We start from the raw sequence: 72,089 nt of genomic DNA on the forward strand, positions 1-72,089 counted from the left end.
ATTCTTCCTGGAAGCCATTTTACTGAATAACTAACAACCTGTTCAACTACCTCCAGCCCCTTTAAACAGCGTTATCTCCTACTGAACTTTATGCTGGAGTTTTGCAAAAAGCTAATGAGAGATCCATTCTGTCCTCAGGTTTTTCCAGAGCAGTCGTTCCCAAATGTTGCTCCACTGACCAGCTGCACCAGAAATATCTGGGAAGCTACAAAGAAGATTGATTCTAGGCCCTCATTCTGAAGAATCTCATTTAGTGTGTCTGGGTGGAGACCAGACATCAATGTTTTAATTCTTAGGTCATGCTAACTCATTGTAGGCTATTTAGGTTGGTGAAAAAAAAAAAAAGCAAAACCAGCAATTACTTTTGCAGCAACCTATTATCAACTAAAGACCACTTCTGATTGTCTACCTCCCCGCCCCTCATTTCTAATTTCCCTTTTTATGAGTCATCTATGTGTCTCAGCATCCTTTCTCTGTCTCATCACTTGGATTGAGAACATCTTTCAGATTTGCCACCCCAGCTTCAACTTCTAACATCCTTCCAGGACATGACTTGTGATCATGGCTATTTTGGTTTTATTCTTTCAACTCTTCCAGTCCTTGGTTGGCCCCCTCCTGCCAGAGAAGAGACATCAGACACAAGTAACTAGCAGGCAAGGTATTTGAAGCATGCACCAGTGCAATTGCTTGATTTGCTGTGCTTACAAGAAGCCTTTATGCAAAGGCCTTATGAAAATTACTTATAAGTGATACACAAAAAGTAATTTACTTTTTATTTATTTATTTTTTGAGACAGAGTCTTGCTCTGTTGCCCAGGCTGGAGTGCAGTGGCACCATCTCAGCTCACTGAAACCTCCACCTCTCAGGTTCAAGGGATTCTCATGCCTTAGCCTCCCAAGTAGCTAGGATTACAGGCACCCGCCACCATGCCTAGTGAATTTTTGTATTTTTAGTAGAGATGGGGTTTCATCATGTTGGTCAGGCTGGTTTCAAACTCCTGACCTCAGATGATCCTCCCGCCTCAGCCTCCCAAAGTTCTGGGATTATAGGCTTGAGCCACAGAAGCTGGCCACTAAAAGTAATTTAAAAAGAAGGCCTCAACTATCAACTTTGGGCTTCAAAAAGTGCATCGTCCCTGTATCTTGCCCTAGCTTAGTTGCACTGTCTTCTAGGGTGGGTATATGAGAAGGATATAGGCTGGTGGCAACTAGGCAGCTGTCACACTCTGAAGGACAAGCACAAGGAGGCAAAGCAAGGAAATTATCTGTGGTTACGTGAAGCATAGTTCCAAAAGATTCTGCCATGCTGTGGACTGCTGAAAAGCAAGAACAGCACATAGACTAATCTTATGAGTAACAATTCGTGCTGGGCACGCTTAGTTAGAGGCAAGTTACAAGGCTCCCTCAAAGGATGAAAGCAAGCAAACAAGAAGAAAAGCATTCGTTTAGAAAAAGAATAAAAATCAATCAAACCAGGCTGCAATATACATTTCTTTGGAATTTCAGGCTGTAGTCTTATAGCAAAATGTTTAGAGTATATTGGCAACTTTGCCCATATTATACAGCTGATTCTGAAGATGAAAGTTCAGGTAGAAAACAAAATTGTTTGGGTACACACTAACATGTTTTCAGTGTTTTGAAACAGATTACAAATAATTAGAAAAAAATCCTAATTGTAAAAGTTTGAGTTTATTCTATGTATAGATATTTTTCAAAGGTTCTTTACAACTCAGAATTTCCTTCAGAAAAATGGAGTTGGGCTGATACTCTGCCATTGTGAGTGGGAGTGCATTCTATTAAAGTCCACCTGGTCAAGTGTCAGTGGATGACCTTGAACAGGCATGATAGATATAACATGGTATCGGGGGAACCAGCCTCCAATATTTCAACGTAGTTTCTTTTCTATTTTCCCTAAGTGTCAGCCAGTCTGACAAATAAAGAGAAAGAGTACAAAAGAGAGAAATTTTACAGCTGGGCCTCTGGGGGTGACATCACATATCGGCAGATTCCGTGATGCCCCTTGAGCCACAAAACCAGCAAGTTTTTATTAGGGATTTCAAAAGGGGAGGGAGTGTATGCATAGGGAATAGGTCACAGAGATCACATGCTTCAAAGGCAATAAAATATCACAAGGGCAGAAGGGCAGAGCAAGATCACAAGGCCAGGGCAAAATTAGAATTACGGTTGAGGTTCCATGTCCCGCTGGGCATGAAGTGTCATTGATAAACATCTTAACAGGAAACAGGGTTCGAGAGCCGACAACTGGTCTGACTAGAATTCTCCAGGCTGGAATTTCCTAATCCTAGCAAGCCTGAAGGTGCTGCAGGAGACCAGGGCATATTTCATCCCTTATCTTCAACTACATAAGACAGAAACTTCTAGAGCGGCCATTTTAGAGACCTCTCCCTGGAAATGCATTCTTTTCCCAGGGCTATTCCTTGCTGAGAAAATAATTCAGCAATATTTCTCCTATTCGCTTTCTGTAAGAAGAGAAATATGACTCTGTTCTGCCCGGCCCTGCAGGCAGTCAGACCTTATGGTTATCTCCCTTGTTCCCTGAAAATCGTTGTTATCCTGTTCTTTTGAAGGTGCCCAGATTTCATATTGTTCAAACACACATGCTTTACAAACAATTTGTACAGATAACGCAATCATCACCGGGTCCTGAGGCGACATACATCCTCAGTTTATGAAGATGACAGGATTAAGAGATTAAAGTAAAGACAGGCATAGGAAATTATAAAAGTATTGATTGGAGAAGTGATAAATGTCCATGAAATCTTCACAATTTATGTTCAGAGATTGCCATAAAGACAGGTTTAAGAAATTATAAAAGTATTAACTTTAGGAACTAATAAATGTCCATGAAATCTTCACAATTTAGGTTCTTCTGCCATGGCTTCAGCTGATCCCTCTGTTTGGGGTCCCTGACTTCCGGCAACAACATGGGCCTGGAAGGATTCTTTTTTTTTATTTTTTATTTTTTTTTGAGGCAGGGTCTCGCTCTGTTGCCCAGACTGGAGTGCAGTGGCTCTATCTCAGCTCTCTGCAGCCTCCACCCCCAGGTTCAAGCTATCTTTGTGCCTTAACCTCCTGAGTAGCTGGGATTACAAGCATGCACCATCACGCCAGGCTAATTTTTGTAATTGTAGTAGACATGGAGTTTTACCATGTTGGCCAGGCTGGTCTCAAATTTCTGGCCTCAAGTGATCCTCCTGCCTTGGCCTTCCAAATTTCTGCGATTACAGGTGTGAGCCACTGCACCCAGCCCTAGAAGGATTCTTTTAAGCAGGTCAGTTGCTCTGCCTTTATTTTCTGCCAACTTTTTTCTCAGTTCTAAATGATGAGAAAAAAGTGATGTCATATCCTTTTCCAACTCTCTTACAAGGTATATTCCATAATTGTGTTTTAATGTGATATTTATTGGCATACAGAAGGGTACATAAACCATAAATATGTAGCCTAATAAAGGCCTAATATTTATGAACCCTTACTCTTATAGTAGAGACAAAGTTTTACTGTATTGCCAAGGCTGATCTCGAACTCCTGGGCTCAAGCAATCCTCCCATTCCAGCCTTCCAAAGTGCTGGGATTACAGGTATGAGCCACCGCACATGAGCCAACAAAGTGGAAAAAACCTCTTGTAATCACCACCCAATCAAGAGAATATTACCAGCATCCTAAAATTCCCTACTGTGTCCCATTACAAACACTACTCAAGCTGCCTTTTAATGCCACAGATAGTATTGCCTGACTTTGAACTGCGTATACAAGGAATTATATGGTAATTCCACATCTGACTTCTTCCACTTAGTATTATGTTTGATTCAGCAATGCTGTTGGTACTAACAGTTAGTACATATTTTAAAGTAAAAGGTAGTCTTGGATGTGTAATATGCAAGTATGTCTGTCAAAAAAGACTAAGATGCTGTTAAGAACAAACAATAGTAAGAAATATTGTCAGTACTTTACTTATACCCAACATGATTCACTTATGTACTTTACTTGCCTGGCTGTTTTAGGTGTTTTTTAACCTTTATGTTGAAGTAAAATATACAGAAAAGTATGTATATGTATACAGCTTGATTAATTTTCTCAACTGAATATACCTGCATAACCACTACTCAGATAAAAAGCTGAATATTATCAGCACCCATAAAACTTCCTTTTTGGTCATCTTCCAGTACCTACTTACCCCCAAGGATAATGCTATCTTGAATACAACATAAATTAGTTTTGCCTGCTTTTAATTTTGTGAAATGACATCATGTGGAATATACTCTTTTTTTTTTTTTTGCCCGGCTTCATATTTGTAAAACTATTCCTGTTTTTTTTGCATGTGGTTACAGAATATTCATTATTATTACTGTGTGGTATTTCATTATATGAATATACTGTTATTTATTTAGTCATTCTATTGTTAGAATAGGTGGTAGAATGGGAATTGGGAAATTTCCAGTCTGGGGCCATTACAAATAATGATGCTCTAAAGGTTTATTTTGGTGCAGATATATATGCATTTCTGTTGAGAAAACTAGAAACTAGGAATCTACCTAGTAGTGAAATTGTTAATTCACAGTGTACATTTACGTCCAGTTTGGTGATTACCAGAGTCTCCAAGCTGGTTGTATCAATTTATGCTTCTACCATCAGTGTTTGAGAGCATTCTAGTGGCTCTATAACCTTGTCTGCATCTGGTATTATAATCTTGTCTACATTTGGTATTATAACCTTGTCTACATTTGGTCTTTAAGTTTGTGTAATATGGGGGCAGTCTAATGCTATCTCACTGTAGTTTTACTTTGCATTTCCCTGGTTACTAATGAGGTAATCAAATATTCATACGTTTCCTAGATATTCATTTTTGTAATGTGCCTGTTCAACTAAAAATTTGAACACACTACCTTTTCTCTGACTTGTAAGAGTTGTTTATATATTCCAGATATAAGATCTTGTGGGATAGATAGATATTGATATAGATGCAGATATGCAGGTATGTATACCTTTGTGCTCTCTTAATAATCTGTGTTTAGAATTTTCATGTAATTCAGTTCATCAATTGTTTCCTTTAAGGCTAGTGCTTTGTAGATCCTATTTAAGAAATCTTTGCCTGTCCCCAAATCATGAAGATATTTTCATACGTTTTCTTCTATAAGCTTTAATGTTTTACCTTTCACATTGATCTCTGCAATATACCTAGAATTGATTTTTGTGTACGATGTAATGTAGGAGTCAAGTTTCTTTTTTTACCCTATATGCATATCCAGATGTCCCAGTATCACTTACTGAGAGACAGTATATTCCCCTCTGCTGTACAGTGCCACCTTTATCAAAGCTATAGTGTCCATATGTGTGTGAGTTTATTTCTGCAGACTGTGCATGTTCATTGGTCTATTTGTCTATTATTACACTTTGCTTTTACTACTACTGCTTTAAAATATGTCTTCATATCTGGTAAAGTAAGTCCTCCAACTGTATTCCTCTAATTCAGGAATATTCTGGCTATTCTTGGCTCTTTACATTTCTATATAAGTGCGAGTATCAATATTTGGATCCTCTGTGGGTCTATTTCTATTTTCTGAGTTTTTTTTTAATTGGTTTACTGTCAAAATTATTCAATGGCTTACCATGGCCCAGAGGATAAAGTCTAGGCTTCTTATCGTAACATAAAAGCTTTTTTGCATTTCTATGATTACTAACGAGGCAATCAAATAGTCATATGTTTCTTGGATATTTAGATAATCACTTTTGTAATGTGCCCATTTGAATCTTTAGAAAAACGGACTTTTTTTTACCTTTTCTGATTTGCAAGACTCCTTTTTTTTTTTTTTTTTTTTTTTTTTTGGTTTTGAGATGGAGTTTTGCTCTTGTTGCCTAGGCTAGAATGCAATGGCGCAATCTCGGCTCACGGCAACTTCTGCCTTCCAGGTTCAAGCAATTCTCCTGCCTCAGCCTCCCGATTAGCTGGGATTACAGGCATGTGCCACCACGCCTGGCTAATTGTGTATTTTTAGTAGAAACAGGGTTTCTCCCTGTTGGTCAGGCTGGTCTTGAAGTCCCGACCTCAGGTGATCCGCCTGACTCAGCCTCCCAAAGTGCTGGGATTTCAGGGGTGGGCCACCGCGCCCGGCCTGCAAGACTACTTTTTACAGAATCCTCTCTTCCTATTACCCACCAGTTGTCATTTCCCAATATGCAATATAATTTTATGAAACTGCTTATGGTAAAACTATACACGTTATTTTTTTTATTCTGCTCTCTCTATTGGAATATCCATTGCATTCCTTCTTATACTGGCTAACTCCTACTCATTGTGAATGATTTAGTTCAGTCCTCACTCTTTTTCCAGAATTTCTTCACCGAACCCCTGCCCTTAGGAGGCTTCTATGCTACTCTGTGTTGTCTCTACCTTAGAATTTACTTTACTAAATCGAAGTTATCCTTTTACATGTCAGCCTTATTTTGTCTTTTTCATATCTGTGCACCATCACTTGGCACAATTTCTGACTCATGTTAAATATTGAAGACACTTCACATTGATCGCAATATCCAATCTAGACAATTCTTGCCCAAGACCAGCTTCTGAACAACTTGAGGTTTTATTTGTATATTTGTTGCAGCCGTTTTTATATTTGATAGTAATTATTTATTTAATTTTTTATTTATTTTAAGACTGAGTCTTGCTCTGTCACCCAGGCTGGAGTCCAGTGGCATGCTCTCAGCTCACTGCAACCTCCTCCTCCCGGGCTCAAGCAATTCTCCTCATGCCTTATCCTCCTGAATAGCTGGGATTACAGGTGCCTGCCACCATGCCCGGCTAATTTTTATTTTTATTTTTATTTATTTATTTTTAGTAGAGACAGGGTTTCACCATGCTGGCCAGGCTAGTCTTGAACTCCTGACCTCAAGTGATCTGCCCGCCTCAGCCTCCCAAAATGCGACTAATTTTTGCATCCAAAATGATTGAATGATGGTCCCTAATAATTAGTAACATGTGAGACTTTGTGGTGCTGAAAGCTTCTGACTTTCTAAAGAAGTTTGGGCTGAGTCCAAGTAGAGACTTCTAACTTGGAGATACTTAGCAACTTCCCTTTCCGGCCTTCAGGATTTCTTGTCAGCCTTCCTTCTTAGATCCACATAGGCCAGTCTAAGTCCAGCTGCCCCTCACAAGAAGCCTGGGCTGTTAAGTCCAAATTTAGGCTCCTCATTTGGAGAGAGTTAGAGCTCCACCGCCTCAAACAGTATATTTCTTTAGGAGATTGCCAAGCAGGAAAAATGCTTCAAGCAACATCTAATTACTAATGGAAATGAAATGAATGACTTAGCTTCCCACTCTTTACTGCATTCAAATGATACCCAACATGTTTAAGTGCTGCTCTGAAAGCTCTTTTATGCAAATTATTTATATAATCTTTCATCAGCCTTAGTGGACTGGATCCAAATCCTGCATAGGTAATAACAAACTGTTGCCGATCACTTTGACATCAATGAGATATAATGTCATCTTTTCTCTGCGGTTACATGTGCATAAGTGTTATTTCACTTACATGTATACACTGGGGGAGAAATCAAGTAGGAATAGATCGTGCCACCAGCTAGAAGTGGTTGTTTCTTGTAGCTGAACTGGATTCTCCCAAAGAAGTGTTTCACTAAAGTGTTTGCTTCAGAATGGCTCTGTTCTGCTGCAGTGAGAAGAGACTTCCAGTGAAAACATTTAATTAGCTCCCAATTTAGACGGCCAGAATGATCAGTCAGCCTGTGTTTTGGAACCTGCATTTGTACATTCCTTGGGATTGGTTAGTGAGTTTTGCCCAGCAGATGTGGTCAAATGTGAATAGTTTGTATGTAATTCACATCAGAGAATAGGTTTTTCTCCAGCTCCTTGTAGGACAGCGAGAAAGGGATTAGGAAAAAGTGAGCAATATAGCGGTAATACTTCTCTGTCTTTTCCGCAACAAATAATAAAGGTATCTAGTCTCAGAAGTCACAGAGACTAGGAAGAATATATGGAAAGTGAGTGAGCAAGAGTCAAATTGAAGATAGTTTGACTGTTTTCACTCCCTTTCAGGGTAATCATGATTTGGGTAGTGGCTTTAGACACACTGAATATTAAGTAAATTTTTTTAGCTAATACAAATAAATTGCTATGCTAGAGTTTGTGTGTGTGTGAATGTGTGTGTTGTATGTCTGTGAAAAATTCCACTCTTCAGTCAAACTAACCTCCCTGTTTATTTCTGTCACATAAATTTAGCATCCTTTATCTGTTTGGTTCGTGATGGGAATCTTTTAATCAAATTCTAGACAGTAGTTATAAATTAGCCTAATGAGTTTATAATACTTCGCTAAGAGAATATCTTCAGCTGTTCTATTAGGTTAGTGTAAAAGTAATTGCAGTTTTTACCATTACTTTTAATGGCATAACCTGCAATTACTTTTACACCAATCTAATACATTCCTTTTGGTGAAAGGGGCCTTAGGAAGCCGAGTGCCTTTGGATCCTTCCCAGCCTCGTTCTTTCTCCTTCACACAACTTCAAATTTGTCTGTCATTTTTCTAATCCTAGCATTTTATGTTCTAAAAATAGCAAATAGCTTATGGATCCCTGCATTGTCTATGACATTTCACATTACTGTGCTTTTGACCATGAACTTTTCTTGCCCGTCTCTATCGGGGCGAAGGGGCTCTCCTCTGAGTTCCCTTCTATGGTCATGATTAACACAATGCCTGGCAAAGGAGGTTCTCAACACATTTGTGTGAATGAATACATAATATCAGCAACATATATTGAATTATCTTCCTTGTGTCTCTGTTTACTAGAATTTGCACATCTTGAGATCAAGGACTCTGTTCTATTCATGGTATTCATATTTGTATTCCCAGAGTTCAGCTGGAAGCCTGGATAGAATATGGAGGGTGCTTAAAAATGATATGATTACAGAACAGATGGGAAACATTTTAATACCTTGGAAACAACTAGAACTAGGCTTCATTCTGGGGGCAATACCACTTCTTTGAAATATTTCCTCATGTCAGAATTTCCCAAGACACCGAAGCCAAGAGCCGACAGATGAAGATGTGTCACTGTGGAATGTGACTAGTACACAATTTTCTCACGTCCTCCCGCCTCAGGTGATGCAGCTGGTGAGAGGGAAAGAGTAGGCGATTTACGAAGGATATTTGCCAGTAAATACAACAGTCTCTCAGAGCTTCAGGAGATGAATTGACATAATCTGATAAAGCATAAGAGTGTGAAGGTTTTCATTAAGAATAATTTGTAGAAGAAAATTTTGCTAATGTCAAAGATTTGTGGGGAAGAATCGAAACAGAAACAGAAAGTAAACAAAGGCTACTGTCAGTGAACCATTTGTATCGTAATAGTCCATCAGTTGAAACCCTGTGTTTCCTTTTCAAATTTCATTCTTTTTGATGCATACAAGTGAGTTAAAGCAAGGAAGGAAAGAAATATACACGTGGGCGACATGGCTAATTAATACATAATTGCTTTGATTCATATGTCCCATTCATGCAGAGCTTATTTTTGTAAAATAAACTTCGTGAGCTTTGGAATTGGCAATGAACTCTTGAGTTGAGTGTAAAAGATAACATTCTTGGAAAACTTTTTGAGACATTCTAGTCTGTGTTTCAAAAATGAATATGAATAACAATGAGAAGGCTTTATTTAGGGGAACCTCATATCTGTGAAAGTCTATATTTTTTAAATGGCCTGGAATTTGTTTCTTTGTTCTTTATCATTTAGCAAAACAGAAAGAATTTTATTTCTTTGGATTCTAAAATGTAATACCCTACTTGTTGTCAGATGCCCAAATGAGCACTGGAACCTGGGTCTCCACAGAAAATAAGCGGGGAGGACTATTAAAGCCAAAAACAAAGTAGTCTGCAGCAAAACAAAAGACAAGTACTTCTGAAGAATAAGCCCTCTGAGAAAACCAAGAGCTAAGTGAGGACATTGCTGTGGTGGTGTGGGTGCATAATAGGAGACGATGGAATAAATGATCTCATCGGGTTTCTGATACCTTGGTTTTCTGGGTTATTGTAATAGGTTATCATTATTCTGAGGCAAGCAATCTTCGTTTTTTCTTACTTGGATGGGAAACACAATTACTCCTAAGCTGAGAATATCTGCAGAAGCTTGAAAGTAGATGTATCAACTACTTAGGACTACTTGATATGCTTAGCAAAAAGTTATTGCAAGTTTTGGCTAGTCTATTAATGCACACAATTACAACACAAATCCCAGATTTTGATTTGTGCTTCAGTAAATTCACACTCATATCATACCTTTAATATGCATGAGTTTAAAAACAAGACAGCCAGATAGAATATAAATTGACCTGATCATCAGTAAACTTTAATTATTTTCTTAGGTTTATTGCAGATTCCCTGAAAACATTCTAATTAGTGTCTAAATACAGAAAATTGAACTGGTGATAGCATATTGGCCATCAGTTTGAAAGAAGGTATCATTTCTGAAATTTTCTCTAAGAAAATTTGTGTATGCAATATAAATAGAGTAAAAATAAAAAGACCACATTTACTCATTTAGGTAACTTAAAAATGGCACATTTAAAAATTTACTCCAGGCAGGCCTAATCTAATGACGTAGAAGTCTACATAGTATCACTGACTTTAGAGAGTATACTTTGTCTTGGTGCTCTGAAATCTTACCCTCTTGCAAAGTTGCCTCCATTTCTCTTTTCTCTTTTCCTCACTCCATTCTTGGTCCTATAACGTTGGAAAGAAAACTGTCTTGTATTAATTCATACATAGCTTTTACTCTCTTACCTTCCAGGGGCATTGGCAAAATCAAAATTGTTTTCCCTGCATGGGAGATGAAGTCTTCTCCCCATGTAAACAGAAGTGAGAGCTCTGGCACATCCTTTGACTTCCCTGAAAGGATGGAAGCTTGTTTATATAACTGTGGTCTCTGTGCCTGGAAATGGTGGCATTATTCATGCCTTTCTTTACAGAAGGCAGTGGTACCAACATTATGGGAGAATTAGGCATTTTCTCCTGAGTTTGCCTAATTGCGATGCCCATAAAGTCACCAAAGTGTCTTTCATGCTGTAGGCGTTCCAGGAGTATTTGCTGAACTTAAGAGTGGATTTATTTGTTTCTTCATCAGTCTCTATTCCATTCATTTCTATCCAGCTGCAGACACCATTAGACAAGGTCCATCTTTTCTCCAGTCGGCCTGTATTCAGTGTGTCTGAAGAGAGTTATCTGCTCAAGATTCACCCTCAGCTTTGCACGGGTATTTTGATTATAGCTCTATTCTCAACGTGCCCACCTATACTCTAGGTGTGGTCCTACCCTGAATGCCAGCCTGCTTTGCTATGACCCCGATGCCTCCACCTATCTTTTCAATACACACTGGTATTGCATGCAGTCCTTCTCCAAATTGATCGGACACCCAGGACAAGAATGTTGTCCCCATTTGCTCCTGTGTACTCTTCTGCTGTTCTAGTCACCTAGGAGGTCAGGAGTCCTGCAGTATTGACATCTGTCTGAATGCTGCCTAGGTTTAGACACACATTTGTTCTGGTTTCTTTACCCCTGCTGGGGCCAGCCCTAAAGATAGACTGGTTTCCTTTAGCTTAAACCCACTGCTTTCAATTTATTTACTTCCACACTTGTCTGCTTGCATGAGTTAAGAACATATAAGTCATCTTTTTATTTCATCCTCATATCATCATCATCATCATCATCATCATCTTTGTCAACTTTACAGATAGTTGTAAGAAAAGCCCTCAGCAAATGTCAGCAATTTTTTTTTCCTGGACTTCTAAATGACCAAATGTATTTTTAAAACTCCAATAAACTCCTTAGTATCACTGCTGAATAGGTGGCATTAATCCCATATTTTTCTACTCCACTTTCTGTTATTGTATATCACAGGTTTTTGTTTGGAAAGATCATCCTGATTTGAGTGTAGAGGTAGAAGAAAGACAAGATTAGGGGCAGTGAGGCCAGTTACGAGGCTCTTTAAGGATTCTAGGTAAGAGATGGTAGTGACCCAAAACAGGAAAAAAGACAGTGGTATTATACAGAAGTAGAAAGGCTTAAGCAGTAAGATTTAAAAAATACTGTATTGATTGGATGTGTGAGGAGAAACAGAAGTGACATTTTTCTCTGTGGTTTGGACTACTGTTGGGCTAATTAAATGATTCCATTACAAATAGGAGAAATGGAGAGGATTAGGCTCTTGGGTTCAGGGACAAGATGTCTGTGGGATATTCAAGAGCAGTTAGATAATTGGAGATATGTACTTTGTGCTCTCAATACAGGACTGGACTGGAAATATATTGGAAGCCATCAGCATATAGATCATAATGGAAACATGTGGAAAGATAAGATCGTCTAGAGAGACTATATAATGAAAGAGCTAAGAGAGCCTAGAACTGAGCATGGTAGAACACCAAATTTAACAGATGTTCAGAAAGATTAGAGCCTCAGGGAGACTGAGATTAGCATGGTCAACATTCATTCAATAAATGTGATTGGTAAAACCCTAAGCATTATTGAACCTTTATCAAACCTTGTGAGGGACCCTCAAGGAAAAATTAAACCTGGACATTAAAATAAGGTAGAGTAGTAATAACATGAACCCTGCAACCCTAACTAAGGCATATCCTAAAGCCATTTTAGAATTTCCAGGCTATTATCAGCAAAAGAATATCTAGCTTAGAACTGCAATTAAACAGGGAAAGGATAAGGAGAGAGCTTTAGAGTTAATTGTACAAAAGGTCTGAAAGAAGGAATAATAATTAGTCTGAAGGGATGGTAAGTTATTTAATACTCTTTGGAAAGAGAGAGCTAGATTGGATTGGTTAATGAGCAGACAAGTAGAGCTAGCTTCCTCTGGCTCTTTCTGGGATTCCCAATACCTCCAGAGAGGGAAGGGGTGGCCAAGATGGCATGGCGGAGGTGAGGCTGGGAAGGTGGGAGAACCTTCACAATCGTGACTGTAACATCTTAAAAGAGAGCTACTTCAGTCCTTAGCCTCAACATTTCCTGACTCATTCTTATTACTGGGACTTTTGAGGGAGGGCGGTTTTGTTTGATAAACTTTATCTACCACTTCCTGAACTTAAATAGACCACTGATATGATTTGTCTTTATAGACAAATAATTACACTGTACAAGTCTTAGGTGAAAGCAAATAAAATTTTACAGTGTTTTTAATAATGCTACAATGATGCTGTGGGACTGGCCTAGCTGGAATGATGATGTCACAACAGCGATGGTTCTCATTTATTCAGTATTAGTAGGTGCCAGGCCTTGGAGCAAATATTTTATGTACATTCTCTCAAGTCCTTGTAACTTTACACATAATCTTCACTTCTAAAGAAAAATAATGCCTACATTTACATATCCAAGTATATTTGCTTCTAATGTTACTTATCTTTTCATTGTATTTTAAGGTAATTAATAAATATCAAATTACTCTAGCCTTTAACATGATTGGTTGAGTCTATATATAGTCGCTAACATACGTCAAAGCTTATTTTAATACTTTAGTTTGTGCTTGACTCAAAGGAGATCGTTCCACCCAATTTAGTTTAGGAAAATAATCTTTCTCTAAACCTATTTGAACACAAACTGAAACTTTATTTCTTTAAAAATTTTGTAATGTGACATAAAGGTGCTCTGTGTCTGGCTGTTTTGAAGACATTCATGATTCTATGAAGAAAGATCATTAAGGAATCACCAAATCAATGTTCTTATGACTGCAATTTTGGATTATGCTTCTTTAATATTAGAAAGTTTTATAATCTACTAAATAGGGGGTAAATTCCTAGGAGAATAAACTGTTGCAGTTTTGATTTATTGCATAAACTTGTCAAACTCTCTTTAAGAACTATGAGTTATACTGATAAACTACATAGGTTTCTATTTATACAATTTTTCCTGATTATAAGGCACTCTAATCTTTATGGCTTTGTTTTGGACTGTTTTATATATTTCCTTAAAAACAAGAAGTAGACAACACTGTTGCGAACGTGACCAGGCTGCATCGATTTTTAGGGACCATCTGTATTTCCACGGGGTCCAGCGTGGCTTTTCCATTGTCATCAGTGTGTGCTCCTGACCTTTTTACTAGGCCAGGCCTCCAGATTCATCACAGATCCTAACCCAGCCTTTTGCAGATGTCTGAAAGGAAATAGCAAGATAAAATTAGGTTACCCTCTACAATGAGATGAATACATTCTCCTTGAGACCACATTTGATGAACATCTTCATCCTTGCTTATTCTGCTAAGTAATAGTCTCTATAACCATAGCTTCAAAAACCATACACTGATGATCCCAAAATCTACAGAACATTTTCATCTTCTGGTTATATACATATCCAGGTTGCCTATTGACATCCCACTGGATGATTGTATTTGTCTGTTTTCACACTGATATAAAGATACCATCTGAGAATGGCTAATTTATAAATAAAAGAGGTTTAACTGACTCACAGTTCTGCATGGCTGGGGAAGCCTCAGGAAACTTACAGTCATGGAAGAAGGTAAAGGAGAAGCAAGCACCTTCTTCACAAGGTGGCAGGAGAGAGAGAGAGAGAGAGAGAGACGCAGGGGAAACAGCTACTTTTAAACCACCAGATCTCATGAGAACACCCTCACTATCATGAGAATAGCATGGGGAAAATCACCCATATGATTCAATCACCTCACACCAGTGGCCTCCCTTGACATCTGGGGATTACAATTCAGAGTGAGATTTGGGGGGAACATAGAGCCAAACCATATCAATGATCTGTAAGTAACTCAAACTCAACATGTCCAAAGTGAACTCCTCACTTTGTCTCCAAATCCTCAAAATTGTCCTTTCCCCCTCATTTCAGTTAAGGGCTTTCAAAGTCACCTACTAACTTACTCATAAGAAGGAATTTATCTGTTACAATGCGTCTGGGTGTAAGTAACAGATAATCCTGACTCCACTAGCTCTAATTGTAAGGAATTTATTGTCTCATATAATAAGAAGTCTGAAGTTAGGATATTTCATAACTGGTTAATTCACTGGCTCCATGTAATCATCAAGAACATAGGTACTTTATATGTTTCCATGTGGCCATCCTTGGCATATGTACCTCTTCTGTAGATTAGTTGCAAGCTGACTTCAGCAATTCCAGATTTCACATCTTTAAGACAATATCCAAGAACAAAGAAGTGTTTCTCTTGATTATGACTCATTATAAGATTAAGACAATTTTTACCCCAGAACTAAGCTCTAACTTTTTGTATCTAGCATGGAAAGTGAAGTCTGGGAAAACAGAAAATGTATTTGGTAAACACATAGATCGTCTTTATCTTGGTTTTAATATCATTAAATCATAACTTATGACTGGAGACTCCTACTTCCATCCATAAAAAAGTACCTGGTAGCACATTTACCATTTTACTGTAAATAACTAGAAAGCACAGTAAAACCTGTATCATTGGAAACAGGCACTGGACAATGGGCAGCCAGAACTGTGACGTCTGAGAGAAGGGAGACAAAGGAGGTGAGCTCAGTGAATGTACTTGTTTCCTGCCTGAAGGCATTTGCTACATGGTGCATGTAGCAAGACCTCAAAGAGAGAACTTCAGTCTTGCAGAGTAGAGGAGTAGAGACTGGACTTCAGGGAGGCAGAGACAGCAGAAATTTGCAGAGCAAACCACCAGAGAGGAGAATGCTATGAGAGAAAGACACCCACATTTCTGCAATGGGATCCCTTGAGCCTGTTGCTGAATACTGAATTGCATGCGTAGGATAAAACTCCACAAAACTGGGCAGAAAACAACCAGATGACAGGAAAGCTGTAAGACGAACAATTCCTAGAGCTCACATACAATTCATGATTGGGGTAAAAGTTTGTCCATCTTTATTTATCTAAAGCAAGTGTAGCAAATTGATCTAATCAGGACATCAGGCATCATGTGCTAAAATATTCAGAGTGTCCATTCTAAGGGCTGAATGCTGTGTTGTAAGCTCTTCAAAATGACCAGTCTCTGAGAAGGATCATACCTGATCCTTCTCCCATTTGAGTGTACATGAGGAAAAACAAAGATAGGAAGCTGAGTTGGGTTTCATGGTCAACCCTGAACTTCCTTGCATGATCTAAGCAAAGCGCAAATTCATGCAGTTTTGTTTGTACTTAAATTACATGACGCACCTCTCCAAAGTTCTCTAATCCTCACCCATGCTGAGAGCCACGTGCAGGGTCATCCAGCTAGCAAGAATAAATAACCATTCAGGGCCTTTGGCTTTCTGTGTGTGTGAGTCACGGAGGGGTTCTTGCTGGAGTATAAAGAAAGAGAAACACATGGCAGCTCTCTAAAGCCTATTTCTGGAAACCTGACAGGAGGGAACAGATACCCATTGTTCAAAGCCTGTACAGTGTTTGGAGTCTGGAGTGGGAAATGCATGCTTAGTGAAGACCAAACCTTTGATGGATCAGAAATTGAAAAGACTTGTAATTAAACTGAAATTAAACCAGTGGTGACAGAGTGTTTTTTAGGTAAAAAGACATAGAGACATGAGAGCAAGAAAAACAGGGGTCAAGATCAAGGAGTTGCCAAATTCAATTGGATCAGAGATTCTCATAAGAAAACAAAAACAAAACACTGGAGGAGACCTGATTTCGCCTGCCACAGACTTGATCATGTCAGTGAGGAAAAAAAAACATCAGTGCAACTCTTTTGCTATAAGTGATCTACAGCTCGATTCCCATATGGCAATGGCCACCTTGGCAATACAACATAGTACATAGAATTATCAAATCTTAGCCTGCCAAAGAACTCCATAATACTGACATCTTTCTTTGAAAGCTGTTCATGCCTTAAGGCTTTTTGGACATCTAGAAAGCACTTGACAAAAACCCTAGACCTAGTACTACCTTTACCTGCACATAAGAGAGGCCCCTGCCATTAACTGCATATCACAAACACATGACAAATACTTTTAGTAAAAAACACATGAGTGCCCTTACTGTGGATCCAGTCCTCAGCACTGGCACAGCATGACCTATAACCCTAACCACTGCTCTCGTGACTAAAATGGCTCAGGCTCCAGGGAAATGCTTCTGCCTATCTCATGCCCTGTATCCTAGAAAAAGTGATTGTTGTCTGTGCTGTTGCTGATGTAGAAGAGAGAAACTGTTTTGGAGTAGAGGCAAGATTTGAACAGCAGAAGCCCTTAGGTAAGAGAACTAGAAAATATTAAGTAACTTGTCAAATTCCTCCTCTCTAATAATATGAATGCAATTCATTCTTTCATAACAAAGTCTTGTTTCCAAGTAGTGCTGAGCCATTTTCTTACTCAAAAAGGAAGTTTTCCTACTTCTCTTCATGTTCCAATTGGTGGCTCCAGAAATACGCACAAACTAGTGTAGTATCCACAACCATCATATAACATGGCTGTAGAGCATTCCACAATATTAAAAATTCATATTACTGTTAAATTTGTTTACCTCTTTTATTAGTCATGCCAATACCATGGGACTTCAACAAGGCAGCTAGAAATGCACAATAAAAATTAATGCACCAGTCTTCAATAGTTTTCTGGCCTTCAGTCATATAAAAACCATAGATTTATACATGCTTCCAATTCTGTCATTTTGAAAGTATATATGTCAAGGAAGAGAATCAAACATATTTTTATAGTGTGTTAGCTTGATTAGTAACTTAAATATTAGTAACTTAAATATTAAGACATATGGTATGTTAACCTCTAATTTCACTCTTACCTGAGTGAAATTGCCCTGCCACCCTGAGTCCCAGGCCTGACCTGACCCAGCACTATCCAAGTTACCGGAGCTGGATGACTTGGCTTACTAGTAGTGACATTTCAACAAAGAAAAAAAGTGGTGTCCTCCCAACCTGACAATATCTTACTTCTTCACCCAGAAAATATTGTTAGATGCCTTAGGAGCTGGTAATGTCATTTCCTGTCTAAAGAATATTTTCTTTTCTTGGAAAAATCAGTCATTTTTATGTTCTACCTCCTACAAATTGTTGTCACTGCAATTTCTATGTTGTAAGTTGCAATATAGAACATGTGCAGAATAAATGCTGGTCCTATATAGAGAAAGGCTTAGGGGAAATACTTTTTGCAGGTCGCTTCTTATATTACAATATTATGTTATACAATATTATATTACAAAGTATTATAATACCTTGTAATAACTCTACCTCTCATTGAACAGGACTCTAGAAATATTGTTTTATGAATTGTGTGTGGGGATAAAATAGGATGTCAAATGAGTGTGTTTACATGTATACACATACTATACACAAGTATCTATATTAGATATATATGTTTATAATGAATTTTCTTCTGTAAATGAACTAACACAGTGAGAGAGGAGGGAAATAACAAAAAAATGTAAGTCTTCATTGGGAACTGATGTAGTGCCCTGGAAAATTTTTCTGTAATATTAAGTAAAAGCCATCTATTCAAGCAAGTTGCCCAGAATAGAGAGAAGATGGTGGTTGTCCTTAAGGGCAAATGACAAAAAGGGGACCCCACCCTGAGGGAGAGTCCAGCAGCTGGGATTGTGAGTCCATGTCTCCTGCTACTTCTCCTTTTACTACTGAGATGATCGAATATTTGAATGAGCAATCAGACACTATGTGTCTCATTATAAGACACTTGCTTCAGGTTCCAGGAGGCATCCCCTTCTCTCCCTTTTTCTTCCTATAAGTCCACAACGATTTGCACCTGGAATGCCACTTGTTTTTATTCTCAGTTATTTCTCAACTAGTCTTGGGATAAAGACCTACACCTTCTCTTCTGAAGAAAAGTTAAGAAATTTTGACTAGCACTTTGAGATCAAGCTCAATAAGTCTTGCCTTTAAAACCATAACTTTGAGAAGATCACTACAAAAGATTCCATTTATTCCTAATATATGGCAGAGACTTAGGAGAAACCTTTTGGAGAATGAAATCTAAACTGTAAGAGAGAGTATATGATATGACGTATCACTTTAAAAATATGGCTTTTTTTCATTAAAATGCTATGTGAAACTTAGTATGTCAACAAAATAATGGAGTCGGGTTTTTGACGGACATAATAGCACTGGACTTATAACATCACAGATTTCTTAAAATTGCTTTAAAATTAATTATATTTTGAGAAAAATTAGGTGAAGGTTCACATCATTGGGAGATAATTATAGACACCCTCCCTTAAGTGTTGCAAAACCAGACTCCTGATATCTATGATGCCATCATTCATGTAATAGAGAATATCATCACTTGGCTTACTCATTGTTTTCCTATTTCTTTTACTTGTGTATTTTATAAAGCCCTTTGAAATGAAAATCCCATTGTAGAGTTGTAAAAGTGAAAATAATCTTTAAATAAGATATTCATTGTTGTTATGATTTTTCTTTCCATAAAATTAGAATTATGCATAGTAATTATCTTAGCCCATTTAGGTTGCTATAACAGAATACCATAGACCAGGTGGCTTATAAACAAAGGAAATTTATTTTGCACAGCTCTGAAGGCTGGGAAGTCCAAAGTCAAGGCACTGGTAGATTTGGCATCTGGCAAGGGCCCCCTTCTGGTCATAGACATCCATGTTCTCATTGTATCCTACATGGCAGGAGGGGAGAGGGGGAGTTCTTTGATGTCTCTCTTACGAGAGCCCTAATCTCATGCATTACTTGACTCTCATGATCTAATCACCTACCAAAGGCTCCCTCTCCTAATATCATCACATTGGGGGTTAGGGGTTCAACTTGTAAATTTTTGGGGGGCATGCAAACATTTAGTCTATAACAATAATGAAAATTAATATTTTCTCCTCTTCCAGGTTTTAATATTAAACCTCCTATTTTCCCTCCATCTTATCTCCCTTTCTCTTAAGTCATTTTATGCAGTCCTTTGTTTCTGATTCTCAATAGACATGTCTTTAACATTAATTTATGTGTCCCAAACTATTTTATAGGTCTTTCTATTCATATAATTTTTTTCCTACATAGTTTGGTTCTCACTTTCAGAGGTTTTCTATCAGAATTTGCAGTTGGCTAATTTCTTTATGTTGATGAAAATCCATATGGTTGCTTTTATGTGTTTGATTATGGGGCTTTTCTGCCAAATCCAATCCCTTCATTCCTTACCTCCCCACACCTACTGCCAAATGGTGGTCAATTAGTATATTTTGCCCATAACTTGAATATGGCTATCAAAACTAATTAATTTGCTTGACCATTTGGCCACCCAAGTTTCTATCTCAGCTCTCTTCCTCATTATCCACCCCAAACTATCTCAGCTCTTTTCCCCATTATCTTTCCAAAACTGTGCCAGGTTTGACAAACTTATTAACCAAAAAGAAAATACTTAATTTTAAAAAATAACTGCATGTCTAGATTGGCCTCACTAGTCTTGGCTGGAGCATTGGAGAAATTTTATCTTCTCCTTTCTCCGCAGAGTTACTTTCATTTAAAAAAACTAAGCTCTTCTCCAGACCATTTCCTCCAGTAACTCCATTTTGACTTTTGGAAGTCAAGCAGGTTGAGCTCTCATTCTCCTCTAATCCTCTCACACACTGTTCCAGCCAATAAATCTTGATTTTAGTTTGGGTTCTCCTCATTCACTATGGGAATGGAATTGGGTGAAAAAAAACCATTTCTGATGCCTTTTTACTTGGATTTGTTTTTCCTCTAAAGTGGGTCCTCATCCCAATTCAGTTCTCTCTCTTTCTCTCTTCTTTAGACAGGTTTCCATGTGCAAGGCTCCAGCCCAGACCAATGACACTGCTTATCTATGATTGTCAAAATGCCAGCTATCACCGGTGAAGAACTCCAGGTGGCACAGATACTATGACCTGTCTCCTAACAGATCTCAGGAGGTATTCCATAGACATCGGACATCTGTGTCTTATGTCTCCAGTTTAATTGTAAATCCCCAAAGGACAGAACTGAGCCTGCTTCTTTGGTTTTCAAACAAAATGTCACATCCAGTGACATTTTGAAAATAAAACTTTGGCTCATAAATTTTAGAGCCAAGCATAAGATGCTGACAGGGCCCTACCCAGCCAATGGGCAGCAGCTTGGTGACTTCTGATCTCATTTTTACTTAGAAAAATTTCTCTAAAATCAATTTAGAGAGTTATGATCAGCACTAAAAAATAAATAAAATATAAGCAAAGGGAAAATATCCCAGTGAATTACCCTTCATAAGGATAATTCAAAGGAGCCTCTCTGTAAAATCATGAGGGTCTTTTTGTGGCTCCTGATCTTTGATCCATCAGTCTCAGAATGAGGTGTAAGCAAGCCATTAGGTTGCTGCATGAGTCTGGTTGGGCACCTCCTTCCCTCATTTTGAACAGTGAGATTAAGCCACAAACTCTCTGAGGAGGTTCAAATGCTGATGTAAGTCTCAGAGTGAACACAACCTATAAACACTACTATAAGTTTCAATCATGTAAATGGGAAGTTAATTATGATTGTTATAAACTGCTAGGTTCAACAACCTTCAATTTATTTTTTTAAATGTTAATGGAGTGCTTCCCCTGTGCCAGGATTGTGTAGCCTGAAAATACAGAGTTGAATGAGGTACAGGTTACAACTTAGAAGAGCTTATGATCTAATACAGGAGTTGGCAAACTACAGCCTGTGGGCCAAATCTGGCCTACAATCTGTTTGCATAAATAAAGTTTTATTGGAATTCAGCCAGGCCCACTGGTGTATGGATTGTCTATGGTTGATTTTTCACAGTCACACACAGTTGCAACAGAGACCATATGGTCCACAAAGCCTAAATATTTACTGCTTGAACCCTTACAAAAAAAGGTTGCCAATCTTATCTAATGTTGTTTAAAATACATTTTTTTCTGTGAGATTTTCATATGCAAAAGTGACAACTGTATCAAGAGCAATGGAATATTTTCCTTACTTTCATGACTGAACAACATAGATCATTAGTCTGATGGAGCAGCTTTAAGAAGATTCAAGAAGTGGCTCCAAAGAAAAACACTGTGATATTAATGAAATATTTCATGTTTTTCTGCCTTACACATACATAATTAACCTGACCGGAGTATGGAGGTCTGACTGCAAAGTTCCAATATTATCACAAAAAAAAAATTATAGGGCTAGCTAAATCAGCTGAATATTAGATCAGAGATCACCAAGGAGCTACTCATTGGCTGAGTGTGGCCCGTTGCCATCATACACTTGTCCTCAAATCTTGACTCTAAAATTTTTGAGACAAAATATTTGAAATTAACTCAATTTCATGTTAAAATAGAGTTTCCCATTTCTCTTGAAAAATCACAATTGAACAGCAGTAGGCCTCCATTTCTGCTTGAAGGTGACCCACTGGAGAAGCAGTTTCCACATTAGGACCAATGGGGTGTCCATGCTCCAGATTACTCCTATTTCTACCATTCCCCAAAGTGTTCTTGACTCAACATTAAGCATTGCTGGCCATTTAAAACATGCATAGGTTATTATTTTCCTCAGTAAAGAACTTTCTCAGTAAGCGTTCTCTTTTAAAAGTAGGATAAATAAAGATGAAACAAGAAGATTATGTTTAAAAAATGAATTTTCTGGCCAGGTGCGGTGGCTCATGCCTGTAATCTCAGCTCTTTGGGAAGCCAAGGCGGGTGGATCACGAGGTCAGGAGTTCGAGACCAGCCTGGCCAAGATGGTGAAACCCCGTCTCTACTAAAAAGACAAAAATTAACCGGGCGTGGTGGTGGACACCTGTAATCCCAGATACTCAGGAGGCTGAGGCAGAGAATTTCTTGAACCCTGGAGGCAGAGGTTGCAGTGAGCTGAGATCACACCACTGCACTCCAGCCTGGGTGACAGAGTGAGACTATGTTTCAAAAAAAAAAAAAAAGAATTTTCTTACATTCAGCAGGCCCTTGGTATCAGCAGGGTGGGGATAAGGGTGAGGTTTGAGGAAGGGATTGGTTCTAAGACACAGATTGTTCAAGTTCCTTGTATAAATGTAGTATTTGCATGTAAGGTACACACATCCTCCCTATATTTTAAATCGCCTCTAGATTACTTATAATACCTAATACAATGTAAATGGCATGTAAATGGCTATCTTATTTTTTTAATTGTATTATTTTTTATTGTTGTATTATTGTTTTCAAAAATATTTTCAATGCAAGGTTAATTGAATCTGCTAGTGTGGAACTGCGGATATGGAGAACTGACTGTATTTAATATGCAAGCAAAGAGTATGCAATCTGCAGCTATTTTGCTCACTTACGTTCTTTCCTAGACCATGTAGATATGATAGTTTGAGATTAGTGTCTTAGACCCATAAAGAAAAGCATCTGGACAAATATTTGGATTTATTTTAGTGGTTGAAACACACGATTGAAGAAGCTTGGAGACCACAGTCTTGGTAACCCAGAGGGGATCTGGGAGCTCATCACATCCAAACCTTCATTTTAGCAATAAAGCATCTGAAGCTTCCTCCACATTCTAGGAGAAATGATCTGGTCAAAAGCACAGTGTGTCAGCAGCCAAGGCCAACTCTCTAATTCCCACTCCAGGGGTGTTGAGAAAATGAGACCAATAGAGTGATAAAGAATTCCCCTGAAATAGCTGGGCAACTTGTAGGAACCTGTCAAACTTCTTCCTCCAGCGTAGCACAAATTTTAACTGGTGGTACCTAGAACAGTTTCCATTTTTGTGAAAAATGGCATCTGATCAATTTCCTCACTTCCAGTAGAGGCCGCCTGCTGTGGCTGCATTTCTACTGGCCAGTTCTCATTGGCCAGCATCTGCCTTCTTTTCCTGTGGAAATAGAACTTACGGGCAGGAGAAAGGACATATTTGGTAATGTTACGCTCCTCAGCTTCCTGCTCCGGCTGTCTCAGCTGCAAAATGTCAAGGGAAAAAATATCCCTCCAACTTGGAATGAATTCCAGACAGACCCTGATGCCTGCAAATTTGTCAGAGGGAGCCAAGTCCAGAAAAGCAGAACATGAAGAAGGTTCATTATTTGACTTCAAGAGACATTCAAATAATCAGACACTCTGGTATTTATGATTTTCCCCATTTCAGATGGTCTGTAGTTCACAACATTCCCCTCCCTTTACCGCTGATTCTGAGCTTCCTTTTACGTTAAACCTCAAGAGTTATAAAAAGACTCTCACATTACTTGTAAGCCACAGGCACTACTAGGAGACACTGTGTTCACACAGGGCTGTTTAGGGCTGGGGAAGGGCAGCTCTTTTTGATTATTAGTCTGGGGAGGCCAGGCCAGGAAGTCAGGCTCACTTCACCTTGACCATGCCACCGGAGTCCTCATGTAGCTCCCAAGTCTGTGCCAACGCCTCCTGCCACTCACAGCACCAAATGCGATGATCTTTACTAAAAAGCACTTATTTCCGTTGGCTTTCTTATTCATTTAGGCTTTTCTTTTCCTGGGGGGCAGTGGCGGGTGGAATAGCCAGTTTATCCTGACTTCCACATTGTGAATATTCCACCAGGACTGTTTATAAAGTTGAGTTTGGGGGGATCTTCATCTTTCTCCTGGCATTCAATGCATTTTCTGTCTCCTTTAGAACTGTTGCCACATGCTGGCAAAAAGATAAGGAAACTGAATTTGTAATCCAAACCTCGTTAAATTGCTGCACACACATTTTCCCTTCTACTTCTTGCTGTCTGTTTCTAAATGCCATGCTATCTGTTTGTACTCAGTCACCTGAAATCCTTATTTGGGTTCTCCAACAGGCACGAAAGCATCCAAATATCAATTTTAGTAATGGGTGGAAATGCCCACATGAGGAGTGGGATGTTCAGTCTTAACATGTGGTCTCTATGAATAAGGGTCTTCATTTTTTCTTTTCCTAAACGGTCCAGCTCCTCTACGCTGGTTTTGCTCCTCAACAGTCCAAGGTTTGTGCTACTTCCATGGTGATCATCTGTTAGGTCATAAACATTAGATTGTGGCATCACTGAATGAGTCAGTTGGGAGGAAGCTGGGCTGGAAATACAGCTGAGAGCCTCTGTTGACAGATGGATGCCTTCTTAATCACAGCCTGTGTGGGTAAAGGGAAAGCCTTGCCTGGCCAACCCCTCCCACTCCCACCCCCACCTCCACCTCCTGCATTGATTCACAAATCTGGACTGCTCTGGAGGTGGCTGGGAAAGTCCATCCCCAGGGAATACCACTTTTTTCCTCTTCCGTGCCTCTCACAGGACACCCACACGACTAGGAGGAGGCAGAAAGTGAACAGGGAGCTCTTATTACTTTTTGAGTGTCAGCAAGGTAAACCTGCTTTCATTTTCTTTTCCAAATCCTAAACGTTTCCCTCTTAAGCAGTTGATATTGTTAGCATTGTTTGTTTCTCAGTGTATGTCCATCTGCCTTGTCTGTAAAATGGGCATAATAAGGGCTCACCTTTCAGAAAGCAGTGGGTAGGGCTAGATGGTATAATTATGTTCCCTTTCATCAGTTTTCCCTATCTCTACTAAGCACCAGGTGCTATTGGAAAAATTACCTTTTTATCAGATTTTTAAAATACAATTGCCTGAGCACATATTTAATTTTAGAAGAAATAGTTTAATAGTTCTAAATGTGGGGTTTCAGAGAGCCCTATGTCAAGAGCCGCTGTACGCTAGGTTGCTAGGAGACTGGACTGCCAAAGAAACAATGCCCTTTCCTGTGACCACTATCAAGAACTGCTCAGGATTCCTGCCAGCCTGTTAGCCTTTATCGTTCAGTCATTTTAGACCTCAAAAAGAACATTCCATCAAGGGATCAGGTTCTATCATCTCACTGGAATGCAATGTAAGACCCCAGAAACTCTAGTACAAACAAATTTACTATGGCTCAGATTAATAATAGATAGCACTTGAATGTGTGCCCCAGTTGTGCTCCCTCTCTGCTAAGGATAGGACAAATGAAAATAAATTGCAAATTCAGCAGGGAGATTCAGACCAAACATAAGGAAGAACTTCTGCCATTAAGGACATAGAAGTTGTGAAGTTTGCCCCTTGGGAAGAGTTGTTTAGATTAGCCTGAAAGAGCGTATTTGAAGGATGAAGATGCAGCCCTCACTGGCAATGGAGGACAAGGTGATATGATTTCCTAGGTTTTCTTCAAGACCCAAGATTCTCCTAGTTGTGGAAAAGTGACTCTGTGCATTACTCACCACTATTAAGATTGTTATTCATGATCAGGCCTGAGTGAAAGCCCGGCTACTCTTACATAACAAAGGCAGATTCTCAGTGTTGGAAGATAACTGAGGAGCCATTCATTTCATCCCTCTTCTTTCACCAGTGAAAAATCGGAGACACAGAGCATTCATTGCCACATGGCCAGCAGAAGAGCTGGGCCTAGGACCAGGACCCCTCAGGCTCCCTGTGCTGTGTGCTGTACTACACCACGTTTTCACTAATAATATAGGTCTATTTAAAACATAGCTTCATCTCTGGACCACTGCAGATTTTACATTCTAAAAATGCTTTTATAAGAATTCTGTTTATGACATGAGCAGCCCTGAAGCAGAAATCTGAGGAACTCTGGGGATTGGTGTGGCTAAAGATCACAATTTAGAAGAATAGTTTAGGCAAAGCACAAAAGAGGAAATGTTATTTATATGAGCTCATTTCTACTCACCAAAACATTTAAAAATTAAACTCAAGACCCAACAACTTTTTCCTTTTCTTAGCCCAACATGAGAGGCTTACACATGTACCCCTTTTCCCCAAACTTGTGAACTTGTCTGATATGTAGTCTCAAGTTTATAAGCTTCCCTTAGAAAAAGTTCTATTTCATTTCTACAAATCATACGTCTCTCATTTTATAATCCTTGAAATGGATAGTGCTGCCTCATCTTAGATGAGGCATTCAACAGTTTTAATTTCTAAGTTATAAATTATTATTTCTTCTTCTTTTTTAAAAATCTTAGAGACAAATCTGTCTATTTCACATAGGAAGCCAGTAGAGTTGTTCCTCATGCTTTCCCCACGAAGCTGCATCTGAAGGACTTCCTCACCTCCCCCGCTGTGATCACAAGTTATGCCTCACAGATTCATTTCCTTATGAATGACTTCAGGAAGCCAGCATTTTTAATAAATAGGAAGTAAATTATATTTAATGACTAAATTCTCACCTAAAGTTGATACTAATTACAATAACTCTCTTGTGCCCTATTTTGGTGTTTTAAACTTCTTTGCTGTATATTTAAGAAAATCAGAATTTCAGTAGACTCCTCGTGCAGTCTGAGAAGGCAGTTTCCTATCTGGTTTGACTTAAGGGGCTGCAGAAGACATTCTTATCCCACATATTTCTTCTGCTGATCAGTCAGCAACTGAAATTCCAACTAATGGATTCCATTCTTCCAGTGAAGACATCATCTCTAGAAAACTGTGCTAGTTGGCATCCAGCAGTGCCCAAGTATTATTTAACCCACTAGAACCTGTGACTGCATCAGCTTTATATCCTGGACCTCAGCCTGCAACAAAGGAGAGGTACACTTGGATACTAAACACAAGTGGTCTGGATAGATTATGCTGGGAAAAGAAGCCTGGAGCAGGCAGTACAGTGGGAGAACAAGGTAAGAATCAGGTAAAAGTTGCTATCACTGAATCACAGCTTTCTCTTTACTTGTTTTGGGGGACTGTATTTATATTACTTGTCTCTCAAGCATCCTTAATATATTTATTTACTTTCTCAAAAGTCTTTACTGTCATTAATCTATTTGGATTTTCAAACTGAGTCAGAAGCATACATTATGATATCATTAACTTGAGGATATGCTGGAACCAAAATGTCCTTCTAGAATAAATGTGTATTGGAGTAAGTAAAAAACTTAAGGGGAAAAACAGGAGAGCTACTACTCAACTTTTATGGTGGTTTACATGTGTTAGGTGAGGCAAAAAAGAGGTAGAACATAAAAGAAAAGGAAATTTAGGTCTTTTTTAGGCTAAGAAAAATCAAGTTGGGGGAATTCAAGGACTGGAAACACCAGTACAAAGCTAAAGATACACTTTAATTCCAGAGATGGTGTCTTAGAAAATATAGCAGTGGTTATAGAGACAGGCTGTTGAGTGATGACAATGCTAGGGCCATAGGAATGTTCCTGAAGAAAGCAACATCCTTTATCTTACTATCGTTGGAGAGGTAGACTCTGATTGTATGGCACTTTTTTTTGATACTACTAGAAAATTATGCAAGACATCTCACAGAACAGAATCAGACTTGCAGCCCATGATAAAACAGAAGACTGTCTGTAACATCAAAGAAATACAGAAGATTTTATGGCTTGCTGTTTGTTTACCTATGAGGGAAATGCCCGAATGCCTAAAGTATATATTACATGTAGTTTGGCTGCACTTGAGGAAAAACTTGGATTTCTAACTTTTATCAAACAAAGAACGCATTGTCCCTCGTCCATATTGATTGGTGAAACACAGAAATTTTCCATTTATTATTCACTTTATTATTGCATTTATTTATTTTTGCCTACCATTTTTTTTTTTTAAATTTCATTACACCTGTTTTCATGCATGCAGTAAAATCACTCCTTATCCTTGGGGGAAAATGACAAGAAATGACAGCCACGGGATCTTCCTCTGGATATGAGAACAAAAATAGCTGTCAGAATAAATAGTGGCCACACCCATGTAACTTCTTCATGAGGTGACTTGGTGACTTCACAAGATAGGCCCCACCCCACCCATATGGGATGAGCACCATCTGGGCTGACCTCCTCTTTCGGGGTCTGTAATTACTGTACAAAGATGCAGGTGCGTCTATGAAAGCGAACTTTGTCGAGATCTCAGTGACACACTCTGCTTTTCCAAATTACCTTAATTGGCAGTGAATATTAGAAAGAGTCATGGAATGTCTCTGGAAAGATACATAGGAGAACTAGTGACATTGGATCCTTGTGGGTAGGGAGACACTGTGTAAGTGCATCAAAGAGGCTGACTTTTCACTGTGCACTCCTTCAGACCACTGGAAATTCGAAATTGTATACGGTGTGCATGTATTACCTCCTTAAAACTAGCTAGCTACCTATCTATCTACCTACGTACCCACCCACCTACCTTCCTACCTAGCTAATTAATTAGTTAAGTAAATTAATAAGGTGTTAAAAAAAAGAAAAGAAAAGCCAAATAACTGGAAACACTGAGATCTTCCTCTGTTGCTATTTAACTAACTGTTCAATTTAACTCTTAAATAAGTTATTTCCTCTGAGTTTTTTTTTTTTTTCTTCCACAGAAACTCTGCACCTAAGCAACACTGGTTTTCTTGTTCTTCCCCAAACATGCCAGGCACATCCCAGCCTCAGCTTCTTTGCAAAAACAATTTCCAATGCCCGGAAAAATCTTGTTTTTGTTATCTCCATGGCTCACATTTTGCTTAGTTTAAGTCTTGACTCAAATATCACTTTCTCAATAAGGCCTACCTTGACTGTCCTATTTAAAATTGCAAACGTAACACCCCAGAATTCCTCATCCATTTTATCTTTCATAGTAATGATCTTCTTCTTCTTTTTTTTTTTTAAATGGAGTTTTGCTCTTGTCGCCCAGTCTGGAGTGCAATGGCATGATCTTGGTTCACCGCAACCTCTGCCCCCAGGTTCAAGCGATTCTCCTGCCTCAGCCACCTGAGTAGTTGGGATTACAGGCATGTGCCACCATGCCTGGGTAATTTTGTATTTTTAGGTGAGATAGGGTTTCTCCATGTTGGTCAGGCTGGTCTCAAACTCCTGACCTCAGGTGATCCACCCGCCTCGGCCTCCCAAATTGCTGGGATTACAGGCAAGCCACTGTGCCCAGCCGTAATGATCTTCTTTTTAAAGTACTATATAAGCATCTTAGTACTTAACATCTTTATTGTCTATATCAAACTCTAGAACTAAGCTCCATGAAGGCAAGGATTTGTCTTCAAATCTTTTGCTCTCTGTTACTTCCCCCAGCACCTAAGTACTGCTTAGCACTTACAGCTTTTCAAGAAATAATTGCTGAGTAAATAAAAGAACTAATGAGTTTTGCTTTCTAAATTTTTTATTCTTGATTGAATATTATTAAATGATTTGAGACTTACACACCTAGTTTTTAATTTGATGATTATTGTTAAGTTTTTCAAAAACAGACTTCAGTGTATATTTTGAAAATGAATTCAAGAATAGCATTTTCTACAAATGGCCAAGAGATATATGAAAAGATGTTCAACATCACTAGTCATCAGAGAAATGCAAATGAAAACCACAATGAACCTCACACCCATTAGAATGGCTGTTATCCAAAAAGCAAAAGATAAAAAGTGTTGGCAAGGATCTGGAGAGAAGAGAACTCTTGTACCCTGTTAGTGGGCATATAAATGGGTGCGGCTGCTTTGGCTGCTATGCAAAACAGCATGGAGGCTCCTCAATAAATTAAAAATAGAACTATCATATGATTCAGCAATCCCACTTCTGTTATTGATCCAAAAGAATTGAAAGCAAGATCTCTAAAAGGTAATTGAACTCTCACGTTCACTGTGGCATTATTCACAATAGCCAAGACATGTAATCCATCTAAATGTCCATCGACTGATGAATGGATAAAGAAATGTGGTATATATATACAATGGAATATTATTTAACCTTAGAAAAGAAGTGATCCTGCCTTTGGTGACAACATGGATGAACCTGGAAGACATCATGCTAGTGAAACAAGCCAGGCACAGAAAGACAAATATTGTATGATTTAAGTTATATGTGGAATCTAAAATAGTCAAACTCATAGAGAATAGAATGATGGTTACCAGGAGTTGGAGGGGGTGGTGAGAGAAATGGGAAGTTATTGCTCCAAGTGCACAAAGTTTCTGTTATATACAATGAATAAGCCCTAGAGATCTACTGTATAGTGTAGTGTCTATAGTTACAAGTACTGTATTATATACTTAAAAATTTGGTAAGAGGATAGATCTTATGTTAAGTGTTCTTATCACAAATAATAAAGAGGGTGAGAGAAAACTTTCAGAGACGATGGATAAGTTTATTGCATAGATTGTGGTGATGATTTCACAGATGTGTACTTATCTCCAAACTAAAGTTGTATACATTCAATACGTGCTGTTATTTTTTGTCACTTATACCTTTAAAAAGTGGGGTTTTTAAGTGACCTTCTCTAGTTGTGAAGTACACCTTCTTCCACTTGGCAACTCGTCTGCCAAGCCCATATCCTAATCTTTGTTAACAGATCCTTAACATCTAGATTATTGTTATTAAGATATCATTTTCTGTTGATCAATTTTTAACTTTGGAGGATATCTTTAAGATAATCATTCTCTTTTGAGCAAATGTATCATCATTGTTTGAATGTATCCATGTTTACAAGCTTTCAACACTCATCACCTGAAACAGGTTTCATTTCATCAACTAGAGTAGTCAACTAGTGACTTCAACCAGGAGGAGACTTAAACATAGGGAATTAGGCACCAAAAAAGTCCATTTGAGGAGTGAGGGCCAGACAAAGCCACTGTAACCTTTGAGGAATTCAGGAAGTTGCAAGAATCATAAGAAACCACCCTATGACTCTTGATCTCAGCCACAGCTGTGGCACTGGGGCAGGTTTTCAGCAAATTTCCCAGAAGCTGCTGTAAAATCCTGTATCTGTTGTCTGTTCCATTCCCCACATTGCCCACTACTGCTAAAAAGGAAATAACAGCTTCTACTTCTCCCCTTTCTGTAGAATTCATCTTTCCCAACGTGCTCTAAATTATAAACGAGCAAAGGATTTCCATTTTCAAACCCCACAGTTTCCTCCATATACAGATTTCCATCAGCCTCAAACCTGAAAGAAATAGAAAGCAAATTGAATTCCTCCTCAAAAGTCTACCAGTTTGTTCTGGTGGTCACTGCTACTAAGTTCTACTGATGTGCACATTCTGTAGGTAAACCCCAGAGATGAGCACATCATGTTCATGTCTGTCTTCGTTGATGACCATGGCATGCTCATCCAGATTGTCTATTTTTACTCCCAACACAGTAAATATCATGGGAGGCAATCCTAAAGTTACAGAACATAATTCACATAATATTTCTGTACCATAGGTTAAGAAAATGAGCACATATTGTTCTTTTAATTTAATAATTGTCCCGTATTGGCCAGGCATGGTGGCTCATGCCTGTAATCTCAGCACTTTGGGAGCCCAAGATGGGCAGATCGCTTGAGCCCAGGAGTTCAAGACCAGCCTGGGCAACATGGCAAAACCCTGTCTACCCAAAAATCACACACGAAAAATTGCCAGGCATGGTGGTGCACGCCTGTGGTCCCAGCTACTCAGGAGGATGAAGTGGGAGGATTGCTTGGGCCTGGGAACTCAAGACTGTAGTGAGCCATGATTGTACCACTGTACTCCAGTCTGGGTGACAGAGAGATCCTGTCTCAAAATAATAATAATAATAATAATAATAATAATAATAATAATCCATTATATTTCTTATAAGTCCCCTCTCTACCTCAGTTGCCTTGTCTGTAAGAGGAGGATATAATAGTACTTATTTCATAAGATTATTGTGAGAATTACATGGAACTTCATCTGCCTATCTATCTACCTAACTATGTATGTATGTATGTATGATGTATGTATGTATGTATGTATGTATGTATGTATGTATCTATCTAGAGTTTGGAAGAGTGCCTGGACCATTGTAAATACATAGTACAAGATAGCTACTATTATTACTATTGCCGTCGTCATCATAATCATCCCTTTTTTCTGTAAAAAGTAATGGGTTTATATGCCAGATAAATATGTTGAACTTAATTCTCTTTATGTGTCCCTGAACCTATCTATGCCTTTTCCATGGTCTCTTCATGTGAAAAGTGTGGTTCTTCCCTGCTTAAATATGAACTTGGCCATGTGATATGTTTTGGTCAATAGCATACGAGCAGAAGTGACAATATGCCAGTTCTAAGCCTAGGCCTTAAAAGCTCTGTAAGTGTATTTCCATTTGCACCTTTGCATTTGTGTCACTGACATGAGAAGATTCCTTTTAGGTCGCTCCTGCCCCTTCAGCCTGAGCCCCAGAATGAATACACATAGGCTAGAGATGCATTGGTCAATTCACAGAATCACAGTGAGAAAAAAAAGCCACCAGCCAAGTCCAACCTAGATCATCTAAACCCCATCCTTCCCACATAGGTGTAAGCAATAAGTAATTGCTGTTTAAAGCCCCCTGTGCTTTGGGGTGGTTTGTTATGCAGCAGTGGTGAACTAATACACTTAATTTCAGATGCATCTACCAGTGACTGAGTCAAATGATGACACCTGCTCTTCAGCCAAGTCATATTGCATGTTTTGCCCAAATGCTGGCCATGACTCTTTGTGAACATTGCACAGAGTAGTGCTGCAAGAACTTGAGTGGGTTTGGGGAGAGGCAAGGATCGGTGCCAGTCTCTGCCTTCTGTGTTTTTGCAGCCTTCAACAGTCTGCCAGCTGGTGCAGCTGCACCTTTTGGACAAATGATATGCTATCCTGGGCATTAGCCTAAATGGTACCACACATGCAAAGAGCCACAGCTGCTATTTGTTGTGCTTCTTGCTATTCTTGGCTCTGTTGCATTGCCTAAGGGTGGCATAGATTTCTACACATGAAGCGTGGCTTTCCAAGATTCACAGATAGAACTTTGATCAATACAGCTACTAATGATGATGACTGTGCATGGGAAAATAGGGTAGAATCATTTCTAAATAGCCTAAGATTGTTTTAGAGTAAGAAGAATGTAAATTAATTAATCCTATAAACATGCATGCTATAGCATTGTATGGTTTGTCCTTCCAGGAAAAAGCTAAAACCTCACCTATATTGTTAATATATATATATTTTTTACATTATTTAAATGAGTGAATTTTTGCTTCCTTTGTTGGTTTTGCATAAAGATATTCATATTAGCATAATGTAGATAAATCTCATGAGTTAATTATTCACTAAATCAAATTTAAAATTAGTTTCCATTTCTAAGTAAAAGGTTGAGTTGTTCCACAAGTGTTGTGTGGAATAATTGAAAATCGTTATTAATTAGTACATGCTGCTGGTGACTGAGATCCCTCTCAAAAATTTCTGAGCTTGGTTTGAAACCTAAAAATAAGAAAAGAATAAACATAAGTTCAATCTACAATCCATAGAAAAGACATTGTATTTCTAGTCCTTTTAAAACTTAACCAAAAGTCTTTATTTATTCACCACATTTGCCAGTACAATGCAGATGGGAAAATGAATAAAGGAAGAAAAAAAATTATATATATGGCCCAGCTACAGGGCCATACTTTAAGAGAATGGAACATAACCCTGCTTCAGAGCACTTTTAATGAAAATATAGACAAATAAATGTATAGTGTAGTTGTTCTCGACCCTGGTTGCAAATTAAGTACATGGAGAGCTTTCCAAAATTATAGATGCTGAGCTCCACCCAAGATTTCTAATTTAGTTGGTCCTGTGTGGGACCAAGGAATTGGTACTTTACGGAAGCTCCCAAAGGATTCCAATGTGTGGAGTTAGATACAGTAGTATTAAGATATTTTGAAGTCATCATAATTCCAAGAGGATGCTAACATGGTTACAATGACTACTTTCAGATTTCTTCAGAGGGGGTTCATAGAGGAATTGACTTAAAAGTAGAGCCTTAAAGGAAAGAAGCTACGTCATGGAATGACGTGGAAAAGTATTTTTCTTTTTAAATCAGTTACATAATTTGGGTTTTCTCAAGTTTTGCCATTTTAATCAGCAGAACTTAGATTAATTAATTTGTGAGCTGCTTATCTTTGCCTATTAATTTCCTCTATTGATATTTTTACTTGCTATCAATTGCGATTGCTTTTTCGTATCTGTCTTCTTTTGTAAAGTGATGACTTTAGTCAGAAGTGTGCTGGAGCAGTTTGCAGAGCCTTGCAAAATTGATGGTGCCTATCTATTTCCAGCTCTATGTTCATCAATGCCAGATTGGTAGATTGAAATCAGCCATGATAAAAATGTTTACACTATGGAAATTGGCAAATACTAAAAATCATCAGATACTCTCTCACCCCAGACATGATCAATCATTCAATAGTACACAACTGATTTCAGTGGAAGAGAGTTATGGTACATAAATGATTTTTAGTTCTTCATGTTAGATGTCTTAAAATTATAAGTCTCAACTTTCAAGTACCTATTAACCTCAAAAAAATTAAACCTATATTTTACAAGAAAGCCTCTTCTGTATTTTTATTATATTTCCTTTTGTATCCCCCTCCGCATTTCACTCTTACCACCTAAAACAGAAACTCCCACATCTTCTATGCTCAGAGGAGATTTACTTGTGTTAGCTTAAGAATCATTTCATGTTTTCTCATGCCTGCCTTCATACCACCCCATACCACAGTTTTCAGGTTTTAATTTAAGCTCCACAGCAGCCCTTTTCTGTTTGATGAGAAAAGATAACCAAGAAAATAAATTAGGAGTCTTATGATTGACCCTATTTTTTTTGTTATTCAAGGAAACCCAAAATGAAGCAAAATAACAAAAAATTGCCAAGGAAAACATTTTCAGCCATTTCAATTACTGTTTTAATTGGCTGGGTCTGGCTGCCAGATTATCCTGTAATCTCTACAAGAATGTTATTTGGAAAAAGCTGAAATATGCCCTGCATGGAAGCCACATCCATCCCTTCAGCACATTCTAGTTGGAATAACCTTCTCTCAGAATACTGGAATCATATTGGAGTAAAATTGGAAGTTCCTGGAAAAACTTAATCCATAGATTATATAAAAGCTGAATTCACTATCAGCATATTATTGAATGTACACTCAAAAATGTAGTGTGCCTGAATCCAAGATAAAGAGAAGTAATGATATTGTGATGTTTGTATAACAAATACCTTTAGACAATGTGCAGGCTTGTGCGTGCACATTATGTGCCCATTTATGTGTGCACAACTGGGCATGTGCTTTGACTGTGTGTGTCTGTGTGTGTATTAAATAACAGGACAACAGAATGAGGAGAATGTTTGAAATTATTTGAATGGTTTCATAAAAACTTCTTGGGATGTGGGATGTGTTTTACTAAGATTACACCAAGAAATGGCACTGGCTGCTTATCAGACTTGTGGGTTCAAAGAAAGGAAATCTTTTTTGTTTGTTTTAATTAAATGGGTCCTGAAAACATTGGTATTAAAAATAGATGATTACACCCTCAGATTGCCATTTTGATGTGTTCTCATACAAGTGGGATGAAGAGCTACTGTGCACATTAGTTTAAAAAGACTATTTGTAGTCAGGTTCTATACATGGACTCTAGAAAATGCACACACAAAAAATATGTGACTCTGGCAACCAATTGGTTTTTTTACCCTAGACTGGTCTCCTTTTTGAATTTGGATTGTTTGGCACAATATTGAAATTATGAATTTTAAACTGACATCAAATCCTGCTGCATCTGTTTCTTATGTTGGGACAGGACCACTGTGAAGGCGCACACCATTAAATATCCATGAGAATGTGTTCCAAGGCTGAGCTCTACAGCACACATCATCTGCCCTCTAGAGCCCCAGCTTTGCAGAGGTTGAGCCCTGGAACAGCAGCAGCAGCACTCTCTGAAAGCCTGCTAAAAAGGCAGAATCTCAGGCCCCATTCAGACCACCTGGATCAAAATCTGCAATGTAACAAAATCTCCTGATATGATAATATTGGAGAAGCACAGGCCTAAATTATTTTGACTATTTGTTTAGAAGTGAAAGCAAATACGTGTATCTACTCAGTGTCAATATCAAGAATCTTATAGAAACTATAGTATTTGCTGGAGTATTTATCATTAACTTTAAGTATAAGATACTCTGTGGTGTTTCAGCAATTAGTAAAAACACCATCCATCCATTTTTTCGAAAGTTGTATTGCCAAGATTATTAAACCTGTTGTATGCACTAAAAGATTGCAATGACTATGTGGTTGTAGTCAGAAGTTGTGTTGTGGCTGCTCAGAGTAATTACTTCTCTGAGAATCTATTCTGTGGTGTCACAAAGCGGTGTGGAAAAGTTTGTTAATACTTAACACGGTTCAATCACTGGAACTGGTTCCAGTGTGCATATATACTCTGATCAGCTTTTATACAGGAGTCTGTGGTAGAGAAAAAAGTAGCTAGCAAGGTCCAGTCTGCATGACTTAAACCATAATGGTGCTCATTCACTAAAAATTCACAAATCTGATTAATGTTTAGATCTGAAGTTACTGAAAGAGAGGATGGGGATAGAAGGAGAGAGAGAAAGAAAGAAAGTGAGTTGGGGGGGAGAGAGAGAGAGAAATTGGGGGAGGAAGAGAGAGGGAGAGAGAGAAGAAAAATCCACTACCTAAGAATGATAATGATGATGAAGATGAATGTGATTTCAAAACCCTCCCCTGTTTCCAATTCTTCAAAGAGTTGTTCCTACTTATTGGACTTCATTACAGCCAATTGCAGTCTGAATAGAAATAAACACAAAACTATATACCAAAACTATTCTGAGTGTCTGAAAAAAATGAGACTGATCAGTTAAATCAAGAATTCTCAAAGTCTGAGAGTTCTGTATCCTTCTGTTTCCATATTAAAACACTTCCCTCCTAAGATCCATGACACAAGGAAAGCTACAGCCAAATGCAAATCTTCATTCCTACATAGTGCTCTCCTGAGTCCGTGCCTTCTTCCTTATCTTGGTGAACCTTCAGAACACCCTGGAAGGAAATGGAAACCACCGTGTTATCTCCCAGTTCTTCTCACTCCCTCCCCAAAAAGATCAGCCTGGAGTCAGTTCCCAACTTTCTCACTTCTGGTTCCTCTGAGCTCTCCAGACCCAAGGAGTTCTTCTTAAACAACTTGCCAACACCCAACTCCATCCTCAGAGAGGAAGACCCTCCAAAAGGCCCAGGAACCTGAGCAATGCAGCAGTTAGAACACAGGGCTCCAGCAACAGAGAGATCAGGGTTTGTGTCCCAGCTTAGTAGCTTGGTGGCTTTGGACAAGATAGTTCTTGTAAGTTTTTTTCCTCTATTAAAAAACCCCATCTATTTCAGAAAATCTTGTGAATACTAAACAAAAGATTGTACAGTTCAAGTTCTTAGGAAATGTGTATAATAAATGGTAACTCCTCTTTTTCCCACACTACCTCCAAGTTTCTTTTCTCTCTCCCCTTTCTCTCCTTCAGTCTTTTCCTTCTCTCTCTTTACCTACACTAATTTCCCTCTTCTACAATCACCACTGTTTATGCTCAAGCCCAAAATGCCCACAAGCAAAATATCACAAGCCAAAATAACGTTTCAACAAAAAAGAGTCACAGATCCCCAAAGATCATGTGTCCACAGGGACCATCAGCTATTTCTTACATTTCTGGTTAATGATCCGTTTACTTCTATAACCTATAGTTTTCTCAATTTCCCATGAGCATTTGTGATGCTCAGGCTTAATAGGATCTGGCTGAATGAACACCACACAGAGTGAATACTTCAACTTCCCTCAATCTTTGCTGTTTCCAATGAAATTGTATGGCATTATCAGACTTGAGTGTAATTCTGTTATCTCTCCTGTATCTCTTGACTTCTTCATCCCACACAGAGACTTCCCTGTAAAGATTGAGTGGAGTGTGGAATGAGACTGAGACATTCACAACAATGCCTGAACCTCTTAGCAACCAGAATTCCAATCGCAAACTGAACATGACAATCCTTTAAAAGTCCACATGCTTTTTAGCACGTTGTTGTCCCCTTTTAGAGTAGCGCTTTTCAACTTCCTGTCCTGGCATCGAGTTGTTTAAATCAGTGACCATAAAGTGTATTGGTTCTAATAATTCTTAGAGTACTGAGTTGTGAATGAGTTAGTTTTTATAATATCAATTAAAATGATTTAAAGTTTATTCTAGTGGTAGTATTTCTCTCAGTGCTGTGGTCTGAATGTGTCCTTCCAAAATTCATATGCTAAAATCTAACCTCCAAGGTGAGTGTAGTAAAAGGTGGGACCTTTGGAATGTGATTAGGTTATGAGGGCAGAGCCCTCATGGGTGAGAATATTGTTGCCAATATAAAAGAGGCCTGGGGGAGCTTGTTCACCTTTCCCACAATGTAAAGATGCAGTTAGAGAGTGCATCTTTGAAACAGAGAGGAGGCCCTCATCAGACACTGAATCTGTGGTGCGTTGATCATGGACTTCCCAGCCTCCAAAACTGTGAGCAGTAAATTTCTCTTGTGTATAAATTACCCAGTCTAAGCAGCACAAATGGACTAAGACTGTCGCTTGCATTCTCATGTGCTTTGCAGGAGAGAATGGAGTTGCAGCAGACTGCTCAGGAATTGTACATCACCAGTAGCTTCCGTCTCAGCTAAGTGTGGGAGACTGATACTGATGAGCCATTAACAATGGTGGAGATTCTGAATCACTGAAGCACTTGATAAAAGAAATGTCCTGGGTGATGTGAAAATCTACATATGCCCATGAGAGTATATTGAGTTTGTAAGTGTTGTTGCTTAGGGTGTCACAGAGAAGTTTATGAGAAACTATTTTGGAGTAATAAACAACACAGAAGAACACAGTTTCAGCCTGAAATGGCTTATTTAGCCACTGACCATCAGAAACAATTACTTTTTCCTTAACCTAGATTTGTAATAGCAGGACGCATTGAATTCCTTCATTGAAGTGAAACCTTCGCAAATCTTTAAGTAGTACTCTAAAGTGACAAAAGGTGTTTACATTTACTAATGTAAATTTCTTGTGGAGATAAAGTTTTTATTCTTCTTGAGTCACAAAGCTGTTCAAGAGGGAACCATCGTTTGTTCTACACTGCTCTGTTCTAAATGTTTGTTCCCCCAATATTCATATGTTGAAATTCTAACCCCCAAGGAGATAGTATTAGGAGGTGGGGCCTTCGGGACATGATAAGGTCATGAGGATGAAGCCCTCAAGAATAAGATTCATTGCCTTATAAAGAAAAACCAGAAAGATCCCTCATTTCTTCAATCATAAGAAGACACATGAGCAAGAAGACGGCCAGCTATGAAGCAGGTCGTGGGCCCTCGCCAGACACCGAATCTGCCAACACTTTGATCTTGGATTTCCTAGCCTGCAGAACTGTGAGAAATAAATTTCTTTTCTTTATAATCCACTCAGTCTAAGGTACTTTGTCCGAGCAGCCTGAATGTACTGAGACATAACACTCCCTTGCCGTTTTATTGTTGAGAAAGGAGGAAGGGTAGGTCTTTTATTGTTGAATAAGGTGGGGAGGAGAGGACTTTTGGGGTGAGCACCATGTGCTTATTGCTGCTTGGAGTGGACTCTTTCTCACCCTCTATTTATGTGTTAAATGGAGTAGGATGTGATTGGGCATGTGGTTTTCAGCTACATTAAAGTAGCTTCTTTGGGCTGTGTGAGAGACACTAAATACCATTTCATAAACACTGAAAAAGAAGTCTCTCTTTAGATAAACATTCAGCAGAGCAAGGATTTTGGAGATGCTAATTAATACCTTACATTTATATAGAGCATATCCATTTTATACTTTGAAAAATACGGTTTTATATAACCTGACATGGCAGCCAAGATGCAGAAAGCAAACTAAGAGTCACATTCAGTAAGAGTAGTATTCTTACAGCAGGAAATAATTATGGTCAGCAATGTGGGAGGAGAGTCATCCCAAAGTTAGCTGACTAGAGTGGATTAAGTTCACATCTGGCTAATGAGACTATCCAAAAACGAGTCTGGGAATGCATGGAAGCATTTGACAGTGCTGTCATTTTGGTTCTGTCCTTGTGAGCCTCAGCTGGCAGTGTTTCATTGGTGCATTCATTATGACATCATTTTATGGCTGAGCAATTTGCAGGCCAAAAAGACCTGAGACTCCCTCGGGTGAAGGGAAATGCCACAGACATCCATGGTCTTGGATGCTCAGTGAGTAAACTGGGATTTTTAAGCAGTTCCTAGGGCCTGAGAAATAGTTGGTCAGAACCCAGGCCTACACCCTTTTGCCTGAGCTGTTTCAGGGAGGAGTTGGATACATCTACACATCCCATACTGGCCCCACATGTCCCTAATACATTAGAGCAAAGAAGACTAATATGGCAGGAGATGTTGCCATATTGAACTGAACTCTTTAATGGAATATGCTGATGTGAGGAGCCTGAAGATTAAGACCCTTTTGCCTTGTTTCACTGATGCCAATTAACACCGTGTCATAATGTTGGCATGCATGAGACACAAGCAATTTTACTCTAGGAAGAGAAAGAAATTCAAGAATTTTTTTCTGTGTATATAAGCCTTCATATATTGCACTATTTTAAGTATTATATGGAAAGATGCCCTTCAGGTCTCTTTCTTCACACACACACACACACACACACACACACACACACACACACAATCACCCATCCTGGACATCCTATCTACTTTCCTGTATTGACCTCTCATAACTCTCAGAATTTTGCATGTTATCTAAAATAGGCTTACTTCTGTCCATCATACCTTTATTCCACATTTCCACCACTTCCCCAGCCTATTATCACCACACTCATCTTCAAGACAACTGAAAAGACGTGAAAAGCCTCCTTCAAGACAATTGAAAAGTTGGATATTTCATATCCAACTAGAAAATCACTTTGTCTCCTAGCTTCTAGAAACTTGCTTTTGCCTCTCTCATTCTACATTCCATTCCATCTTGTGTTATCATTTGAGTACATATGCAAAGATATGGGGTACACACTTAAATGTATGTTAAAATTTGGAAGTCATTTATTAGCTGTTATCATAGGCAGCTTTGCTTGTGAAAGACAAAGCTGATCTGTATTTTTTATTTCAATTAACTTGGCTTGTTTTGTGTGACTGAACACAGCTAATCAAAGTATTATATGCACATATGTAGAGTCAGGTAATATAAAGACCATGTAGAGAAACTACTGTATTTGCAAATTGATCATACTACTATAATCCCTTGCTTTGGCTATAATATCCATGGATGTCAAAGTCAGAGATATGATTTGCTAGAGGGCTCATGAGAATAATGCTTTTTTGTCTATTGGAATTATTCTAACTAAATCTAATCAGTTTTTGGGGGTGGTTACATGATGTCAAGTTAGATATTAGCTGAACATAAATAAATGAATGGTATTCTTTACTTATATACATATCATTAGTTCTATATCAACATGTTTAATTTATCAAACATAAGCAGAAACTGTGGTTCTTTTGGCAGCTATTAATTTGCCTGTCTGCTTCTTCACAAGATGTATATTATTATCTTATGACTCTGTCCCACATAAATAATGTGAACATTACTTATTCCTAATAAGAAGTACTCAGTTTTAAGATACTGCACACTCTTTCAAATATTAGCTTACTGTTATATTTGTAAAATATAAATAAACCTACAGTAATGTTATAAAAAAGATGCGTATTTTCAAAAGCAAACCAAGAAATCCAAGTTTTAGCAAGGTGCTCATTCTCATATTGAATCTAAAATTTCTATTACAAATTACAGTCTGATTTAATGCCTGCTTTAAGAAAAAATATTGTACCAAACTAAGGTTGCTTTAAACAATATGTGTAAAGTTTAGTGTCTCTTGTAGGATGACTGCAATACAATATTTAGTTTTAAAAGACCATGAAAATGAGACAAAAAGCACTTAATACTTACAGTGCCAGTCAAAGCCATTTTTATGTTATTATAAATTGCCAGACATATTTTATCATTTAAAAAGTGTACATGTTTTAGTGACAAGTAATGTAGCATCTTAAAAGAACATGGCCTTTGGCTTTAGACAGACTCAGATTCAAATTACAGTGTTGTCATTTAATAGGTTTGTGCCATTGGGTGACAAAACTTCAACCTAACCTCAGATTCTTCCTCTGTGGAAAGGGACTAATGATAATTTTTTAAAAAGCTATAGTGACATGTTCAATGAAGCACTATTCATAATAGCAAAACTAGAATACAACCTCAGTGTCCAATTCCAGTTGTATTCATCAGTTACTGTCACATCAATACATGTAAAAAACCATCTCCAGGCCAGGCATGGTGGCTCACACCTATAATCTCAGCAGTTTGGGAGGCCAAGGCATGTGGATCATGAGGTCAGGAGATCGAGACCATCCTGGTCAACATGGTGAAACCTCGTTTCTAGTGTAAATACAAAAATTAGCTGGGTGTAGTGGCGCGTGCCTGTAGCTCTGCTGAGGCAGGAGAATCCGTTGAAGCTGGGAGGCGAAGGTTGCAGTGAGACGAGATCGCGCCACTGCATTCCAGCCTGGGCAACAGAGTGAGACTCCATCTCAGAAAACAAACAAACAAAAAAACCCATCTCCAAACACCATGGTTTGCTACAGCAAGCATTTATTCCAATGCTCGTGGGTCTGCAAATCAACAAAGATTAGCCTACCTCAACGAGGCACAAATGGGCAACTCTGCAGTGGTGGGGCTTGGCACCAAGGCCCAATTTGGGTTCAGGTTTGTTCCATGTATGCTTATTTGGGGACCCAAGCTTAAAGGACGGCAGCTACCTATGGTGAATCATCAAAGTACCAGAGACAAACTAATTAGGGTAAGCACAATTAAGATCTCTGCACAAAATCCATTAACTTCCATTGGTCAAATTAAGTTCCATGGCCAAGCTCAGTATAAACAGAAAGTCTTCTATAGTCAGAGGGGAGGAAAGTAAATATGTGCTGCACAATTATCCAAATACCACAATGGCTAAGTAGTAACTGATATAATGATTAAGCAGCATTCATATGACAAAAGGCTACTTATCCATTAAAAATACAATTAGAAAAAAATGACTGGCAGAGTAGTATTCTTATGATCTACTTTCAAGGAAAAAAGTAAGTTATCAAAAGATACATACACAGAAAATTATAGAAAGGTTTGGGAATGAAATATTACCAGTAGTTACCTTTGAGAAATGAGATATTGGATGGTTTTGATTATTTCCCCTCTACACGCTTTTCAATGTTTTCCAAGTCAGCTGAACAGATTACATATTATTTTTGTTATTTTAAATAACTAATTAATAAAATGTTCTTCCAACTTTAGAAAAACATAAACTCTTATTTGAGGCAATAGCATCACCACATTAATATGGCTAGATGAGAAAAAAGTGAAAGTATGTTGTGATTATAAAGCATAAAGCAAATATAAGGGATTTAAAAAAATAATTTAATTTATGTCTCGAATTCCAGCATTCTATATTTTAACTGTTTCCTGGGAGCATGAAAAATGTCTTTGTCTCATCCTCATTCTCAAAAGATAATTTTACTGAGTATAAGATTCTAGCTTGACATAAATTTTCTTTCGGAGCTGTGAAGATATTATTCTGGCATCCATTGTTGTTAATGGGAAGTCTACTTCAGTTTAATTTTCATTTGTTTAAAGTTATTTTATCTTGTGTCTCTTTTTAAGATCTTTTTGTCTTTGGTGTTCTGCTGTTTGATTGCAATGTGTCTAAAAGTGTGTGTGTGTGTGTGTGTGTGTTTTATTCTACTTTATATTAGCATTTGTTGGATTTCCTGAAACTAAAGATTGCAGTCCATAACAATGCTAGAAAATCCCACATCACTAACTCTGAGTATTTCCTTGTTCCCATTCTCTCTCTCTCTTTCTACTTCTGAAACTTCAATTGCCTTCTCTACCTTCTGTTTTGCTTAACTATCTTTCCTATTTTCTATCTCTTTCTCCCTATATTATATTCTCAGGAATGCCTTTATTTCCAGACTGATCATTTGGTTCTTTTTTCAAATCTACCTAGTGATTTCTGAAAAATCTCTTATTCTTCATCATCTTACTATGTTCTTACTCTTTTTGAAAGATGAGGCTGATATTTACTTCAAAGTATATATGTGTCTTTCCAAAATCTGCAACATTTTGAGCTGGAATCATCAGGTTGACTTTTCTTTTCTGGTCATTCTCATTCACATTTGCTTGCATGGTCTCAATCTCCTGAGAACATCCTTTCTTAGTTCATCAACTAGGGATGTCACCTTTTGGAGACTTTTGATTTGAAGCTGTTTCTTTGCTTTTCCATTTTCCCTTGCACAGACCAGGCTTTGTTTCTCCTCTGTCCATGCAGTTCTGGGCTACCAGGAATGGCAGATGTCCTCAGGGCAAACAATGGCTTTTGAACTTGTCTACTTTCTGGAGTCACACCTTTTTTCCTTTCTGCCCATCAAGATTTTTTTGACTTGTTTATTAGACAAATAACACAAAAATGTATTATTTTACAAAACTTCATTCAGTATTTTTAGGCATTGTTTACTGGAAGGGTTTTTTATAAACAATGATCCTACTATATTTTCAGAAGTAAAAGTGCCTAATCGTCTTTTAAATTATCTTCTTCCTCTATATGAATGAACACCTTTCATAGATATGCTTTGTGTTATGGATGTAGAAATCCCTGACACCTACTATAGTACCAGACACATATAAAGAATAAGGAAGTGGTGAAACCCTGTCTCTACTAAAAATACAAAAAATTAGCCGGGCATGGTGGGAGGCACATGTAGTCCCAGCTAATCGAGGCTGAGGCAGGAGAATGGCGTGAACCTGGGAGGCAGAGCTTGCAGTGAGCCGAGATTGCACCACTGCACTTCAGCCTGGGTGACAGAGCGAGACTCCATCTCAAAAAAAAAAAAAAAAAGAATAAGGAAGAAATTAATGGAATCAATTATATAATCTTAGAGCATAAGGTCTTTGAAACCTATAAACCATTTTAGAAATGTAGGACATTAGTACTTCCCCAAGGGATTTAGAAGTCATAGTAAGTTTTTATTTTACCATAAAGGTTCCTAAATGAGATTTCATAGCCCAGTGAACATTTTAATTATTTGAAAGTTAAACTGTCAAAATTTGGCTAAAAGTCTGTAATTTGTACATAACCAAATATAATTTTTAAAAAATTTATGACAACTGGCAAAAAGATTACATTTGATATTAGAATATTATGTTTTAGTCACCTTGCTCTTTTACTTAATTGTCAGACCCAAGGAAAAGACAACCTATGGGTTTCTTTATCCCTAACATTGATTTGTTTGGTAAAAATGTTTTGCCCTGTACACAAATGAGCACGTATAATAGAGGATAACAAAAATGATTCATGCAAGAAACTCATATATTTTAGGGAAACATTTTAGGCCTGGGTCTTAAAGGAAGACTTTAGGCATAGTGATTTATTTTCAACTTTAATCTGCTGTTTATGGCCTGATAAAAAAAAAACTTGTTTCCATTTTTTCGTGCTTTTCTAAAAGAATATTCACAATACGTGTAAAGCCAAGCATTTAAACATAGAAATGTGAAATTTTCCATATGCTTTTGCTGGGGGATAAATATGCTTTTTTAAAACTCCATTGATGAAAATTCCTGGGTAAAAAGCAGACGTGTGTATGTGTGTGTGTGTGTGTGTGTGTGTGTGTGTGTGTGTGTTGTGTCTACTTGTGTATTTACTCTTGTTTGTGGTTCACATATTTTGCGGTTGAATTATCCAGTTTGTTCCCTCCCTTCTGATGAAGTCTTGCATTCCAACTTCATTGCAGTGTGCAGTTCGTCTGTGTGGTTTGCTTTTTCTTGCATCTGAAAATAATTTGGGAGAAACAGAAACATAAAATTTGATTTAACCTGAAAAATCCTTTCTTCATTTCTTTTTAAAATATGACCAGTTCAGGCCTTTCTATATAAGGATGAAGAGTCAAAGTCAGGCTAATCCAGGAAAAATGTGAGCCTGAAGAGTTCCTCAAATCCGATATTTGAGCAAACCAATCCCAAAATATCCAAGACTTATTCCTTGGCTCCGAGAACTGCAACATCATAGGGATGGCTTTTTCCCATTATTGGCAGTTCTTTTGCTTGTTCACACTTTGCCATTGAGGTTTTCTTCTCAAGATTCTTCTCGAGAAGATGGAGTTTAACTATAACGAACACTGTATTCCTAAAGTCACAAGAGGTGCAAGTCAAAATTATTTTATTTTCAGGCATCAGTACAAAATATTTAAACCTGGAGGACTGCGCTCCAAAACTATACCAAAAATAGAAAACATTTTTAAAATTATGGAACATCCAATTCAATGAAATACCACCCATGCATATTTACAAAAGTTTTAAAACTATGGTATGTGTTTATTATAAAGTTAAATGGAAAAGTTTAGAATCTAAAATTATATGGTGCTACATTAGTACAACTATGTACAACTATTAGTACAACTAAACAGGAATATAAAAATAAATCAAGCAAAAACATACCATTAAAAAACCCTGTTAATTAGTCATTACCTTTTTGTTTGGAGAATATGTGATTTAAAATCTTCATCGATGTTTGAAACTCAATGAATATCAATATTTTCATGACCTTTATTTCTGTATTATTGATTTATATATTTATTTTGAGGTAGCAGTGTGTTAAGGCAGAACAAGTTTCCAAAGACCTGTGTTTTAATTATGTTTTTTTACCATTTACTAATGAAAGCTTCATATTTTTATCTATATGGTTTAAATAATATATCATCCTAAAACTGTATGTCAGTTCATCTCTTCTTCTGGTGACTCATTGAAAAGTATTTTTTATGTACAAAAACTATATATATCTATATCTATCTATCTATCATCTATCTATCTATCTATCTATCTATCTATCTATCTATCTATGGAGAAAGAGAGAGAGAGAACTAGATAGCTATTTTAAAATGTATTTGCATTGGTAGATGTCACAAATCAGGTGTTTCACTTTGACATTTCATTTCAGACAGAAGTGCTTGCCTTGGTGATCCAAAAAAGGCAGGATCTGGCCGGGGGCAAGGTGATTATTCTGTCTGATGAGGAGAATAAGGGCCAGTTTGTGGTATTGACAGAAGAATGAAAGCAAAGGTAGGCTAGAGATCATCTCTTTCACAGGTTTCTCTGTGTTACGCTCTCCCAGGCAAAGGCACATTTCTCTAACTTTCAGATGTTGCTTTAAATTCCCAGCTTGTGGTAGGCATTAATTCATCATGGTAAAGCCTCATGTAAGATTATTCACCAAGTAACTGAGTATATTTTCTCTGAACCCAACTTTTCACATCATCCCACTCAGTCAACTTAGTTCTAAAACTTTTTTAAAAACATGAACATTTCTAGAATTTTCATCTCGAATCTACACCCATCTGATTTTTCAATTGCCACAATCCAGTTTTCAGTATAAACTGTAGAAATCACCTTCAATCTATTAGAATTTGCATATTTTTCTATTTATTGTTTTTCTTCAAGAGAAATATTTTCCCTCTAGTCAAAGGTTGATGCCTTCTGGTACCTTCAAATAACATCTTCTGTGGATGTGATTTCTTAGAAGTTTTTTTGAAAGGTGTTATAAAGCCACGTACTGAAAACCACAAACATTCTCCTCCAACATAGTGCAAATTATGTTATACCAAAGACTCATGAACAGCCTACCTATTTAAAGTATCCAGTGAAGAGATTTGACAGTGGTTTGTCTATGAAGTTTCAACCTGTGCCAGTGAAGGCAAACCAATTTCATTAACTGCTCTGAGAGGACATATGTCTTTACCACTCTTGTTGCATTTTTAAGGAGAAAATCATTTTTGAAGCAGTAAACATCCTTGTGGGTATTGAAATTAATATGGAATCATAATCATAGCTCCCATAATCATATGGGAACTTGAAGACTTGAAAGGCATGAAGCATCAGTCAATCCGGAGGTTCAGATGAGCTATTCAAAATGATTATGGACTTTTTCTATTCTAGTCAAATGTGGCTGATCAACAATATTTTAGGGGAAACAAATATTGTTGTATATTATTACAGTTTTTAACAGTCTGTGTTGCAAGTAACTGATTGGCCCAGCTTGGGTAATGGGCTCTCCCACTTGATCCACTAGGAAGCATAAATCTCCAAAGGAAAACAGAGGTGTTATTATGAAATGAATGGGAAGGAAGCTTAGAAAGGCTGAAAAAAACAAAATTGTCCAGTCCTTTTTATTTTATTGATTTTGCATGTTCCTTAAATCAGAGCCAGTGAGACATATTTATAAAAAACAATGGCCTTTCTCTATAAATGCTGGTTATTTAAAATATTTGAACTTTTCTTTCCTTCCTTCCTTCCTTCCTTCCTTCCCTCCTTGCTTCCTTCCTTCCTTCCTTTCTTCCTTCTACTTTATTTCTGCCCTTCTACCCTTCTTTCTTTCTTCCTTACTACTTTCTTTATTTCTCTTCCTCCCTTCCTTCTATCAGGGCCACAGTGTCATTCTAAAGCACAATACTGAATATACAGCGTAGGTTCAAGTCAGCAACTGAGACTCAGAATCCCAAAACAAATCACTTATCAGAGCTTTTCAGTTCTGTAGCTTGCTGTAAGGTCACTTAGATATCTGTGCAGAATCATGTTATTCTGTTTTATATAATAAAATAATAAATGCTTTCAAAATTTAAAAATAAACAGATTTTCTCCAATTTCAGGTATTCTCTCATAATTTCTTAAAACTGTATTCTGCAGTAATAAAACAATTGTAGAATTAGAAAAGGACTTTTAACAGAAAATCTTGTGGAGCTGGTCTACAACTTTTGGTTTGTTTACTGCGCTCAGGATTGTTCTTTTATACTGAATAAAGACATATTTCTTGCTATTAAAATTAGTCAAAACTTATGTAATTGCATTAAAGATATGTCTTTTAAGGTGGTTCTCCCCAGAGCACTAGGACTTTTGTGTTTCTCAGGTGAACATACTAGAGAATTTTTGTGACATGGCACAAACCCTTTCCCAAAAGATACTGATGTGGTTGGCATTAGGAGTCATGTTCTCTTTGCCAACCATTCGGTCCTTTATAAATTTCACAAGAGAAATATTTTCTGTTTTTCTTTTTATTTTCTTGTGAAAAACATTGGCTGAAAAGCCAGCTGGTAATGTACATGTCTTATATATTGGCTGATTATCATTTGCCATTATCTTTAGGTCAGAAGATGCTATACATACATGGGCTGGGGGACTTGTCCATGACTATGCATCACTCATCCAGTAGAATCCTTCAAGGATAACAGGCTAAACTTGATTGTAATTAAGATGATTTTCTTTCTATTCAAACAGATGTATAAGGAGACCATTTTATTCTCAAGTAATAAAGTTAATGAATCTGATTTCAAATAATATCTTTAAAATGAAAATGCTCATAGAAGGAGCTAGGAAAGTTCAATCAAAATTGTCAATAAGAGAAGATTTCTACTTCTGAGAAGATGGAGTAGACATACATCTACAAAATGGATAGACCTTAAAAGAGAAATAGACAAGACTACAATTATACTTGAAGGTTTCAACATCCCTTTCTCAGCAACTGACAGAACTGAACAAAAATTCAGCAAGGATATAGAAGAATCAATGACACCATCAATCCACAGACTCAAATGAACATTTGTAGAATACTGCCCCCCCAACAGCAGATTACACATTCTTTCAAGCACTCAGGGAATATATATCAATATAGACTGTATCCTAGGCAATAAAACAAAAGACAACACATTTATAATAATTGAAATTACATAAAGTGTATCCTCTGATCACAATGGAATCAACCTGGATACCAGCAGCAAAAAGATATCAGAAACATTTCTAACCACTTGCAAAATAAACTACACATTTCTAAATAGTCCAGGGATCAAAGAGGAATTCTTAAGGAAGATAAAAAATAAATAGAATAGAATGAAATTAAAAAATAAAACATATTTAACTATTAGGGGCATAGTTAAAACAGTTCTGAGGGGGAAATTGTAATACTAAATATTTCCATTAGAAAGGAGGTAATGTGTTATATTAGTCATCTAAGTGCCTACTTCAAGAATCTCAAAAAAAGAAGAGCAAAATGAACTCAAAGCCAGCAGAAGAAAGGCAATAATAATGATGATAGCAGAAATAAATAAAGTTTAAAAGAAAAACCAATGAAACAAAAAGCTGGTCCTTTGAAATGGTTCATAAAATTGACAGCAGTTTGACTGATAAGAGAGATTGACAAAATAAGACTGACAGAGAAAAAGAAAGGCAACACAAATTACTAATATCAGGAATAAAGACCTTAACAACCTCAAAAGGCTTATAAGGGAATATTACAAATGACCTACACACATAAATTGGATGACTTAGAAGTGTACCAGTGTTCAAAAAGCACAGGCTACAACAACTCACCAAATATTAAACAGATAATTTAACTAGTCCTAAAACTAACTAGTAAGGAAATTGAATTTATAATTTAAAAATCAATTATACAAATGTTTAAACAAAAAGTAATGCTAATTCTACACAATCTTTTCTAGCCAGTAGAAGAGGAGGAAATACCTCCCAATTAGTTTTGTGAAGCTAATATTATCCTGATACTAAAACAAGATGAAACAGTATAAAAATAAAAAATCTAGAACTATGTCTTTCATGAATGTAAATATAAAAATTATTAACAAAATATTAGCAAATAGAATTCAGCAATATATAAAATAATTATACACCATGACCATGCAGAGTTTATTTCAGAGACACAATATTGTTACAATATTTTGATATTAATCAAAGTAGTCCACCATATTAATAGGCTAAAGAAGAAAAATCACACGATTATATCAACTGATACAGAAAAGGCATTTGACAAAAATTTACCACCCATTCATAATAAAAACTTTCAGAAAATGAGAAATAGAGGCAAACTTCCTCAACTTGATAAAGAGCATCTATAACTAACATGATAAATAAATAAACCTCAATCTAACCTTCACACATTATATAAAATGTAAGTCAAAATGGATAATAGACTTCTTGTAAAATGTAAAACTATAAAAGCTTTAGAAAAAAAACATAAGAGAAAAGAGAAAATCTTATGAATCTAGGCCTAGGCAGAGAGCTGTCAGACTTGATACCAAAAGTATGATTCAAAAAGAAAAAAAAAAGTAATAAATTTGACTTTATCAAAATTTTAAAAACTTTTGCTTTGAAGAAGACCCTGATAAGATGCTCTAAAATTAGGCTACTTACTGGGAAAAAATTTCAAACCACATATTCAAAAAGAATGAGTATCTAAAATATATAAGAAACTCAAAAACTATTTTAACTAGGGTGAGATGGTATCTTATTGTAGCTTTAATTTGCGTTTCTCTGATTATTAGTGATGTTGAGCCTTTTTTCATATATCTGCTAGCATTTGTATGTCTTCTTTTGAGAAATATCTGTTCAGATCATTTGACTATTTTTTAATTAGGTTATTAGTTTTTCTGCTATTGAGTTGAGTTCCTTATATATTCTGGTTATTAATTACTTGAAAATGGGTAGTTTGCAAATTTTTTTTCCATTCTGTAGGTTGTCTGTCCACTTTGTTTCCTTTGCTGTGCAGAAGCTTTTTAGCATAATATGATTTCATTTGTCCATTTTTGCTTTGATTGCTTGTGCTTTTGAGATCTTACTCAAGAAATCCTTGCCCAGACCAATGTCCTGGAGAATTTACCCAATGTTTTCTTCTAGTAGTTTCATAGTTTCAGGTCTTAGATTTAATTCTTTAATCTATTTTGATTTGATTTTTGTATATAGTGACAAACAGGGGTCTAGTTTCATTCTTTTGCATATGGATATCCAGTTTTCCCAGCACCATTTATTGAAGAGACTGTCTTTTTCCCCAGTGTATGTTATTGGCACCTTTGCCAAAAATTAGTTGACTATAAGTGCATGGATTTATTTCTGAGTTCTCTACTCTGGCTATTCTGGTTTTTTTTTACGGTTCCATATAAATGTAAAGATTATTTTTTCTGTGTCTGTGAAGAATGTCATTGGTATTTTAATAAGGATTGCATTAAATCTGTAGATTGCTTTGAGTAGTGTGGACATTTTAACAGTATTGATTCTTCCAATCCATGAACATGGAATATCTTTCCATTTTGTGTATGTGTGTGTATCTAGATGCTGGTGAGGATGTGGAGAAAGGGGAACCCTTGAACACCGATGGTGGGGATGTAAATTAGTACAGACACTATGGAGTGCAGTATGGAGGTTCTCCAAAAAACTAAAAATAGAACTATCATATGATCTAGCAATTGCACTGCTAGGTATATATTCAGAAGAAAGGAAATCAGTATGTGGAAGAGATAACGACACTCTCCTGTTTATTGCAGGACTATTCACAGTAGCCAAGATATGGAATCAACTTAATGTCTATCAACAGATGCATAGATAAAATGTGGTACATATACACAATGGGATATTATTCAGCAATAAAAAAAGAATGAAATCCTGTCACTTACAACAACATGGATGAAACCTGTGGACATTATGGTAAATGAGATAAGCTAGAAACAGAAAGACAAATATCACACGTTCTCATTCATATGTGGGAGCTGAAAAAAAAAGCTCATGGAGCTAGAGAATAAGAATAATGATTATTAGAGGTTTGGAAGGATAGTTGGGAACAGGAGATAAACGGGGAATGGGCAATAGGTACAAACATACAGTTAGATAGAAGGAATAAGATCTAGTGTTCACTTGCACAACAGGGTAATTATAGTTAATAATTTATTGTATATTTCAAAATAACAAAACGAGTGGAATTGGGATGTTCCTTACACAAAAAAAGATATATATTTGAGGGGATAGATATCCCAATGACCCTGATTGGATCATTACACATTATTTGCTTGTACTAAAATATTACATGTTCCCTACAAATATGTACAACTATTATGTATCCATAAAAATTTTTTAAAAAGAAAGCAAAACAGTATAAAATAAAAAAGTAAAAAACACAGGTGAAATAAATTTTAGTAGCATATTTTTTGATCCAATATATCTAAATATTGTCATTCAACATGTAATCAGCATGAAAATATCGATGAGATGTTTTACTTTTATTTTTTTTTTGCATTCAGTCTTGAAAGATGGGAAGATCAGGAGCAGTCTGGAGTCATGGTATATGAATGAACTAGTGAGAGTGGGCACAAAGTCTGAAGATCTTTGTAGTGCAGCTAATGTCTAAGGGAGAATATACCTACCCTAGAAGAGACATTAAACAACCAAGTAATTGGAGTAGACAAAGTGTCAGCCAGTCAATATCAGCCATACTCTGTCATCAGAGACTTCAGTGTTTGGGCAATAAGCACATGAACAGAGTAAGCATGGTGTAAGGGATGCAGGTTTTGCATGGGCCCCACCAATTTACTGAAGTTGTTATAACTTCTGTCACTGCCAAATGTCCCAGAAGTAGCAACAGAGACCAACACTAAGCCCCCAATACAGCACTATCTCTTCAGGAGATCAACCAGCCAACCTGGTGGCAAGTTAAATACATTGGACTTCTTCCATCCTCGAAGGATGGAAGCATTAAGTCATTTCGAATTAATGCTTTTTGAATTTATACATATTCCAGGTATGGTTCTGTGTTTTATGTCAAAGAACCTCAAACAGCACCATTAGCCGTGGGATTGCAGAGAGTTTAGTCCATCAACAGGAGATCTCATATAGCATTGCATCACACTAACGCAGTAGTTCTTAACCATGGGCAATTCCTTATCTCCCATATCCCACCCCCAAGACATTTGGCAATGTCTGGAGACATTTGTGATTGTCAGAAAAGGGAGGATATTACTGACATCTAGTGGCTAGAGAGTTGCTGCTAAATATCCTATAGTGGACAGGACAGCCTCCCTCAATAAATAATCCACCCCAAAATGTCAATATGCCACTGTTCAGAAATTCTGGACTAAGAGCAACCTCTATTCTGTTTTCCATAATGGCTGTATTGATGTACATTCCTGTAAACAGTGTAAAAGTATTTGCTTTTCTCCACATCCTCACTAATACTTGTCTCTTTTTTTGATACACATCCTAAAAGGTGTGAGCTGATATGTCATTGTGGTTTTAATTTGCATCTCCCTGGTAATTAGTGATGTTGAGTATTACTTGTCAACCATTTGTATCTCTCTTTTGAGGAATGTCTACTAAGGTTCTTTGCCCATTTTTTAATCAGATTTTTTTCTTGCTGTTGAGTTGGGTCGCTTATATACTTTTGATATTAACTCCTTATCAGATATGTAGTTTACAAATATTTACTTCTATTCCATAGGTTGTCTCTTCATTCTGTTGATTGTTTCCTTTGTTGTAAAAGAAACTCACTTTACAGGAAAAGACGTGCAACAGTGGCTGGATGATTATAAGATCAACTGTTCCTATTAGAAACTACACCATCCAAAAGAGGCTGCCATTGAAGAGCAATAAAGTAGTTCATAGAAGGCATAGGTGAGGCAGAAGCTTGAAAATGATACCATATAAGGATAAGAAATCATATTCCAAGATACAGTCTATACTCAAGTCTCATGACCATTGTATGGTACTGTGCTCCATTATTTAGATATGTGGTGCTCCATTGGTTACACATGGTGGCAGGAATGAAGAGTTGAAAATAGCAATATGGCCATCTTCATGATATTGATTTTTCCTATCCATGAGCATGGAAATTTTTTCCATTTGTTTGTGTCCTCTCTTACTTCCTTGAACAGTGGTTTGTTGTTGTCCTTGAAGAGGTCCTTCACATCTCTTGTAAGTTGTATTCTTAGGTATTTTATTCTCTTTGTAGCAATTGTAAATGGGAATTCACTCATGATTTGGCTCTGCTTGTCTATTGTTGGTGTATAGGAATGCTTGTGATTTTTGCACGTTGATTTTGTATCCTGATACTTTTCTGAAGTTGCTTATCAGCTTAAGGAGTTTTGGGGCAGAACCACAATGAGATACCATCTCACGCCAGTTAGAATGGCGATTATTAAAAAGTCAGGAAACAACAGATGCTGGCAAGGCTGTGGAGAAATAGGAATGCTTTTACACTGTTGGTGGGAATGTAAATTAGTTCAACCATTGTGGAAGACAGTGTAGTGATTCCTCAAGGATCTAGAACCAGAAATACCATTTGACCCAGCAATCCCATTACTGGGTATATACCCAAAGGATTATAAATCATTCTACTATAAATACACATGCACACATATATTTATTGAAGCACTATTTACAACAGCAAAAACTTAGAACCAACCCAAATGCCCATCAAGGATAGCCTGGATAAAGAAAATGTGGCACATATACCCCAGGGAATACTATGAAGCCATAAAAAACGATGAGCTCATGTCCTTTGCAGGGACACTGATGAAGCTGGAAGCCATCATTCCCAGCAAACTAACACGGGAACAGAAAACCAACCATTGCATGTTCTCACTCATAAATGGGAGTTGAAAAATGAGAACACATGGACACAGGGAAGGGAACACCACACACTGGGGCCTGTTGAGGGGTGGGGCATAAGGGGAGGGAGAGCATTAGGACAAATACCTAAAGCATGCAGGGCTTAAAACCTAGATGACAGGTTGATAGGTGCAGCAAACCACCATGGCACATGTATACCTATGTAACAAACCTGCACATTCTGCACATGTATCCCAGAACTAAAATAAAGTAACATTTTTTAAAAAAAGAAAATAGCAATGACACATAGGGAGTTTCTGCTTCCTTTTTCTGGAATTCTGAACTCCATGTGTTTAGTGGTCTTCGTTCCTACCACGGGGAATATCTATCAGTGAAACATAAGCTATGATTTTGGCCTGCGCACTTCGGACTCCATATGCCAAGGGACAAGTTGGCAAGGGGGGAATACCATATTGATAGAAGCAATTGAGCTGATCATCAGGAGAAAGGCTGTTATGACACACTGGGGCAGGGGAGGAACATATTTGGTACTTGATTATCTCATGGCAATTCTTTGCCCAGTTTTCATGATAAATTGACAAATACAGTAGCTACAATCTAATAAGGGCTTGATGACCAGATGTTTAGACAATCAGAGATATGGGTTTGGGTCATCCAACCAGGTAAGCCACCAAGACCAGGTGCTGGCTGTGGGAGAAGTGATTCTAGGATAGAGTGTAGAGGAAGAGGACAATAAATTATCACAGATGTAGCCTCAAGCCCAACTGCATCAATGAGACATAGCATTTCTCCATTAACTTTCCCCTAGGAAGCTTACTGCAGGAAAGAAATCCCTCAGAGTCCTGAAGATACAGCTTTCAGAACTTAGGTGAAGCAAGAGGACTCAAGGTGTGCAAGAATGGACAGTACAGAATGCTCTGCTACACTGCTCAGATTCCCCCTTCAGGAAGGAAAGACAAATTCACTCAACTTCTGGGAGCATTGATGGTTGAGCTCTCAGCCATCAGACCTTTTTGGAAGTTGCTCTCTTCTGAAAAGAGGCACATTGCCCAAGATCTTTCCTCCTCCAGAGCGCAAGCTGCACCTGAAGTCTGATTGATGTGGAGTATGATGGTCCGGTCTCCTTTCCCCATCTAAAGGACTGTTCTAACCACAGGGCTCTCCTTGAGTTTCCTTAGTTAGTTCTTATTACTATGTTGCAGTCCAACTTCTTCTTTGGCCTAATTCTACTTTCCTCCCATTCCCCAATTGTTGATCCTGACAGCAATTTCCCCCCAAATTTCTGTAAACTAAGCATGATCTCAGAGTCACCTGACCTGCAACATTATTACATACACTATAGTGTGTGCACTTAAAGATTTAGTGAAAGTATGCTGCTGAAGCTTGCCAGAACTTCCCTTCTTCCACTGAAAATTTGTCTGTTCATAGATATACACCATTCGTTCTCTTCTGTACTTTGGCCAATTATCTTATGTTTGGGAAGGTGTTCTGCTAGAAGACAAAATAGCAATTCTTAGAACTAGAAAGAAACACACATCAAAGTCTGTCCTTTCTTATGTCTTTTCTATCTACAACAAATACCCTGTGATAAAAAGGATGATAGGAAATATAAGTAGTTTGAGTCCACCAAATATTTGGCTTGAAGTATTTGGGTATGAAATACAAACTCACTTGATCTGGGCTCAAATTCGCCAGCACTTCTTTTCTTTCTTCTCTTTTCAGAAACAGACTTTATTTATATCAATGTTAACATCAATCACATAACCATCAAGAAGGCTGTAACTTTGATTTTTTTTTGTCCAATAGTTGGGCCAAGTTTACATTTCTCTTATTTTATTTATTTATTATTATTATTTTTTTGAGATGGAGTCTTACTCTGTCACCCAGGCTGGAGTGCAATGGCGTCATCTCAGCTCACTGCAACCTCTGCCTCCTGGGTTCAAACGATTCTCCTGCCTCAGCCTCCTGAGAAGCTGGGGTTACAAGTGTGTGCCACCACGCCCGGCTAATATTTGTACTTTCAGTAGAGACGGGGTTTCACCATGTTGGTCAGGCTGGTCCCGAACTCCTGACCTTGCGATCCACCCACCTTGAACTCCCAAAGTGCTGAGATTACAGGTGTGAGCCACCGTGCCCAGACCATTTCTTTTCTTATATATCAACCCATGCCAGGGGAGAGACTGGCTGAGGTTAAAGGCTAATGTCAAGTACTAACTGAACAACAAATGGATAACCTCAACAATGCAATATCCTGGTTGAAATTGTTAGTGAATTTTTTTGGCAGACCTGAGATCTATGTATCTCCATTCAACAAGTAAAGGTAGACTATTTCCTTAAATGCAAATTCCTATAAAAAATATCAGAAGTATATTATGTATTTAAAGTTAAAAAGCACATAACTTTTTAAATGTTTAATAAAATTCACCAGTATACACCATCATTTTCATGGAGAAAAGGTTTGTAATCATGAATTCTATTTACTTAATAATATTATTCAATATTTTTCTTTCATTTTTGTTAATTTGATTTGTTATGGCTTCTCAAAAAAAGCTTGTCCTTTTCGTCTAATTTGTTCAATTTATTTTCATGAAACCGGTCACATACTTAATCTTTCATTCCTTCTTATATAACCAAATTTCCATCCGGTACCATTTACTCCGAGCCAAAGAACCAGAAGCCAAAAGAACTTCCTGTAGCATTTCCTGTAATACATATCTGCTGATTAACACTTTTCTAGGTTGACAAGTTAATAGTTGTCTTTCATTTAGTTTAAAGATGTTGTTCCATTGTCTTCTCATTTTCATTGTTTCTGATGAGAGGTCAGCCTTGTTTCTTATTATTGGTCCTCTGCATTTAATGTGTAATATGTCTTTTCTTCTCTTGCTTTTCAAATGTTCTGTTTAATTCTGATTTTCAGCAGTTTAATATAATGTCCATTGCTTGTTTTTTGCTTAGATTCCTGAAATTATGTGTGGGTTTTTAAATAAAGTTTGAAAATTTCTAACCATTATTTGGTTAAGTAATTTTTCTGCTTCATACTCTCTCTTTTTCTTTTTCTAGTACTCTAATTACAAACTTTCATTCTTTTGCTATTATTTCACAGGTTGTTAATATTCTACTTTAAAATTTTAAAGTAATTTTTATGGAAAATTTGATCATAATTTTTAATAACTATAATAGAAAATTCTAAAAATTCAAAAGGTAAGCCATATCAACAATTCATATCATACCTATAGAAATGGCAATTTTGGTCTATTATTTTCCAAACCATCTACCTTATTTTCTTTCTTACGTCTTATGCTGGCCATGACTTGCAGCCTATATGGTTCAGTAGCAATGATAATATCCTTGTATTTAATTTATCCTTGCATTTAATGTATCTTAAGAGAAAAAAAAAGTCTCAAATTTCATGATTAAGGATGCTGTTTGTTAAGGTTATTGAAATATATGTTCAAATGATTTCAGGGAGTTTCCTAATTTTGAGTATTTTGCCATTTTGATATAGATTTTGAAATTTATTTTTTCCCCTAACTACTGGGGGGGGAATGTGGAAAAATAATTACTAGTGCTATTCTCCAGGCATTTCAAATTGTCTCTGTGTCTGAACACATGTGGAATTTCACTTCTTTGTCCCCTGGAAGTGAGGTTGGCCATGTGACTTGCTCTGATGTATAAAGTATGAACAGAAAAAATGTGCTACTTCTGGGCAGAAATTTTCAGAGGTAGCACGGTATGTGTCACCAATTTCCCTTTTTCTGACACAGTGACTATGTAAATATGTATAGAGATGTCTCTTCTGTCAGTCTAGATCCCTTAGTGACTGTGATGAGCAAAGTCTTATTGCCAGTGTTCATTGAATGAGTAACATGAGCACATACTTAATTATTATGATAAACTACTCAGATATTATGGTTGTCTATGCAGAATAACCCATCCTTTATTTTTCTTTTTATGCTAAACCATTCTTTTATTTAAGGCTCTAGTACTTGATCATAACATATCACTTAATATTTTTTATTCTATAGCTTTAAGTTTTATTCTACAAATCCTTTAGTTGATAATAATTATAACTTGAATGTAATCTGCTTTGTGTTTCTAGGAGGCAAAACCAGGTAAGCAATACAGCATAGAGAATACTTTTATTAAAAAACTTTTCTTTCTAAGAGTAAAATGAGTGAAAGAAAAATAACTAAATATATAGTCTCTGTCCTTGTGGGATAATAGTAACAGAGTTCATTAGAAAATATGAAATAAGGTCCCAAAGATAATTCTACAGGGACCATGTGAGCTTAGAGTGAGAAAAGGAAAGAAATCTTTTCCAGAAGGAGTGATCTAGAAAAACTTTATGGAAAAGGTGACATATAAACTGGGTTTGAAAGATGAATAGAATATTGATGAGGAAATTCTACACAGCATCTAAGTAAATATACCGTGAGAAAAGTGTAAGCAAGATATATAAATGGAACAGCAAGTTATACAGTTTGACTTACTTGTAATAGCAGAATAAATATGTAGAAGTGTGAATTTTATTTTAAAACATCAAAGATTTTTAATAGAAGAGGGATTTTGTTATTAAGAGGATAATTAATATTGCCATTATATTTAGGATGAATTATAAAGGATGGGTACTAGAGGTCATCAGAGGTTTGGGAGGGGTGAGAGTTTTTCATTGTCAAGGTGAGACAGCAAGGGTCTGAGAGAGGAAATAAAAAAGAAGAAACAGCTTTGAGTTTTGTTGAGCTACAAGGTTTACAGATATTTATATTTTCACCTATGACTTAGCATTTGAAAACCTAACAGTCTTCTTTTTTGTATATTGCAAGCCATATAAATAGAGTCTATAACTAGATAGATCTTATTGGATAACCACCCAAAATGTAATATTTTATGCTATTGAACACTGACTCAATATGCTAATATTCAACACTCAAACCAAAAGTGAAAACACAGATGCCTGAGGAAAGAAAAGTTGGCAGCAGAAACTAGTGGGAATTGGGTAGGGTTTTTCTTGGCCTTCTGCTGCACAATAGGCAATTGTGATTCAGGTGTATTTGTTTATTCTGGTAGAAATAAATTCTCCCACTAAAACAAAAGTGCCATTATAAAGAGCTAGACAAAATCAACAACACCCGTCTTTGCCATGTCTTGCATGACTGTAAGGGGTCACATTCAGGAATTGTTGATCAGACTTCCTTTGTCTCTCTCTTTTAAAAAGGCATTTTGCAAATTTAATACTTTTCCATGTTCTAAAGCATTGCTTGTCCACGGGAGAGGGGTTGGGTGTCAAGCAAACACAGAGGGGCTCTAGGGGTTTCTAAAGTGGTCACTTCAATAGTCATTTCATAACATGTTTGTCGGCATGTCTTTCTTCCAGTTCTGGTTTTGTTACCTTCTCTCTGTTTTCAATGTAAACAGCAGTACAAAGTGAGCTATCTTCCTGCTATTCAAAATAAATACTTATTTGGGTAAAATTTATAATGTTAGATTCTACTTTTAGTCAGGAAATGCAAACAAAGCTTGGAGACTGCTTGTTCCCTGACCCCAAATTCATTCCATGTTGCTATAGCATCACCCCTGAGAAAATGGGCCTGCCTGTTTTCCTCCCCATAGACAAACTCAATGGGCTTTTGTCAGCTCTTGAATTATAGCATTAAAATTTAAACAGTAGGGATTTAATGGAGGATTATTATGACACTCCAGTGCGTTCTTTCTGTTGCCATTAGCAACAACCCCAAGAATGAAATAAAATAATTGTTTTAGGAGGTGCTGTTTTCCTAAAAGATGAAACATCTACCTTACATTCTTGGAGTTACATAAACTGATTTGTGTGTGTGTTACTTCTAACATGAGTAGAGTATTGGTAGTGTATACCAATCCAATGATTTAAGGTACTTTTTTTCCCTTTTAGTTCAACCAATCTACAAAGGCCAAAAATATTTTCACAGGCCCCCAAAAGATGAACTCCAATCTGCTGCCCCTAAACGCATTCTCCACTGTCTGGAAGATGTGCAAAGGCAACGGCACAGCGTTCTCCATCTCAAATCCTTCAAAGTGCTGTCAGAATAAAAGAATCCCCACCAAAAGCCCCAGGGAAATCTATCTGTCTGTATGGTATGGTAATGACTGAGGTTATTCCAGATAGGATTCTGGGAGAAACTCAGCTATTGAAATCTAATGAATGGAACTGAGAATTTCTTGTTATAATACTGTTTGTTTGATTGAATATATCCTTGCATATAGGAAGACATAAAATAAATAATAAAAGCAAGATATTATTTGAATTTTTGTTTGATTATATAATCTGAGAATTTTTCTGGTAAGTAATTTTGCATCTGGATTTATTTTTTCTGCCAGTCACTTGCCTTTCTAGTTTTATGTCATTTTTATCTCTTTCCTACTTTAATGTCAGCACCTAGGTTTACATTAAGGATTGTATTTTTTTAATCACCAGGGATTACAACAATTTATGTTCCTTTTCTAGCTGCCAAAATACAGATATTTCCTTTCTTCTGCTATATTCTTGCTGGACAACTCCTTTCAAAATATTTTTAACTTTTTCTGTTTGAAGTGAATTTCAGTTCATTGTAGAAATAATACAAAATGAGTAACAGGCAATAAATAAATGAATAGTCCTTTGGATTTTTACCACCCAGAGATAATAGTTCTTAATCTAAGTGTGAGCCTTAATCTATAGCAATGAAAATTAGTCTTACTTTCACCAAAGACATCCAGGGTTCCCCTATCGTCTTCTGTAGAGGCAGCCCTATTACCAGTGTCTTGTGTTTACTTTCAGAGGAGTACATGCAAACATCTGTATATATGCCATTTTTACAGGAAAATGATAAATTTTACATTTTTCAGATCCTTGCTTTTTCATGTAACAATAAATCTTGAAATCAGTATAAGTCCCAGAATTTGTATAGGGACAGTCTTGTGGGACTGGAGAGTTGGGACATTGAGGGAGGAGACTAAGGGGTTTGCCTTCAAGTTGCCTTTGCTAAGCAAGCAACTGTCATTTGTTATGTTGTATATAGCTGGTCAATAAATGGCAAAGGTAATGAAACATGCTTTTATTCACACTTTACAAACACAGAGAAAATAGTCACTGTTCGTAAAGATAGAAATTGTTAACACTATTTTTATTGGGACAATTAGCCAGTTTGTATGGAACTACAAGTGATTTCTTTACAGAGTTCCTCAATGAGAGATTTTTAAGTATTTCCTTGTCATTTGCTGTCAAAAACAATGTTGCAGTAAACATTCTTGTAAACATTACTTTAGGCACACATATGAATATGCTGTTTTACAAATTACTAGTAATTGAATTACTTAGATGAAAACATTATATACATAGATGTTCACCATCAGGGAACCAGACCAGGCATTGAGGTCCCCACTGAGCCAGTGACATTGCTTTCAGAAGCAGAATGGAGGATACAGTTTCCCTGAGAAGGCAAGCTGTCATGTCTCATTTAATGCTAAGATGCTGCTGGGACCTTGCTTTTGAATATATCATTTTATTTGACAAGTGAGGCTTATCGGGCCTTTCTTACTTTGTTAGTCATTGAGTCCCACCCAATAAAGGGCCCACCCAAAAAAATGGGAACACCAGGCAAGAGAGTCACAAGGTTTCTATGGGTCAGGTATTTAGCTTTGCCAAGAGCCCAGCAAGTTACTAGCTACTTTTTTTTCTTTTAAGTAGCCATGTCAGAGAAGTTAACCCCATATCCCAAGGGCCCCTCAAGGTAGAGGTTGGCTTTATTTGCCCGGACCCTAACTGACTAAGACTTGTCACAAAGACTTGAGCTCAGAGATGTATTGAAGTTGTGCATTAGCACTTTGCATGCAGCTCTTCTGTGATCAGGAGAATCCCCTTGGCACTTTTGGGATGAGGAAGTACATTCAGATGTAGAAGCTACAACAGTACACTGAACTGGTCCAAAATTCCTCAACATACAAAGTCACATTAATTTCCCTTCTTCACTGTGAACCTGGCCCAAACTCCATTCCTTGAATCTAGTGCCTGCTCCCCACACAGTATTGGGTAAGATGATGACTTGGGCAGTTTTATCCAACAGAGTTCCAGCATAATGAGATTGATGAATATGGCCTTTGGTCTTTCTGGGGGGCAGGGAGACTTCTCTTTAAAGCAGCTGAAGTCAGGGTAGAAGGGAAGAGAGTAATCAGAGCATATCAAAAGAGAAAGGGGCTCTATGCCATTAAGTAAGGCATTTCACTCAATTTGAGCAGGTTTTGAGCAGGTGCTGGCTTATGGCTCAACCAAAAGAACATTTAATGATTTTAATCTGCCCAAAGCTCTGTATTGAATGGCAAGGTCTCCACTGCTGACATCATTTATTTCTGCTTTGGGGACTCTTTGGTTCATCAGCCATGGCCTCATTGCCTTTTGGCTGGGGCTGGAGGGCTTGCTGCCCCATTGTCATAGTAACATTTGCTCATCCACCCTCCCAGAGGAGAGTGAGCAACAACCAAGGTGCCATTTGGGCAGTTTGTTTCAGTCCTGTCTATTACAGCTTATCCTTTAAAGATTCATTATCAGGAAGGACAGTAGGGGACCCTTACTATGCTCCCTTTCTCTTGCCCAGCATTTGGTATCAGGTTGCAGAGAGCCTTGTCATATTCCCAAACCTGGCCTGCAGGACTCTTGTCTTTTCTCTTCCTGAAAGCCACACCTAAGTCAGCTTCCATTATTGTCACCAAAACTGTTAAGAATTGTGAAGGACCTGACATGTTCTCTAACTGCAAGATAACGAGCTAGTCTGCCACAGCTTTATGGATTTAAAAAATGGCATGAAACTCCTAAGTCAAAACAAATGACTTTATTACGGCCTGGTAAGCAGCATGAACATCAGCTTATTTTTGCGGGTTCTCTTTGCTCCGCAACCCTGTGAAGGTGACCCAGATGGGCCCAGATATAGCCCACATATGTAGTGGTTTACACTCCAGGAGAGGAACTCTCTACATAGGGAATATGAATATTTTATAATGAGCAGTAAGTGTCTCTGTCCTTTGATCCAGAGGGAGACATGATATTTTTTATACAAGACAGCAAGCATTCCTGCTCTTTGTTCTAGGGAGAGACACTATCTCTATCACTCAAGGTTATTCACTACACAAACATCCTTTAAAAGACAATCCAGAAGAAAAGACAGTCAGTGCATCTTTTCTCAAGATGTGTCAAAATGTGAGAGAAGTGTTTCTGAACACATTCTGTGGTTTGAATGTACTTACATGTATTCAAATACTACGTCCCCCACCATTGGTGGGTATTCTTTTATTAAAAACCAGTATTAGCTGATGGAATAATCCAAATGTGGTATTTATTTCTATTGGATAATTTATCAGGTTGGATTATTAGGTAGAAGTAGACATGTTTAATTTTAACATATTTTGCAAGTTTTCTCTACCGAGAACCTATTAAGAACATTTCAAAGAAGTATGCCCAAGAGTGACTTACTTCCTGTTGTGAAAAAAAATAACTGACAAGCCCTATATTCTTTAACCTAATCATTCCTAGGAAAGTAACTGAAGGCAGACACTACAGAACTTAATTAGAAGTTTAATAAAACACATTAAATATAATAGTAAGACAGTTGATGCAGCTGCTTTGAAAAGACAAAGCTCTCATATAGCCATTGCATCTTATCAGATGGATAAGAAAAAGGTTGGGAAATAGTTTAATGCCTGTTTCCATAAAATTTAAGAAAAATCTGCATTTCACCTGTATCTTCTCATCATGAAATTTGAGTTTTTGTCTAATTTTATTCAAAAAGGACAGAGTTTTTTGTGTTATTAAAAGACTCCAAGGACTTTTTGCTTGTAAATCCCAAATTCACGACTTTTAAAAATAAGAAAGCACACTTGTTAGTGTTTTTTGTAAAACACTATATACTCTTGTTTTTAATTATGTTTCTGGTATGAGATTGAAGTGACTCACCAGTCATGAAATAATTACCTTACTCTAGTACCTCACTGATTTGCTCTGCAACTTCCATGGTAGTAGCTTGAATTTACTTAGAAGCATGAAAAACACACCAAGAACTTTTATTAAACATTCTACTACTATGTAATCTGGTTTATATTACATACTGTTTTATACTATATAATCACAACAAACCTCATGATTTAACATGTTCAGTTTTAACAATCAATAACTATTCAAGTTTTTCTCCTTTAGCAAACTGTGTCAGCACTGGACATTACTGCTTGTAAATTTCTAGTCATTTCTGCTGAATGAGAAAGAGTATTATGGTATTAATCCACTCTGGAGGAAATTCAGGTCCTTGGTGTTTTTATTTATTTATGTCAGTCAAATATAAACTCTGATCAAAGATTACAGCAAAAGGAAATTGGCCATCATTGGTGAGATTCAATAAAATCAACAAGCAATAGATACGAATCTCAAGGACTATAGATATTGAAATTGGTAGATGTAGGACATATGTATCAAACATTTTAAAAACAAAAGGTAAAAATATTTTAAACTACCAGACAGATTTAAAAAAATACAACTTTAAAAAATGAAAATAAACTCTTTAAAATTAAAAATTTGGTGGGTGATTAGATTAACATGAAGTCAGTAAGTAAACTGAAAGTTTCATCAGAAAGAAAATTAGAAATGCAACACAAAGACAAAAAAATTACTAAAGAGTGGTTAATAGATAAGGAAGTTGGAAAATGAGAATCTAAACCTTGTCTTATCGGAGTGTATTTGTCGATTCTCACACTGCTGTAAAGACATACCTGAGACTGGGTAATTTACAGAGAAAAATGGTTTAATTGACTCACAGTTCTGCAGGCTGTACAGGAGGCATGGCTGAGGAGGCCTCAGGAAACTTATAATCATGGCAGAATGCAAAGGGGATTCAAGCAGGTCTTCACATGGTGGAGCAGGAGAGAGAGACGGAAGGGGGAAGTGCTACACACTTTAAAACAACCAGATCTCATGATGAGAACTAACTCACTATCATGAGAACAGCAAGGAGGAAATCTGCCCCCATGACCTAATCAGCTCCCACCAGGTCTCTCCCCTCAAAATTGGGAATTACAATTTGACCTGAGATTTAGGTGAGGACACAGAGCCAAACCATATCAGTCCACCCCTGGCCACTTCCAAATCTCATGTCCTTCTCACATTTCAAAACACAGTCATGCCTTCTCAACAGTCCCCCAGAGTCTTAACTCATCCCAGAATTAACTCAAAACTACAAGTCCAAAGTCTCATCTGAGACAAGGCAAGCCCCTTCCACCTATGAGCCTGTAAAATCAAAAACAAGTTAGTTACTTCCAAGATACAGTGGAGTTACAGGCATTGAATAAATGCCCCCAATTCCAAGAGGGAGAAATTTGCCAAAACAAAGGGGCTACAGGCACCATGCAAGTGTGAAACCCAGTGGGGCAATAATTAAAACTTAAAGCTCCAAAAGAATTTTTAACTCCATCTCTCACATCCATGCCACACTGATGCAAGGGGTGGGCTCCTAAGGCCTCGGGCAACTCTGCCCTGTGGCTCTGCAGGGTAGAGCCCCTGCAGCTGTCTTCACAGGCTGGCATTGAGTGTCTTCAGCTTTTCCAGCTGCACAGTGCAAGCTGTTGCTAGATCTAGCATTCTGAGGTCTGGAGGATGGTAGCCCTCTTCTCACAGCTCCACTAGGCAGTGCCCCAGTGGGGACTTTGTTTGGGGCTCCAATCCCACATTTCCCCTTTGCATTTCCCTAGCAGAGGTTCTCCATGAGGGCTCTGGACCTGCAGCAGACTTTTGTCTCGACATTCGGACATTTCCATACACCCTCTGAAATCTAGGCTGAGGCTCCCAAACCTCAAGTCTTGCCCTCTGCATACCCACAGGCCCAACACCATGTGGAAGCCACCAAGGTTTGGGGCTTGCCCCCTCTGAAGTAATGGCCTAAGCTGTACCTTGGCCCTGTTTAGCCACAGCTAGTGCTGGAGTGGCTGGGATGCAGGGTGCCAGGTCCCAAGGCTTCACAGAGCAGCAGGGCCCTGGGCCTGGCCCAGAAAACCATTTTTTCCTCCTAGACCTCCAGGCCTGTAAGGAGAGGGACTACCGTGAAGGTCTCTGAAATGCCCAGGAGGCATTTTTCCCATTGTCTGGGCTGTGAATATTCAGCTCTTTAATTATGCAAATTTCTGCAGTCTTGAATTCCTCTCCAGAAAATGGGTTTTTCTTTAATACCACATGGTCAGACTGCAAATTTTCCAAACTTTCATGCTCTGCTTCCCTTTTAAACGTAAGTTCCACTTTCAGGCCATCTCTATGTGAACACATATGACTGTACTCTTTTAGAAACCACTAGGTCATATCTTGAATACTTTACTGCTTAGAAATTTCTTCCACCAGATACCCTAAATCATCTCTCTCAAGTTCAAAGTTCCACAGATCTCTAGGGCAGGGGCAAAATGCCACCATCTCTTTGCTAAAGCATAGCAAGAGTGACCTTTTCTCCAGTTTCCAATAAGTTCCCCATCTTCATCTGAGATCACTTCAGCCAGGACTTCACTATTCACATCACTATCAGTATTTTGGTCAAAACCATTCAACAAGTCTCTAGGAAGTTCCAAGCTTTCCCTCATCTTCCTGTCTTCTTCTGATCCCTCCAAACTTTTGAACCTCTGGCCACTACCCAGTTCCAAAGTCACTTCCACATTTTCAGGTATCTTTATAGCAATGCCCCACTTCTCTGGTACCAATTTTCTGTATTAGTTTGTTCTCACACCACTATAAAGACATACCTGAGACTGGGTAATTTATGGAGAAAAGAGGTTTAATTGACTCATGGTTCAGCAGGCTGTACAAGAGGCTTGGCTGGGGAGGCATCAGGAAACTCACAATCACAGTGGAAAGCAAAGGAGAAGCAGGCATAATTGTCACATGGAAGAGCAGAGAGAGAGAGAGCAAAGGGGAAAGTGCTACACACTTTTTTTATTTTTATTTTTTGAGACAGAGTCTCTCTTTGTTGCCAGGCTGGAGTGCAATGGCATGATCTTGGCTCATTGCAACCTCCGACTCCTTGGTTAAAGCAATTCTCCTGCCTCAGCGTCCCGAGTAGCTGGGATTACAGGTACATGCCACCACACCTAGCTAATTTTTGTATGTTTAGCAGAGAGGGGGTTTCATCATGTTGGCCAGGATGGCCTTGATCTCCTGACCTCGTGATCCACTCACTTTGACTTCCCAAAGTGCTGGGATTACAGGCGTGAGCCACTGTGCCTAGCCATGCTACACACTTTTAAACAACCAGATCTCATGAGAATTCACTCACTATCACAAGAACAGCAAGGGAGAAATCCACTCCCCATGATCCAATCACCTCCAATCAGATCTTTCTCCCAACATTGAGAATGATAATTCGACATGATCTTTGGTTAGGGACACAGAGTCAAACCATATCACAGAGTTTGAGAGGAGAATAAAAGTTATGGAGCGGAGCCAGCTTTTGAAAGGTAATGACAAAGAATTTTCCAGAAGTGATGAAAGATAATCTACATATAGAAGAAGCACAACACATACCAAATTGAATAAATAAAAATGAATCCATAACCCTGTACCTTCCACTAAAGCTCTAGAACTCCAAAGCAAAACTCTTCAAAGTAGACTAAGAAAACAAACAAATCACCCAAAAAGAAGCAATTGAATTTAACAGTAGGTGTCTCAACAGCAGCAACCGAAGCCAGGACACAGTGAAATGATAAAATTGTCAACCTAGAGTTGTGTAACCAGTCAAATTCTCTTTCAATAATAAGGGCACAATAAAGACGTGAACATAAACAAGAACTTGGAGCTTTCATCACCAGCACAACTTCAGTAAAGTACCTTCTAAGGTATGTTCTTCAGCACAAAATAAAGTGACTCTAAAAAAAACATAGATACACAAAAGCAAAAAAATTGGAAAAAATTATGTTCAAAATAGGCAAACTACTGGTTAACTGGTCAGAACAAATAAAAGGGAGATAGAGTCAAATAAATAGTATTAGGAATAGAAAAGAGAACATAACTAAAGATAAGGCAGAAATTAAAGAGGATCTGAATACGATGAAACTTTACATTTGGATGTAGGAAAATTAGAAGTTCCTGAACAAAAGTCACATAAGAAAAGAAGTATCTTACAACAGTAAGATTAACTTTAGAATATTAAGAATAATCTTACAGCAATTTAAAATTTAACCAGAGTTTTTGTTAAAAAATATTTTACAAAGCCAACAGCAGGCCAAATAATTCAAAGAAAAAGATTTACTAATTTTTGCTAATGTATTATATCATTCCAGCCTTGTAAACATTCTTCCAGAAAATGGAAGTAGGAGGTAAAGAACTCCATTTCGTTTTAAAAGCCAAGTATGATCTTAATAACAAAAACAAGTATATTATTGCTGCTGTAACAATTTACCACAAACTTAATTGTTTAAAACAATACACATTTATCATCTTATATATATACCTCTAGAAGCCAGAAGTCTCCTGATCTCACTAGACTAAGATTATGGTGTCAGTGGAGCTATCTTCCTTCCTGTAGCTTAGGGTAGAATTGTTTTTTAGAAACTGCCCACATTCCTCGGCTCATAGTCTTCTTCTTTCATCTTCAAAGCCAGCAACAGTGGGCTGAGTCTTCATACTCTCTGGTTCTCCACAACTGGGAGACTGCTATGTCAATTAAGTGTGCTAACTCCCACCGGAGGCAGAAGAGTTATATATATATATACATTTTATAGTTGTATATAATTGTATGTTATAGTTATATATACTTATTGTAATAATTAATATAATTTCATAATATTTAATTATAATACAGTTATATATTGACATATAATTATATGTATTTTACATCTTTTAAAAATATATATATGTATGCTTGAGTGCACAATTTATTGTGAGGCCTTACATGTCATCAATCATGTAATTTATATTCAACCTAAAGGTAGTAATAAAAGATGGGAGGTAATGAACCACAGTGATGGCCCGGGAGCCTATTCTAGTGGGTCTGGAGTCCTTTGGAAGCTGGTCAGTTGGGGCGTCACTGCCTCTCTAGGGCAAAGCCTCAAGCGGCAGCCACCTAAAGTTGCGAGAAGTCCTCAGAGTTCTCACAGGCCTCCAAAGGCATCTTGAACAAGGCTTTGTCCTGGCTGCTTTTATAATCCTTCAGAGATGTGTCTATTTTCAACATCTTATGACTTTCCTCTTTCTACTGGTTCATTTCAGGTCTTGAGTGATATCAGGCAACAGCAGGAATTATCACCTCAGTCCATTACATATATATTTATCACTTGAGAAGAGGGAGACTACTTTACTGTGGGTTCAATGCTACTTGATATGAGTGACTACATTTTGAGACATTAGGTGTTGGGAGTGAGCTCCCAAAATCTGGCCATAAACTGGCCCCAAAACTGGCCATAAACAAAATCTCTGCAGCACTGTAACATGTTCATAATGTCCCTAATGCCCAAGCTGGAAGGTTGTGGGTTTACAGGAATGAGGGCAAGGAACACCTGGCCTGCCCAGGGTGGAAAACACTTAAAGGCATTCTTAAGCCACAAACAATAGCATGAGCAATCTGTGCCTTAAGGACATGCTCCTGCTGCAGTTAACTAGGCCAACCTATTTCTTTAATTCGGCCCATCCCTTCGTTTCCTATAAGGGATACTTTTAGTTAATCAAATATCTATAGAAACAATGCTAATGACCAGCTTGCTATTAATAAATATGTGGGTAAATCTCTGTTTGGGGCTCTCAGCTCTGAAGGCTGTGAGACCCCTGATTTCCCACTTCACACCTCTACATTTCTGTGTGTGTGTCTTTAATTCTTCTAGCGCTGCTGGGTTAGGGTCTCCCCGACTGAGCTGGTCTCGGCAATTAGGATCACACATTATTATGATATATCAGAAATGTTCTTTGCTTTTAAACTTCCA

General features: G+C 37.5%; 1 long non-coding RNA gene across 1 annotated transcript; it reads left to right on the forward strand.

Moving 5' to 3' along the window:
- Window positions 1-24,952: 24,952 nt before the first annotated feature.
- On the forward strand, window positions 24,953-39,517 carry LOC100615638 (uncharacterized). Its single transcript, XR_001718740.3, has 3 exons — window positions 24,953-25,029; window positions 25,186-25,255; window positions 39,247-39,517. It is a non-coding gene; the product is annotated as an uncharacterized LOC100615638 (long non-coding RNA).
- The last annotated feature ends 32,572 nt before the right edge of the window (window positions 39,518-72,089 follow it).

Source organism: Pan troglodytes, chromosome 5 (genome assembly GCF_028858775.2).
Source record: "Pan troglodytes isolate AG18354 chromosome 5, NHGRI_mPanTro3-v2.0_pri, whole genome shotgun sequence".
Taxonomy (NCBI): Eukaryota; Metazoa; Chordata; class Mammalia; order Primates; family Hominidae; genus Pan; species Pan troglodytes.